At 44.2% G+C, this 72089-nt stretch overlaps 1 protein-coding gene across 2 annotated transcripts; it reads right to left on the bottom strand.

Annotated features, from left to right (window-relative positions):
• Positions 1–37909: 37909 nt before the first annotated feature.
• On the bottom strand, positions 37910–69026 carry LOC134336611 (E3 ubiquitin/ISG15 ligase TRIM25-like). 2 transcript variants are annotated; one of them, XM_063030942.1, is made up of 7 exons: positions 67776–69026; positions 64524–64619; positions 61550–61783; positions 57143–57314; positions 47641–47734; positions 42957–43029; positions 37910–38964 (listed from the first exon to the last, which is right to left on the bottom strand). In XM_063030942.1, exons 1-6 carry the CDS (start codon positions 68400–68402, stop codon positions 42957–42959), a joined length of 1296 nt encoding a protein of 431 aa, XP_062887012.1. In that variant the 5' UTR covers positions 68403–69026; the 3' UTR covers positions 37910–38964. The 2 variants fall into 2 exon arrangements, with proteins under 2 accessions (XP_062887012.1, XP_062887011.1); XM_063030941.1 differs by having other exon boundaries at positions 47645–47734; positions 67776–69020.
• Positions 69027–72089: the final 3063 nt, after the last annotated feature.

The raw sequence follows: 72089 nt of genomic DNA, 5'->3' as shown, positions 1-72089 counted from the left end.
GTGGATGCTGCAAAGGGTTATAAACTCAGCCAGCTTCATCATGGGCACAACCCTCCGTACCATCCAGAACATGGACATGACATGCCCTCTTCTCAATATTACCTGAGAGGAGCAACAGGAGCCTGACGACCCACATTCAACATTTTAGGAGCTTCTTCCCCTCCACCATCAGATTTCTGAATGGTCCAGAAAAGAAGAATACCTCCACTATTCCTCTTTTACACTAAATTATTTATTTGATTTTGCTATTGTAACTTAGAGCATTTTTTTACACCTTGCACTGTACTGCTGCTACAAAAAAATAACAATCTCACATCCGTCAGTGATAATAAACCTGATTGTGATTCTGATTGGGCTTATAATCCTTGAGTTTAGAAGAATGAGAGAGGGGGACCGCTGTAAAGCATGAAATCCTGAGAGACTGAACAGACCAGATGCAGCAAGCTTGTTCCTGATGGTCAGGAAGCCCAGATCAATGGACACAACCAAGAGAAATAGCATTGGCCATTTAGGACTGAGATTGGGAGAAACGTCTTCACCCGGTGAGCAGAGAACCTGTGGAATTCACCACCACATGATGGTAGCTGAGGTTAGTTATTAATAATTTGAAGAATGCATTTAATATATAATTATAAAAATATTGACGAACGACTTTAATGGCTAACGTGATGAGGCGAGAATACAGAAACAGGAACTGATTTTAGACCGTCAGCCAAGATCATATCAAATGATAGCATAAGTTTAAGGGCTGAATGGCCTGCACCTGCTGCTTTTTTTGTGTTCTATGCTTCTGGTGCTTTTAATTCTGACCCTGAGTAGTGTTTGTAACAAAAGCCTCTTGCTGTCAAAACCACTTCATTAGCAGAGAATTCCTTAATCCAGATTTAATAGAACATTTTTTTTGTCTGCCTTCCTCATGCTCAAATTGCATTAGAGAAGAAGCAGATTATCATAGATCCTGTCTCTGCCGTCAGCAGGGTGGATTTGAGTGTTTGCATTGCTGGACCTTGATCAGTATTCATCGAGTGTGCTGCACACATCAGACTCCCAAAGGTAATTTAGAGTCCGTGTCAGCTCTCAGTAACAAGGGCACACACAGCACCAGAGGTCAGGGTGTTTTAATAAGAGATTAAATCATAAAAGGAAGCACAGCAGTGTCTGAGATTGCTTCTCAGAAACAGGATAGACAGCAGGTATCATCTTATTATTGCAGTTGGCAGATTTACAGACACCAAATGTGGTTGATATGTCATAGAGTAACACAGCACAGGAAAAGACTTTTCAGCCCAGTTTCTCCATGCTGACTAGGAAACTCCCTCAGCTAGCCCCATTTTCCCATACTTAGCCCATATTCACCAAAATCTTTCCTATCCATGTACCTGCCCAACTGGCATTTAAATGTTGCTATTGTACCAGTCTTAACCACTTCCGCTGGCAGCTCGTTTCACACACAAACAGTCCCTGTGGTGAGGTAGTTGCCCCAAATAAATCTTTCTCTTTTTTCCAATCTCTAGTTTTTGAATCTCTTCTCCTGGAAAATAACTGCGTATATTTCACCCTATCAATTCCCCTTTTGATTTTATGCAACTCTAAGAAGTCATCCCTCATTCATGGAGCACAGAAACAGGCCCTTCCACCCATCTGGCCCATGCTGAACTTTTTTTTTGCTTTGTCTCATCAGCCTGCACCCTTCCCATCCATTTACCTGTCAGCCATTTCCAATAGCTCAGGTCCTCATGTCCTGGCAGCATCCTTGTGAGCTTTCTCTGTACTCTTATCGATATTGTATCTGTGGGTAGGTGGCCAGATCTGGTCATAGTACTCCAGATTATGCCTCACCAATGTCTTATACAACTTCACATACAGTCCCAACTCCTGCACTAAATACTTTGGTTATGAAGACCAATGTGCCAAAAGCTTTCTTTACCACCCTATCTACCTGTGAACCCACTTTCAAGGAATTATGGATCTCTATTCCCAGACACAAGCTCAAATAGGTAAAGAACAATGTGGTTTTGTGAAAGACAAAGGTACAAGGAATGCAATATTGATGTTAAGGATACTATCAGAATGAGCTATTCAAGTACAAAAAGATTTATTTGTTTGTTTTATCGACTACACAAAAGCATTTGATAAAGTGAAGCACAATAAGTTATTTGAAATATTACAGAAAACTCTAGATCTAGATTCGAAAGACCTCTGCCTAATCAGAAATCTGTACTGGGAACAAACTGCCGCTGTAAGAATAGATGGAGAAGTGAATCAGTTTATGAAAATCAAGAGAGGCATTAGACAAAGGTGTGTTTTCTCCCCTGATTTATTTAATGTGTACAGTGAAACAATATTACCAAAAATAAGAGATATCTTGGGAATCAAAGTTGGCAGTGAAAACATCAATAATTTCAGATATGCAGATGACACTGTGTTAATTGCAAGTTCAGAGGAAGAACTACAAAACTTAATTGATAAAATTGTTGAAGAAAGTGCAAAAATGGGTCTATCTATCAATTGCAAAAAGACAGAATGTATGGTGATATCCAAAAAGAAGGAGAATCCTATCGGCAGGCTGAGAATAAATGGGGAAGACATAAAACAAATACAGAACTTTTGCTACTTAGGAAGTTGGGTGACATCAGATGGCAGGTGCGACATGAACATCAAAAGAAGAATAGGGATGGTAAAAGGCACCTTTATGAGAATGAAGAGTATATTGACCAATACTAAACTAGGCATGACATTCCACCTCAGAGTGCTGAAATGTTACGTTTATCCAGTTATGTTATATGGCTCAGAACGTTGGACAATATCTAGTAACATGAGGAAACAAATTGTAGCAGCAAAGATGTGGTTTTTGAGGAGGATGCAAAGAATATCATGGATGAAACGAATATCTAACGAGGATGTCGTGAACAGAGCTAACACAAAAAGAGAAATAATGTATGAGATCATGAAAAGGCAACATAAAGGCAGGAGGAGAAGATGGCGGCACGACGCAGCGCGTGTAGCCTCTCAGGTGAAATGATATTGTATTGTTAAATAGGGGCCGTGCACAATTCTGATTTGATGGAGACAGCCGTGAGAGCACGGAGGAACATCTGGAGTAACTTCTGAAATGCCCGGTTCGCTGCCGCTGCTACTGTGCGATCGAGAATCTCCGGAGGGAAGGCCCCAAATCCTCAGCTTTGCCTGCTGCTGACGGCCGGGGCTAGGGTCGAAGTGTTCAGCAGAGATGGTGCTCGGTGCTCGGTGTTGGAGGGCTGGTCGGAGCTCAAAGTTTTCGGACGACTCAGAGTTGGACTGTGGTCGGGTATGGCAGGGAGAGTTTTCTTCCTTCTCCCGTCTGCGTGAGATGAGGGACTTTCAAGAGACTTTGAACTTTTTACCGTGCTAAATGGCCTGTTCTTCATCAAGTTAAGGTATTGCTTGCACTCTTGTAACTATATGCTATAATTACGTGGTTTTTGTCAGTTTTTCAGTCTTGTTCTGTCCTGTGTTTCTGTGATATCACACCGGAGGAATATTGTATCATTTCTTAATGCATGCATTACTAAATGACAATAAAAGAGGACTGCGTGCCCTCATAATCTAATTCTAATTCTAACTTCATTGGACATGTGATTAGGAAAGAGGAGTTAGAATGCACGGTAATTATGGGAAAGATTGAAGGGAAGAAAGCAAGAGGAAGATAAAGACAAATGATGATGGAGACAGCAGCCAGAGAACTGTAAATGAATACCAATGAATTGATCCACTTGACCCGAAACAGGAGTGTGTGGGCCATGGCAGTCAAATCTCAAACAGGGCACGGCACCTGATAATGATGATATTCCCAGATCCATCTGTTCTACCATTCTCCTCAGTGCTCTACCACTCACCATGTAAGTCTCCTAAACTTCAGGGAATAAACTTCACTGTAAATCTTCTTTGCAGTCTTCCAGATGTATTTCCTGTAACAGGGTAGCCACACTGGACATGTACACCACAGTTTATCTGTCCCTTCACTTTCCTCCGGGTGTTGCTTCTGCATTTCTTGGTGCCAGTGCTGTGCACCATGTCTCCAAGCTTCAGAAAGATCTTTGCCAATCGTGCTCCTGCATTGTCACTGGCCGTGTTCTCGAGAAACATTCCAGCAACACCAGCCTCACCGGCTACTGGCTGGCGTTGAGTGAACACTGCTTCAGCATCAATGCACACAGCTGAGCTTAATCCCTCAACTAGCAGCTCCACTCAGGGTGGAGTTGCTGAAAATGGCTTGGAGAGCTTCAGTAATGTCTGAGGGCAGCTTGAGACTGATACGAAATATCGAGGACGCAAATCTGAGGTGAGAGGTGAAAGGTTTAATAGGGACCTGAGGGATAACACACAGGGTGGGGGTTTGGGTGTATGGAAGGAGTTGCCAGAGGAAGTGGTAGAGGCAGGCACAATTACAACATTTAAGAGACATTTATACAGGTTCAGCGATAGGAAAGGTTTAGAGGGATGTGGGTGAAATGTGGGAAAATAGGACAAGCTCAAATGGGCATCTTGATTGGCATGGACTCGTTCTATGCTGTATTGTTTTGTGACTGTATGACTCCATGTTCTCTGAAGGCACCAGGACCAGTTGATAAATTGCCCAAAAGGTGCGTTCATGTTTACAATGTGCAGGTGGGTACTGAGTGTGCAATGTCCTGAGCGATTCAAATGTGGGAGGGTTCCTGCCTCCCCCCTACCTTCCTGACGACAGCACAGACAGCAGGGAGATCTGTGGGGCTCAATTCCCTTACTCTCTTTGAGTCACAGGAAACTACAGAATAGAAGCAAGACTTTCATCCCCTCTAGTCCCCGTTGACGAAGTCTTCTGCCAAGTTGAATCTGGACCATATCCCTCCATACCCAGCTCATCCTATCCAAACTTCTCTTAAATGTTACAATTGAACCTGCATTTACCACTCTCACTGGCAACTCCTTCCACATTTACACCGCTTTCTGAGTTTTCTTTGCTGAAACATTTTTGTTCCTCTTCACTGTAACCTTTCCAGTCTCCTTTGTCCCCTATTTACTTACGTTGGTAATAATAGACTTTTCTGCCCTCTCTGCCTGGGTCTCTCAGAGCCCATCTGGCTCCTAATTCACAAGATCACAAGACAAAGGAGCAGAAGTAGGCCATTCGGTCCATCGAGTCTGCTCTGCAGCTCCCCCATGAGCTAAACTATTCACCCATCTAGTTTCACTATTCACCCATCTAATTCTTCAAGATAGTGCCAATAGGTGGCGACTATCTGCATCCAGCTCTGATGGGCATCATCATAAATTCCAGTTTAGGACAACTGCAGCTGAAATCTAAAGACACACAGCCATGGATAATTCAGCAAGCAACATTGTTTTATGATGCTTTTTTAAAATCTATCAATCCTTAAAAATCAATGGATCCTGCATGGCAGACTAGGTTGTGAGTGCAGTTCCCCTTTAAGAAAACAAAAGTGGGAAAGGTGTGCTGAGTTACAGTTATGATTTAAGTACAGAGGCCTTAGAACCCCACTCCCAACCATCCTGCTGGTGAATGTACAGTCTCTGGAAAATAAAATTGAAGACCTCAGGGCAAGATTGCAGCACCACAGGGACATCAGGGACTGCTGTGTACTTTGCTTCACCCACAACCTTTTGGACGCAGTGCTGCAGCCCGATGGCTTCACCATTCTCTGCAAAGACAGGGCAGCTCAGTGTTTAAAAGGTGGGGGGGGTGGTAAGTTTGCTTCATGATGATTAACTAAATGCGGTGCATGGACATGGCAGCTCTGTCTCAGTCCTGCTCACCTGACCTGGAACATCTAGCGGTCAAGTGTTTGAGGGAGTTTTTCACCATTATTCTGGTAGTGGTGTACATTCCAACTCTGGCCAACATCAGCCAGGCACTGGAGGAGTTGAGCACCATGATCAGCAGTCACAAAACAGTGCAGTCTGAGGACTTCCCTATCATTGCGGGGAATTTCAACCAGGTCAGCTTGAAGGTGTCTCTGAACGACTACCGCAAACACTACCTGTGGGACCAGAGGAGCCAACACAACTGTGCACTGTTATACCACCTGCAAGAATGCTTACACCGTGCCATCCCATGCCCACACTTTGAAAAGTCTGACCACTTAGCTGGGCTTCTACTCCTAGTGAATAGACAGAGACTAAAGACCACAGCACCAATAGTGAGGACAAAGGAGATATGGTCAGGGGAGGCAGAAGAGCACCTACTACTTTAAATTTATGGACTGAACAATATTCAGGGATTCATCTTTGGATCTGAATGAATTCACCACAATAGTCACTGACTTCATTAAGACCTGTGTGGATGAGTGTGTGCCTTTGAGAACATACCCAAACCAAAAGCTGTGTGAGATTCATTGTCTGCTGAGGGCTAGGTATGTGGCATTCAAGACCGGTAATCCAAAATTATACAAGAAGTCAGAATCAGGTTTATTATCACCGGCATGTGAGGTATGACCTATAGAAAGCTATTTTTAAAAAAACAATTCCAATTGATGTAGAGACAGAATCAAATGCATGCTAGCTCTTACAGGGTTTGTAGGTTATTACTTCCAACAAGGCAAGACCTAACATCATGAATGGCTCTGATATTTCACTCCAAGATGAACTCAAGACCTTTTATGGGCACTATGAAAGGGAGAATAAAACTACACCTGTGCAAATCAATGCAGCATCTGGTGACCCTGTAACTTCTGTCTCAGAAGATGATGTCAGAACATCTTTCATGTCTCAGGGCTGCGTGCATCTTCACCCATGCCACCCTCCCGCCATGTGCCACCCTCGCCATTCCCAAAATCATGTTCCCTCCAGATTTAAAACTTGCTCTCCTCTCCACATAGGGTACTGAGCAAAAGTCTGAGGCACCCTAGCCTCAGTCATGTGCCTAAGTGATTAGAAACATAGAAACAGAAAACCCACAGCACAATACAGGCCCTTTGGCCCACAAAGCTGTGCTAAACATGTCCTTACCTTAGAAATTACCTAGGGTTACCCACAGCCCTCTATTGATAGTTATGATGTTTTTATTAGGTATTGCAATGTACCACTGCCAGAAAATAAGATATTTCACAGCATATACCAGTGATAAAAAACCAGATTATGATTCTGATTCTCTATGCTAATGTCCTTGTATAACTTATCTACATCTTTTCCAGTGCTATCATATCCACCCTACACTGTGGAGACCAGAATTACAGTCCATACCTTAGCTGTGTCATAACTGCCCCTTATCATTCTATACCATTCCCTATCCTCATATTCAATGCCTGAGTGGTTGAACCATGGGTTGTAGAATCATACAGCACATCTATCCCCCTCCCTGCGATCCTCATCTATACTAATCCCAATTCCCTACGTCAGAACCGTATCACCATACACCTTTCATATCCAAGTCCCTACCCACATGCCTTTAAAACACTATCCGTACCTGCCTTTACCATCTCTCAGTCAGCCCGCTCTAGGTATTCACCCCATCTGTCTGAAATATGTACAGTACCTCTCAGACCTCTTTTAAGTTTTTCCCCTTTCATTTTAAACCTGTTCCCCCTAGTTCTAGACTGGTTTTCTGCTCTGGAGAAAAAAATGCCCTTTATAATTTGATAAATGTCTGTAAGGTCACCCCTCAGCCCCCAGTGTTGCAGATGTCCTGAAATTTGTTGTTTTCTGGTAGCAATACAGAACAAGACAGAAAAAATTACTAGAAGTTACAAGTAATTACTAGAAGTGCAAAAGAGGAATAGTGAGATAGTGTTCATGAGCTCATGGGCTATTCAGAACCTTCTCTAATGAGGTTAGCAGGGATGGAAGACTGAGAAATTCTACTGCTCAGTCTGCCCTCGATAGCTAAGAGAACGCTGTAAAAAATAATGACCACAAGACATAGGAACAGAACAAAGCATTTGACCCATCAGGTTTACTCTACCATTCAATCATGGCTGATTTTTTTAGCAGCTTTATTCTCCCTTTAATCTTTCACCTCCTTACCAATCAAGAACCCAATGACATGCACTGACATGACCTCCAGAGCCCTCTGTGGCATTGAATTCCACAGATCACCACCATTTGGCTGAAGAAATTTCTTCTCATCTAAATTTATTCTGAGGTTGTGACCCTGGATCCCAGACTCTCCTGTAATGGAAACTTCCTCTCCACATCCACTCTATCCAGACCTTTCAGTAGCCAGTGGGTTTCAACAAGATCCCCCTTCATCCTTTGGACCTCCGTCAAGTACAGACCCAGAAACATCAAATGCTCCTCATTCATTAAGCTTTTCATTCCCAAGATCAGTCTTGTAAACCTTTTTTGCAATCTGTCCAGAGACAACACGGCCTTCCTTAGATATGGAGACAAAACTTGCTCACAATATTCCAAATGCACTCTGACCAACATCTTATAAAGCCTTGTAAAGCATTACATCCTTGTTTTTAATATTCTTATCCTCTCAAACGGATTGCTAACATTACATCTGCCTTCTTTATTACCAACTCAACCCACAAGTTAACCTCGTGGGAATCCTGATCCTTTCTATCTCTGATTTCTTTGCCCGAGCTGTGGCAGGACCAAACAAGGATAAGATGAAGGACTTACATGATGTTCAGTGGCATACAGCAGAGGAACAGGCCCTTCGAACCACCATACTGAGGCCAGCCTTTCTGCCTATCTGTAGTAATCCCATTTGTCCATGTTGGGTATGTCTCCTTCTCTGCTTTACGGGAACACAGGAGATTGCAGGTGCTGGAACCTGGAGCAACAACAAACTGCTGGAGGAACTCAGCCAGTTGAACAGCATCTGTGGGAGGAAAGAAACCCTGCATCAGGATTGATACAGCCCTGATATAGGGTCTCGGCCTGAAATGTCACCAATTGCTTTCCCCCCACAGATGCTGTTCATCCACTGAGTTTCCCCAGCAGATCGTTTGTGGCTCCTTCCATGTTTCGCCCATTCTTGCGTCAAAGTAAGCAACAGGAATTCTGCAGGTGCTGGAAATTCAAGCAACACACATCAAAGTTGCTGGTGAACACAGCAGGCCAGACCCTCTCGGCCTGAAACGTCGACTGTACCTCTTCCTAGAGATGCTGCCTGGCCTGCTGCATTCACCAGCAACTTTGATGTGTGTTGCTTGTGTCAAAGTATCTTGTTTAAAAAGCACAGGGAAAATAAAATCAGAGAGAAAGAACAGAAAACAAATCTGCACCTGGGAAAGGACTGTTGTGAGTGTGTTGGAGTTTTCAGATGTGGAAACTGCATTTTTACACCACCCTGTTCTTGACTCTCTGGACCGCTGGCCAGGGTGAAGCTCTGCTGCCATCTACAGATGATGATGAGAACTGCCCTGCACTCCATTATTATCCACATAAATGCTTCAATCAGAAATTTCATCTTCCAAGAAAGATTGGAAATAGACCAGTAGAGATTTAAGCTTCCTTTACACAAGCTTTAAATGCCCAGACTGTAATGTTCCACTGAAAGTTCTTCAGTCTCCCAATCCAATTTGCAGAGTAGAGGACTCAACTCAATATATCACGGAGTCAGACATCTCTCGTAGAAAGATTTCGAATGTTGAGAGGCATGGACAGAGTGGATGTGGCAAAGTTGTTTCCCATGATGGGGGAGTCTAGTACGAGAGGGCATGACTTAAGGATTGAAGGGAGCCCATTCAGAACAGAAATGCGAAGAAATTTTTTTAGTCAGAGGGTGGTGAATCTATGAAATTTGTTGCCACGGGCAGCAGTGGAAGCTAGGTCATTGGGTGTATTTAAGGCAGAGATTGATAGGTATCTGAGCAGGCAGGGCATCAAAGGTTATGGTGAGAAGGCGGGGGAGTGGGACTAAATGGGAGAATGGATCAGCTCATGATAAAATGGCGGAGCAGAATCAATGGGCCGAATGGTCGTCTTCTGCTCCTTTGTCTTATGGTCTCTCCCTACCATTGGTAGCATCTACCTTCTCACAACTATCATCAGGTAGAGAAGCCTGAAGACCCACTCCACCGGGCTTTGGAGCAACTACTTCCCTTCAACCACTCGCTTCTTTAACCAACCTGCACCACTTTAATCAATACCTCAGAATAGCAATGACCTTTTGTATTACAATGGATATAATTGTTATAATTGTGTGGTTACTTGTATAATTTTAAATAATTTGCTGTTAATTTGAACTTTGAATTTGTTACTTTTTGTGAATATTGTGTATCTGTTGCTATGCACCTCTGACTTTGCTGCAAGTAGTTTTTCATGTCACTTGTGCATATGTCAATAACCTCGACTTTGTCTACTCAGGCAGTTATTTCACCCTGTCACAGTCACCAGAGGAACGGCGTCAGGGTTTTTGGTAGATTTGAGAATGTCGGTTTTCCATGTGCCTGCTGCACTTGCCTCTTGTGGGAAGGTGATAAGGCTTTGCAACCCCAAAAGGGGAGTCACTTGCAGGAGGGTCCCGACTTCTAATCTGCTCTCATAGCAACAGTGTTCATATGGCTGGTCCAGTTGAATTACGGTCAATGGTGAACCCCAGGATATTGAAAGTAGAAGAAAGTTTAGCGATGTAAATAGTCCTGAACATCAGGGAGTAGAGGCCCTTGATGGAGTATTTAAGTTAAACATGGGCCATATCAATCAGGCAAGCACGGTGGAATAAAAATTCTGGGAACACAAACTCGTGTCTATTTCCATGATTGTCTTATTCTGTTGCAATAACTTTCTGTTTGTGGGCTCAAACTGCATGAACAACTGGGGATGGAAACACTTCACAACCCCTCCCCATTGTGGAATAAAATGCACTTGAGTGCCAGTGCATTCAGTGAAGCCAAGGCCCTGAGGCCTACTGGTCTTTGGGGGCCCAGGAAGCTGAGCTAGTGTTCAACATTTACTGTCATATGCACAAGTACATGTATATACAAGTGGAAAGGAAAACTTAATTGTACCAATATCATGGACACTTAGCATTAAATATACACATTCACAAGAGAAGTTTAAAGTTTAAAGTTTTTAAAATTTATTTATTGAGATACAGCATGGAATAATAGGCCCTTCTGGCCCTTCGAGTCATGCCACCTAGCAATATTTCAATTTAATCGAGCCTAATCACAGGACAATCTACAATGACCAATTAACCCACCAACTGGTACACCTTTGGACTGTGGGGGGAAACCTGAGCACCAGGGGAAACCTAAGCGGTCACGGGGAGAACGTACAAATTCCTTACGGGCAGTGGTGGGAATTGAACCCAGGTCATCTGTACTATAAAATATTCAGCTAACCATTTCACCACAGTACTGCCCCAAGTTCAAAGTAAATTTATTATCAAAGTACATATATATCACCATATACAACCCTAAGATTCATTGTCTTGCAGGCATTCACAGTAAATACAAAAAACACAATAGAATCAACAAAAGACTGTCCCAAAAATGACAAACAATCAGTGTGCAAAAGACAACAAACTGCGCAAGTACAAAAAGAAAAATAAAATAATAACAATACTGAATAGGATGAAAATAAGGTATCAAATCAGAAACAAACAAACAAATTATATCTTGACACACCTTCTATAGATGGATGATTTGAAATTATACGCTCCTTCATCAGTAAAGCTAAAGTAACTAATTCTAATAATGGAACTGTTCTAAAGATATAAACATGAGCTTTGGACCAGACTAGTGCAGAACATTAAACATAAAGAAAGCTGCAATACAGCTAATAGAATACAAAACAGAGCAGCAGGATACAATACTACTGATGGATGAGTATGAAACATATAAGTATTTGGGATATCAACAAGTAAAGAAAATAAAGTATAGTACAGTAAAAGGAAAACTTTTGACAGAAATTGCTTCAAGGCATAAAAAGGTCTGCCAGACAGAGCTCAATAGTAAAGATATAACAAAGGCATTAAGCACTTTCATTATACCCATATTAATGTATTCCTTTGGCATAATATCTTGCTCCAAAACCAATTTGGAAAATTTACAAAGAAAAATAAGAACTGAAATAACACATTTTAGAAAAACTGTATACTCGACCACACTTAGATTGGCTCTACCTGCAGCAGAAGGAGGATGAGGAACAGTCATAGAAATTTACACAACAGTCAGATAAAACTTCTAAGGATAGAAACATGATTACCCAGGCCGTTGTTGCTGTGTCGCTAAGCGGTGCCAAGCATAGACGCTGTTTATCAGCCACAGGTATTGGTCTTTGAGGGCGCTCATCACGCCGTCGTAGCTCAGCTGGTCTCTGATCAGCGAATAGACCCATGGACTGACCCTGGAGAGTAGAACTCTGTGCTTCGCTACGGGGTTGGTCGCTTTAATCTCCTCTAGGTACGCTTCGAAGCAGACCAGCCAGAGCTCGAAAGCGTTTCCAGCTTCAGGTGTTTGCGGATCGAGGTCTAATTTGTCGGGTCACAGTGTATGTTCCATGGCTTTAAAATGTACAGCGAATACAATTGAAGCATCTTCAATAACTCCAAAAGACTGAGGTTAGGTAAAATACTGAGAGGCTTTTATTGGCTGTACAATATGACCTCCATGGTGAGTGTCTGCCCCCGGACTGAGGGGGAGGGGCAAGGCAAAACGCCTTTATATAGGAATCTGTGGGAGGAGCCACAGGGGCAGTCAGCAGAGGGGCGCGTCCAGACAATTAACCCAGTTACAACATATATATGGTTTACCGCAGGGACATCACTGTTTAGGCACATCTCCGTAAAAAACATGACGTTGCAATCCATAAGCCTTCTTTGTGTTAGGGTCCAAGTCCTTAGTTCATCCAGCTTGTTTGTCAGAGACCGAACGTTGGCGAGGATGATGCTAGGTAGCACTGGTCGATGTGGATTTAGCGTTAGCCTAGCAGGCAAACCTCCGTGCTTCCCCCGTCTTTGTTTACGGTCTCGACGCCAGCGCCGGGCCCTTCCGGTCGGAGCAAGTTTAATGCAGGTCCGCGGCGTACTTACTAACTCCGGAGGTAGTTGGTCGAAGTTGAATAGACGGTCCAAAACTGTGTTGGTGCATTGATAGTTAATGACCAGAAGTGACTGTTTGCTGTAAGTGTACTATACCTTACTATAAATACAAATCTGATCCAGTTTTAGAGTCAGAGTCCTACAAATTATATTATGACCATTATTACAGATAGGACAATCCATAATAACTACCTAGATATATTACAGGATAAACAAACAAGAACTACTTACTTAATAGATATAGCCATTACAAAACCACATAACCTGGTATGTTGCCTCCCAGATGCCAGGGTATGGGATGTCTCAGATCGGGTGCAGATTATTCTGAAGGGAGAGGGTGAACAGGCATAAGTCTTGGTACACGTTGGTACCAATGACATAGGTAGAAAAAGGGAGGAGGTTCTGAAGAGAGAATTCAGGGGGTTGGGTAGTAAACTGAAAAGCAGGACCTCCAGGGTAGTAATCTCAGGATTGCTGCCTGTGCCACGTGCTAACGAGCACAACAAAAGCATGATTAGGCATATTAAAGCGTGACTGGAGACTGGTGCAGAGGGCAGGGCTTCGGGTTCCTGGATCATTGGGGCATCTTCTGGGGAAGGTATGACCTGTACAAAAAGGACCGGTTACACCTGAACCCAAAGGGGTCCAATATCCAAGCAGGCAGGTTTAATAGAGCTGTTAGGTAGGGTTTAAATGGAGTGATAGGACTGAGGAAGGGGAAAACAGAAATAAATAAAAGGTAGCATGCAATAGAAAGGACAGGTAGAGGATGAGGCATAATCATAGCTAGTGGGATGACTTACAGGGCAATAGAGGCATGGTGCAGTTAAAACAGAAAGCAACAAATTCTGGACTGAAAGTGTTATATTTGAATGCATGCAGCTTAAGAAATAAAATGGACGATCTTGAAATTCAGCTGGAGATTGGCAAGTATGATGTTGTGGCCATCTCTGAAACTTGGATGAAGGATGGCTGCCATTGGGAGCTGATACGGTGTATCGGAAAGATAGGTTAGTGGGCAGAGGGGATGGTGTGGCCTTGTGTATAAGAAATAATATTAAATCATTAGAAAGGGATGACATAGGATTGGAAGGTGTAGATTCTCTATGGGTTGGGTTAAGAAATGGCAAGGGTAAAAGGACCCTAATGGCAATTGTATACAGGCCTCCAAACAGCAGCCGGGATGTGGATTACAAATTTCAGCAGGAGATAGAAAAGGCGTGTCAGAAGGGCAATGACATGATAATCATTGTGGATTTTAACATGAAAGTGGATTGGGAAAACCAGGCCAGTACTGGACCTCAAGAGAAAGAATTTGTAGAATGTCTAAGGGATGGCTTTTTAGAACAGCCTGTTGTTGAGCCCACTAGCGGATCAGCTGTGCTGGTTTGGGTGTTGTGCCTTGATCCGGAGGTGATAAGAAAGCTTAAGGTTAAGGAATCCTTAGGGAACAGTGATCACAATATGATCGAGTTCACTCTGAAATTTCAGAAGGTGAAACTAAATTCCAAAGTGTCAGCATTTCAGTGGAATAAAGGAAATTACAATGGCATGAAAAGGGAACAGTCCAAAGTTGACTAGAAAGGGACAGTTGCAGGAAGGACAGCAGAGCAGCAATGACTGGAGTTTCTGCAAAAAATGAGGGACGTGCAAGACAGATATATTCCAAATAAGAAGAAATTTTGGAATGGAAGAAGGAAACTACTGTGGCTGACAAGTGAAGTAGGAGCCAAGAGAGAGGCCATACAAGGAAGCCAAAGCCAGTGGGAAGATAGAGGATTGAGAAGCTTTTAAAAACTTGCAGAAGGAAACTAAAAAGGTCATTAAGAAGGAAAAGATGAATTATAAAAGGAAGCTGGTGACTAATATCAAAGGAGATACTAAAAGCTTTTTTAAGTATATAAAGGGTAAAAGAGAGTTGAGGGTAAATATAGAACCAATAGAAAATGACGCAAGAGATATTGTAATGAGAGATGCAGAGATGGCAGAGGTACTGAATGCGTATTTTGCATCAGTCTTCACAGTGGAAAACTTCTGCGGTATACCGGACATTCAAGAGTGTCAGGGAAGTGAAGCATGTGCAGTGAAAATTACGACTGAGAAGGTGTTCAGGAAGCTTAATGGTCTAAGGGTGGATAAATCTCCTGAACCTGATGGAATGCACCTTCAGGTTCTGAAGGAAGTAGCTGGAGAAATTACAGAGGCATTAACAATAACCTTTCAAGAATCGATAGATTCTGGTATTGTACCAGATGACTGGAAAATTGCAAATGTTACTCAGCTATTTAATAAGGGTGGGAGGCAGCAGAAAGGAAACTATAGACCTGTTAGGCTGACATCAGTGGTTGGGAAGTTGTTGGAATTGATTGTTAGGGATGAGATTACGGAGTACCTGGAGGCACATGACAAGACCAAAGCTGGCATGGTTTTCCGAAAGGAAAAATCCTGCCTGACTAACCTACTACAGTTTTTTGAGGAAATTACAAGCAAGAAAAGGAGATGGAGTAGATGTGGTGTTCTTGGATTTTCAGAAGGTCTTTGACAAGGTGCCACACATGAGGCTGCTTAGCAAGATAAGAGCCCAACGAATTACAGGAAAGTTACTAGCATAGGTGGAGCATTGGCTGATCGGCAGAAAACAGAGAATGGGAATAAACTTGCCAATGCTACAAAGGTAGGTGGAGGGGCGGGTGGTATTGAGGAAACAGAGAGAATTAGATAGTTTAGGGGAATGGGCAAAGAAGTGGCAAATGAAATACAATATTGGAAAGTCTATGGTCATGCACTTTGGTGGAAGAAATAAACGGGCAGACTATTATTTACATGGGGAGAGAATTCAAAATGCAGAGATGCAAAGGGACTTGAGAGTCCTTGTGCAGGATACCCTAAAGGTTAACCTCCAGGATGAGTTGGTGGTGAAGAAGGTAAATGCAATGTTGGCATTCATCTCTAGAGGTACAGAATATAAGAGCAGGGATGATCAGGTATTTCACTCCTGAGACCACACTTAAGACCATAAGATATAGGAGCAGAAGTAGGCCATTTGGCCTATCAAGTATGCTCCACCATTCAATTATGGGCTGATCTAATTCTTCCAGTCGTCCCCATTCCCCTGCCTTCACCACATACTCTTTGATGCCCTCTCTAATCAAGAACCTATCTATTTCTGCCTTAAATGCACCCAATGACTTGGTCTCCACAGCCACACGTGGCAACAAATTCCACAGATTTACCACCCTCTGACTAAAGTAATTTCTCTGCATCTTTATTCTAAATGGACATCCTACAATCCTGAGGCCATGCCCTCTTGTCCTGGACTCCTGTACCATGGGAAATAACTTTGACATATCTAATCTGTTCAGGCCTTCTAACGTTCGGAATTTTTCCTTGAGATTCCCCCCACCCCATTTTCCTGAACTCCAGGGAATACAGCCCAAGAGCTGCCAGATGTTGCTCATATGGGTAACCCTTTCATTCCTGGAATCATTCTAGTGAATCTTCGCTGAACCCTCTCCAATGTCAGTATATCCTTTCTAAAATTAGGAGCCCAAAACTGCACACAATACTCCGTGTGGTCTCACGAGTGCCTCATAGAGCCTCAACATCACATCCCTGCTCGTATATTCTATACCTCCAGAAATGAATGCCAATATTGCATTCACACTTGATCAGCCAGGGCATCAAAGGGTATGGGGAGAAGGCAGGAGAGTGGGGATGACTGGAAGAATTGGATCAGCCCTTGATTGATTAGCAAAGCAGACTTGATGGGCCGAATGGCCTACTTCTGCTCCTATTTCTTATGGTCTTATTAACATACAGAAATCACTCAGTGAAAAACACCAGAAATATGCTGAATTAAAAGAGGAAATTGAACATTAACAGGGTATACCATAAGACATAAGAGTAGAATTTGGCCATCTGGCCCATCAATCATGTCTGATCCTTTTTTCTATCTCCTCCTCAACCCCAGTTCCCAGCCATATCCCTGCAACCTTTGATGCCATGTCCAATCAAGAACCTATCGATCTCTGCCTTAAATACACCCAACAACCTGGCCTCCACAGCTGCGCGTGGCAACAAATTCCACAAATTCACTGCCTTCTGGCTAAAGAAATTTCTCCGCATCTCTGTTTTGAAAGGGTGCCCCTCTATCCTGAGACTGTGCCCTCTTGTCCTAGACTCTCCCACCATGGGAAACATCCTTTCCACATTTACTCTGTCTAGGCCTTTCAACATTCGAAAGGTTTCAATGAGATCCTCCCTTATCCTTCTGACTTTCAGCGAGTACAGACCCAGAGCTATCAAATGTTCCTCGTATGATAATCCTTTCATTCCATCCTTGTGAACCTCCTCTGGACCCTCTCCAATATACATTGTCCCAATAATAATAACTACAACCAGTATCACCCCAAAGTCACTACACAGTAGTATTGAACAATTAGGCTAATACAGCAATATTTATATAAACCTTCAGAATGCCACATTACTAAACACCATTAGGGTAGTCTGAAAGTTTCAAGCAATTGAGAAATGAATGTGCTTAGCTATACTCATGCCTCATTTTACCAGTTTGAGCTAAGAAAATGTTTAAAAATAAATAATAATAATAAATCAGTAATAAATATTAAAAACATGAGATGAAGAGTCCTTGAACATAGTTGTGGGAACAGCTGACTTTTGGGCAAGTGAAGTTGAGTGGTATTATCCCCTCTGGTTTAAGAGCCTGGTGGTTGAGGGGTGATAACTGTTCCTGAACCTGGTGGTGTGAGTCCTGAGGTTCCTGCACCTCCCTTCTGATAGCATCAGTAAGAAGAGAGCATGGCCTGGATGGCGGGGGTCCTTGATGATGGATGCTGGTTTCCTATTCCATGCAGATGTGCTCAACGGTGGAGAGGGCTTTACCCGCGGTGGACTGGGCCGTATCCATTACTTCTTGTAATATGAATTAAAGATAAACACAAAAATATAAATTAAAAATAAATTATACAAGAAAGAACACAACTGAAACAAATTTTTTAAAACTCTATTGTAGTGCAAGGTAGTCATAATGTTGCTACACTAGTGATTAATGCCATCCAGATTGGTTCCAGAACTGAACAGCTGAAGGGAAGTAGCTGTTCTTGAACCTGGCAGTTTGGGACTCTAGGCAACTGTACTTCTGATCTGATGGCAAATACGAGAAGATGGCATGGCCTAGATGGTGGAATGTTATAGTTACTAATGGTGAAGAGAAATATTCCGTGATGTACTGGGCTGAGTCTATACGTCATCATCTTGTTGTACCTGCTCTGGATTTCTGTGGGCTCCAGATTCACACAGCCCTTGTCTCACTGAGCAAACTAATACATATCTTCACTCTTGTGGAACAGCATTTCATCGTCTCTTTGGGTACATTGCTGACTTCTAGATTCATACTTAATTCTAGAATTTTAGTCAACTTGATTTCTGTCTGCATCAGTCTCCTATTTGTAATATAGTCTGTGCGTGTTATGTTTCTCTCTGGGAGTGGAGGACATTCCCAGCCTGACCTGTCAGCCCTTTCCACTTGCTCTGCATTTCATCAAGCTCCCACATTCTGTTATCTGTGTCTCACTCTCCAACTGCTCCCACTCATTGACCAGATAACCTAGTTTACAGTTTCAAACTTCAAAGTAATTTTATTATCGGAGTAGGCTTACTGCATGTTACCATTTACTACTTTGAAATTCATTTTTTTGTAGGCATTTACAGGGAAAAAAGAAATACAACAGATTTTTTATGAAAAACTATACACAAACAGAAAAAGACTCACAAAAAAATTAAAGTGCAAAAGACAAACTGATACTAAGAACAAGTTGTAAAATGACCTTGAAAGGAAGTCTGCAGGTCATAGAATCAGTTTAGAGTTATGAGTATCCACTCAGATGGTAGAAAGGTAGTAACTGTTAGTGTGGGGCCCAAGGCCCCTGTAGCTCCTTCCCAATGGTAGTAGTGAGATGAGGACATGGCCTAGATGCTGGGGCTCTGTGATGACGGATGCTGTTTCCTTGTGGCAGTACTCCCTGTAAATATATTTGTCTGTGATGGACCGGGTGGTATCTTCCACATTCTATAGCCTTTTCCATTGGGGTTTCCATTTCAGGTAATGCTTATCTCCTTTGGTCTCCATCCCAGTTCCAATCAAGGGGTTTGACCTCAAACATTAACTGTTACCCTTCCTACAGATGCTGACTTACTGAGTTATCCAGCAATTCCTGTTATTATTTTACATTCAATCCCACAGTCTAATCAATCCATGAAAATTAGCCCATAAAATAAGGAATCAGCTCAGTACTGGGGTAAGTGAAGTTATCCCTCTGGTTCAGGAGCCTGATGGGTGGGGGGTAATAACTGTTCCTGAACCTGGAAGTGCGGGACTTGAGGCTCCCTGTACATCCTTCCTGTTGGCAGTAGGGACAGGATAGTGGGGGCCTTTGATGATGGATACTGCTTACCCACGACATCACTCCTTTGAAATATGCTCAATGGTCATGGGGGCTTTACCTGTGATGGACTGTGCCGTATCCAGTGTTTTATATTGTTTGATATAGCTTTTTCCCCCATTCAAGGACATTGCTGTTCCCATTCCAAGCTGTGATGCACCCAGTCAACATACTCTCCACTGCACATCTATAAAAGTTTGTCAAAGTTTTAGATAACATGCCAAATCTATGTAAATTTTTAAGACAGTATCTTCCTTATAATGGCACTTACATGCTGGATCCAAGACAGATCCTCTGAAATGATAATGCCAAGGAATTTAAAGTTGCTGACCCTCTCCACCTCTGATCCCTTGATGAGGACTGGCTCATGGACCTCCAGTTTCCTCCTCTTGTAGTCTTTAATCAGCTCTTTGGTTTCGCTGATGTTGAGTGAGAGATTGTTGTGGCATCACTCAGCCAAATTCTCAATCTCCCTCCTATATGCCAATTCATCACCACCTTTAATTTGGCTCATAACAGTGGTGTCATCAGCAAATTAAATGTGGCATTGCCAACTGCAAAGGTGATCGTTTGGGGAGTTGATGTGAATGTGGGGAGAATAAAATGGGATTAGTGTGAATGAGTGGTTGATGGTCGGTACAGACTTCATGAGCTGTAGGGCCTGTTACTGTGTGGTAGGACCTTATGGCAGTCATGATCCCTTCATGTAGCTCTTGTTAGAAACCTTACGGGTCATGATTTAGCACTTGAATCCAGGTGTAAGCCCAGAACTTCTCTTCTAATGTCCAATTAAGCAATTTGATGCTATCTCTGCTCGGGTGTTGTGAAAAATGGTGAGAACCCATTGGTGGGCATCTATTTCCACCAATCATTGTCTTACTTGTTTACAGGCCAACATCTTATCTGAAAGTCCAGTGACTTATCTGATTCAGTACTGCTTTTTAAGAAGTGTCTTTCCTACTCCATTCCAAGTTTTCCTTTGCCACAACAACAATAATCTGTAGCAACCAGCGATGGGAACTGTTTCACTACTTCCAACTGCAGTACAGGCTGACATCAGTGGTTGGGAAGTTGTTGGAATCGATTGTTGGGGATCAGATTATGGAGTACCTGGAGGCACATGATAAGAAAGACCAAAGCCAGTATGGTTTCCTGAAAGGAAAATCCTGCCTGACTAATCTATTGCAATTTTTTGAGGAAATTACGAGCAGGGTAGACAAGGGAGATGCAGTGGATGTGGTGTACTTGGACTTTCAGAAGGCCTTTGACAAGGTGCTTCACATGAGGCTGCTTAGAAAGATAAGAGCCCATGGAATTACAGGGAAGTTCTCTCTCCATCTGGCGAAAACCAATTTCCTCCAGGATCAATAAAGTATGACTATGACTATAAGTTACTAGCATGGGTGGAGCATTAACTGATTGGCAGAAAACAGAGAGTGGGAATAAAGGGATCCTATTCTGGCTGGCTGCTGGTTACCAGTGGAGTTCCACAGGGGTCGGTGTTGGGAACACTGCTTTTTATAATGTATGTCAATGATTTGGACTATGGGATTAATGGATTTGTGGCTAAATTTACCAATGATACAAAGGTAGGTGGAGGAGCAGGTAGTGTTGGAGAGAGCCTGCAGAGAGACTTAGATAGTTTAGGGGAATGGGCAAAGAAGTGGCAAGTGAAATACAATGTTGAAATGTGTATAGGCCAGCACTTTGGTGGAAGAAATAAACGGGTAGACTATTATTTAGATGGAGAGAGAATTGAAAATGCAGAGATGCAAAAAGACTTGGGAATCCTTGTGCAGGATACCCTAACGGTTAACCTCCAGGTTAAGTCGGTTGAGAAGAAGGCAAATGCAATGTTGGCATTCATTTCTAGAGGTACAGAATATAAGAGCAGGGATATGATGTTGAGGCTCTATAAGGCACTCATGAGACCACACTTAGAGTATTGTGTGCAGTTTTGGGCTCCTTATTTTAGAAAGGATATACTAACATTGGAGAGGGTTCAGAGAAGATTCATGAGAATGATTCCAGGAATGAAAGGGTTACTGTACAAGGAACGTCTGGCAGCTCTTGGGCTGTATTTCCTGGAGTTCAGGAGAATGAAGGGGCGATCTCATAGAAACATTCCAAATGCTAAAAGGCCTTAACAGATTAGATATGGCAAAGTTACTTCCCATGGTAGGGGAGTCTAGGACAAGAGGACATGACTTCAGGATTGAAGGATGTCCATTTAGAACAGAGGTGCAGAGAAATTACTTCAGTCAGAGGGTGGTAAATCTGTGGAATTTGTTGCCACATGCGGCTGTGGAGGCCAAGTCATTGGGTACATTTAAGGTAGAGATAGATAGGTTCTTGATTAGCCAGGCAATCAAAGGGTAGGGGAGAAGGCAGGGGAGTGAGAATGACAGTTAGAATTGGATCAGCCCATGACTGAATGGCGGAGCAGACTAAATGGGCCTAATGGTCTACTTCTGCTCCTATATCTTATGGTCTTATGGTCTAACTACATACAGTCATTCGTCTCCAATGATGAGCTCAAGCCTTCCTAAGCACACTGTCCTCCAAGTCCTGGGAATTTCTGGCGCATGACCACTCAATTGGAGAACCAGCTTTTGGGATGGGATTGGAAACCTTAGGAATTCATGGAAACTCTGTGAAAACAAGTGCACACCATCTCGCATACTTGTCCATCCACTCTGTTCGGCACATCCCACCTACCAAGGAGGATAAGCATGAGTTGGGGGCCAGAGGATGAAAGAGCACCCGGCGGGAATAAACATTGTGGATTGCCTGTTTACAGTGCAGTTCTCTCACTCACTCACGCTGCTTACACTTGTTCCATAGAATCTGATGATTTTGGACCTGTTTCAAAACACACTTCTGCTCTTTCTTTGTATGTAAAACTCTGAAATATGATGCATTTGCGATTCCATAAAGTTGCACACCTGAGTTGCTTGTGTAGAACTGGACCTGCTGAAAGGCCACAACAGGTGCTGAAGTCCGGAAACAATTAGGATGCCTATACTCTGTGGTACCAATTGACAACAAAATAACAATAAAGTCTTGACTTCTGTAACCCTATTATTATTTTTACCAGATGATGGTCATTAATGGAGTAAGGGTTATTTGTTTTGCTTGGTACGTACCCCGTGATGGGTTAAAGAGCCAGCAGAAATGGAAAACACCTTGGAGTCTGGTATTGCTATCCACTAAAGCTCATTTATTAACTACGCAATACAGTAATGTAAATTCAGATATATCAACCAGGTTAGCAATGTGTATATATAAATGTGGAAATAATAGAACCAAGCTTCTTTGCACTGAGGAGGTAATGGGATACAGTGTTGCGATGATAGGTAGAGTTCAGTTTGGATTATTAAGTTGGGTAGTGTTGTGTGGGGGGGAGAGAAGAGAGAGAGAGAAGAGAGAGAGAGAAGAGAGAGAAGAGAGAGAAGAGAGAGAAGAGAGAGAAGAGAGAGAAGAGAGAGAAGAGAGAGGAGAGAGAGGAGAGAGAGGAGAGAGAGGAGAGAGAGGAGAGAGAGGAGAGAGAGGAGAGAGAGGAGAGAGAGGAGAGAGAGGAGAGAGAGGAGAGAGAGGAGAGAGAGGAGAGAGAAGAGAGAGAAGAGAGAGAAGAGAGGAAGAGAGAGAAGAGAGAGAGAGAGAGAGAGAGAGAGAGAGAGAGAGAGAGAGAGAGAGAGAGAGAGAGAGAGAGAGAGAGAGAGAGAGAGAGAGAGAGAGAGAGAGATTGATTGATTGAGATATTGAGATTGATTTCTTCAGGTAAGCAGATGCCGTTGATTCTCCGTTGTCCTCCAAAATCCTTTCAGAAGTCACCGAATGTGACTACAACAAGGAGACCGTCTTCTGTGGATGAGTTATCAACCCAGGCTTGGGTTGGACACTAAGGTCACACCTTTTCCACACTGCGAGAGCCACTGATCTATCCTCCAAAAACCCACCCTTCTGTGGGCACAACAAAGCTCATCCAGTGTCCAAAAACACGCGTGTCTGTGTGTCAACCAGCTGACCTTGTGTTTATCTCAGCAGACTGAACACCAGCCGTCCATCACATAACGCCGCCCTCGGTCACTACGGCAACCCACAAGCTGCTCCTTCTCTCTCTCTCTCTCTCTCTCCATGGCAACCCAGAAGCTGACAGCAGTAGTCAGTGTCCTTGTAAAAGTGTAAACACGAACTGAAAGGCAGACTCCGCCCTTCTCTCTGTCAGCAGAAATCCAAAAGTTAGACTCAGTTCTCTCTTGTGCCTTAAAGGGAGTCCACAGCAAAAAGGAACCCTTAAGGGTACATAACATGCTTCATAAAAGTATACAGTATGTAAGAATGTCGTTGGTAGCAGAAATGTACTGTATAAAAGAGGGAACATTCAGCTATCTCGAGTGTTGCCATGAAAGAATCCACCTCGAGCACTCAGTCTAAAGCCACTTATTAAATTAATCAAAGTGCAGTTTAATTATTTTATATGATGTGAAGTTTGTTTTGTGGAAACAGAGTGCTCTCTAATCTAATGATGGGGGAAGAAGCAATTCCTGAATCATTGAGTGAGAGTCTTCAGGCTCCTATACCTCTTCCCTATCGATGAGGATGCTTACCTCTTTTTTATTTATTGAGATACAGAGTGGAGTAGGCTCTTCCAGCCTTTTGAGTCGTGCAGCTCCGCAGTCCCCGATATAACCCTAGCCTAATGAAAAGACAATTTACAATGACCAATTAACCTACCAACTGGTAAGGCTTTGGCCTGTGGGAGGAAACTAGAGCACCCGGAGGAAACCCACATCTCAAGGAGAATATACAAACTCCTTACAGGCAGCTGCAGGAATTGAACCCGGGTCACTGGTACTGTAAAGCCTTGGGCTAACCACTACACTATCGTATGATGGGAATTGAACCCGGGTCACTGGTACTGTAAAGCCTTGGGCTAACCACTACACTACCGTGTGATGGGAATTGAACCCGGGTCACTGGTACTGTAAAGCCTTGGGCTAACCACTACACTACCGTGTGATGGGAATTGAACCCGGGTCACTGGGTAAAGCGTTATGCTAACCATTACACTACTGTGCCAGTGCTGGACCCCGGCTTATTTCTAGATGACAGGTATTGGCACGTTATATGAAGCCGAAGGGGGAAGCACTTACGGTTGGCTGATGCTTACAGGTTTCTCATCCAAATTAGATGCCGAGCATGCTGCAGACATCACAGGGTGCTCAATATCTGCGGAGAGAGCAGGCAAACTTAAATTGTGTGCTGTAGTTTCATTTTTTTGGAGTTGTGTTTTGCAATTTGGCTGTGGTTACCTCTGACTTCCAGCACGGATCTGTGCCAGGAGAAAAACACAAAATATTCTGCAGATGCTGGGGTCAAAGCAACACTCACAACATGCTGGAGGAACTCAGCAGGTCAGGCAGCATCCATGGAAACGAACAGTCAACGTTTCTGACCGAGACCCTTCATCAGGACTGTAGAGGGAGGGGGCAGAGGCCCTATAAAGAAGGTGGGGGGAGAGTGGGAAGGAGAAGGCTGGTAGGTTCCAGGTGAAAAACCAGTAAGGGGAAAGATAAAGGGGTGAGGGAGGGGAAGCAGGGAGGTGATAGGCAGGAAAGGTGAAGAAGGAATAGGGGAAAGCACAATGGGTAGTAGAAGGAGGCGGAACCATGACAGAGGTGATAGGCAGCTGGAGGAGGGGGCAGAGTGAAACTGGGATGGGGGAAGGCGGGGAGAGGGAATTACCAGAAGTTGGAGAATTCAATGTTCATGCCAAGGGGCTGGAGAATACCCAGACGGTATATGAGGTGTTGCTCCTCCAACCTGAGTTTGGCCTCATCATGGCAGTAGAGGAGGCCATGTATGGATATATCTGAATGGGAATGGGAAGCAGAGATGAAGCGGGTGGCAACCGGGAGATCCTGCCTGTTGTGGCGGACGGATCGGAGGTGCTCGACGGAATGGTCCCCCAATCTGCGTCGGGTTTCACCGATGTAGAGGAGGCTGCACCGGGAGCATCGGATGCAATAGATGACCCCAACAGACTCACAAGTGAAGTGTTGCCTCACTTGGAAGGACTGTTTGGGGCCCTGAATGGTTGCAAGAGAGGAGGTGTAGGGGCAGGTGTAGCACTTACGCTTACAGGGATAAGTGCCAGGTGGGAGTTCCGTGGAGAGGGACGTGTGGACCAGGGAGTTGCGGAGGGAACGATCCCTGCGGAGAGGGGTGGAGAGGGAAAGATGTGCTTAGTGGTAGGGTCCTGTTGAAGGTGGCAGAAGTTGCGGAGGATAATGTGCTGGATCCGGAGGCTGGTGGGGTGGTAGGTGAGGACAAGGGGAACTCTGTCCCTGTTGTGGTGGCGGGAGGATGGGGTGAGGACCGAAGTGCGGGAAATGGAGGAGATGCGGGTGAGGGCATCATTGATGACGGCAGAAGGGAAACCACGATCCTTAAAGAAAGAGGACATTTGAGATGTCCTGGAATGGAAAGCCTCATCCTGGGAGCAGATGCGGTGGAGACGGAGGAACTGGGAAAAAGGAAAGGCACTTTTGCATGTGGCAGGGTGGGAAGAGGAATCGTCAAGGTAGTTATGAGAGTCAGTGGGCTTATAGAAGACGTCAGTGGACAGTCTGTCTCCAGAGATGGAGACCAAGAGATCAAGAAAGGGGAGAGAAGTGTCTGAGGTGGACCAAGTGAATTTGAGGGCTGGGTGGAAGGTAGAAGCAAAGTCGATGAAATTGACAAGCTCAGCATGGGTGCAGGAAGCAGCACCAATGTAGTCGTCAATATAGTGAAGGAAAAGTTGGGGAGCAGTACATAGGTTTAGAGCATTGACTATTCCACATAACCAATGAAGAGGCAGGCATAGCTGGGGCCCATGCGAGTGCCCATAGCTACACCCTTGGTCTGAAGAAAGTGGGAAGAGCCAAAAGAGAAGTTATTAAGTATGAGAACCAGTTCCACCAACCGCAGGAGGGTAGTGGCAGTGGGGAACCGATGAGGTCTATTGTCCAGAAAGTAGCGGAGGGCTTTGAGGCCTTCTTGATGGGGAATGGAGGTGTATAAGGATTGGACATCCATAGTGAAAATGAAGCGGTCGGGACTGGGGAACTGGAAGTTATTGAAGAGGTGGAGGGCATGGGATGTATCCCGGATGTAGTGGGGAGGGACTGAACTATGGGTGACAAAATGGAGTCCAGGTAGGCAGGTACAAGTTCGGTGGGGCAGGAGCAGGCAGAAATTATAGGTCTACTAGGACAGCCAGGCTTGTGTATCTTTGGGAGGAGGTAAAACTGAGTGGTACAGGGTGTGGGAATAATGAGTTTAGCGGCTGAGGATGGAAGGTCTCCGGAGTTGATAAGGGTGGTGATGGTGTGGAAGACAATGGTTTGATGTTTTTTGGTGGGGTTCTGTTCCGGGGTAAGTAAGAGAAGGTGTCAGAGAGCTGCTGTTTGGCCTCAGTGAGGTAGAGGTCCGTCCGCCAGACTACTACGGCACCACCTTTGTCAGCGGGTTTGATGGTGAGGTTGGGCTTAGTGCGGAGAGAGTGGAGGGCAGTGCATTCAGAGGGAGTGAGGTTGGAACAGGAGAGAGGAGTGGTGAAATTGAGACGGGTGATGTCTCGGTGACAGTTGGAGATGAAAAGATCGAGTGCAGGTAGAAGGCCCAGGTGGGGTGTCCAGGAGGAGGAGGAGGGTTGAAGACGGGAGAAGGGGTCATCAGTGGGGGGAGGGGAATCCTTGCCAAAGAAGTAGGCTTGGAGACGTAGGCGACGGAAGAAGAGTTCAGTGTCATGGTGGGAACGGAACTCACTGAGGTGTGGATGGCGGGGGACAAAAGTGAGGCCCTTGCTAAGGACAGAACGTTCTGCCTCACGATGTGCCAGGAAATTCTTTTTAGTTTTTATTCCAAAGTAAATTAGGCCACCAATATCAGTCCTGTTTTCAATGAACAAAAGAAGTGATTTTGGGGACCAAGTGATACAGTCCTGTTCCTAATCTGCTTTTCTGGTTGGAGTTTACTGCTCAGTAAGTGAGTAGGATTCATGTATAGGGGTAATAGGATGCATGAGGATGGAGGGAATACAAGGCTATTGTTAGAGGCCATAAGACAATGACACAGGAGCAGAGTTAGCCCATTGAGTCTGCTCTGCCATTGCTCAATCATGACTGATTTATTATCCCTCTCAACCCTTCTCCTGTCTTCTTCCTGTAACCTTTGACACCCCTAATCAAGAACCAATCAACCTCCACTTTAAATATACCCAATGATTTGGCCTTCACAGCTGCCTGTGGCAAAGAATTCCACTGATTCACCACCCTCTGGCTAAAAAACTTCATCCTCACTTCCATTCTAAAGGGACACCTTTTTATTCTGAGGCAGTGTCCCCGGTCCTAGACCCCCACACTACGAGAAACCTCCTCTCCACTCTAATTGGGCCTCTCAATATTTGATCATTATCAATGAGATTTCCCCCTCTTTAATCTAAACTCCAGAGCAATTAAATGCTCCTCATACATTAACCCTTTCATTACAGGAACCATTTTTGTGAACCTCCTCTGGGCCCTCTCCGATGCCAGTACAGATAAGGGACCCAACTCTGCACACAATACCCCCAAGTGCAGTCTTACCAATGAATAATAAAGCCTCAGGCATCAATGTATTGGGATGTGCTCTTATTACTAAGCTGTATAACCTTCATTTAGATTACCCACAATCAAGGTAAAACCTACTGATGCATTTGGTTATTCTTTAAGTTCTGGTTTAAACATGGCAAAACTTACAAATTCATTTTTGCTAAGTTAATGATTGATTGTTGTTTTAAATAGGATGGGTCAGCCTATATTGCTTAAGTTCACCATCTGCTTGGTCTTGGCAAATCTCAACTGCTGAGACACTTTCCTACACGGGAGGAAGAAGAACAGAAAATCAAGGCAGTCATGTGCTAACATCTCAGCCTCGAGTGTTAAGGTGTGTTGTGAAGCTATTGGGCCAGGAGAGGTGCAGCTCAAAGGTAGACTATGTTCTTTCAGTCCAGCCCTGTTTTAGTTGGAAACATTTCAGTGTGCAGTGTTGTAGGTCTTGAGCGGGTGTTGAAACAGTTTTCACCTCTTAATTACTGTTTCTCTGGTACTTTACTAAATGGGGAATTGCCAATCAAGGTAGACAGTTTTTGTTTCAACATTTCTCAAGCATAGATACTAATCTTGTCAACGAGAGGTACAATATTTTTAGAAACCATAGAAAAACTATAGCACAGAAACAGGCCTTTTGGCCCTTCTTGGATGTGCCGAACCATTTTCTGCCTAGTCCCACTGACCTGCACACGGACCATATCCCTCCATACACCTCCCATCCATGTATCTGTCCAATTTATTCTTAAATGTTAAAAAAGAACCCGCATTTACCACCTCGTCTGGCAGCTCATTCCATACTCCCACCACTCTCTGTGTGAAGAAGCGCCCCCCCAATGATCCCTTTAAACTTTTCCCCCCTCATCCTTAACCCATGTCCTCTGGTTTTTTTCTCCCCTTGCCTCAGTGGAAAAAGCCTGCTTGCATTCATCATAATTTTATATACCTCTATCAAATCTCCCCTCATTCTTCTACGCTCCAGGGAATAAAGTCCTAACCTATTCAACCTTTCTCTGTAACTGAGTTTCTCAAGTCCCGGCAACAACCTTGTAAACCTTCTCTGCACTCTTTCAACCTTATTTATATCCTTCCTGTAATTTGGTGACCAAAACTGAACACAATACTCCAGATTCGGCCTCACCGATGCCTTATACAACCTCATCATAACATTCCAACTCTTATACTCAATACTTTGATTAATAAAGGCCAATGTACCTAAAGCTCTCTTTACGACCCTATCTACCTGTGATGCCACTTTTAGGGAATTTTGTATCTGTATTCCCAGATCCCTCTGTTCCACTGCACTCCTCAGTGCCTTACCATTAACCCTGTATGTTCTACCTTCGTTTGTCCTTCCAACATGCAATACCTCACACTTGTCTGTATTAAACCCCATCTGCCATTTTTCAGCCCATTTTTCCAGCTGGTCCAAGTCCCTCTGCAGGCTCTGAAAACCTTCCTTACTGTCTACTACACCTCCAATCTTTGTATCATCAGCAAATTTGCTGATCCAATTTACCACATTATCATCCAGATCATTGATATAGATGACAAATAACAATGGACCCAGCACTGATCCCTGTGGCACACCACTAGTCACAGGCCTCCAGTCGGAGAAGCAATTCTCTACTACCACTCTTTGGCTTCTTCCATTGAGCCAATGTCTAATCCAATTGACGATGGATATGCAATGGCAAGCATTTAAAGATTGCATGGATGAACTACAACAATTGTTCGTCCCAGTTTGGCAAAAGAATAAATCAAGGAAGGTAGTGCACCCATGGCTGACAAGAGAAATTAGGGATAGTATCAATTCCAAAGAAGCAGCATACAAATTAGCCAGAGAAAGTGGCTCACCTGAGGACTGGGAGAAATTCAGAGTTCAGCAGAGGAGGACAAAGGGCTTAATTAGGAAGGGGAAAAAACATTATGACAGAAAACTGGCAGGGAACATAAAAACTGACTAAAAGCTTTTATAGGTATGTGAAAAGGAAAAGACTGGTAAAGACAAATGTAGGTCCCCTACAGACAGAAACAGGTGAATTGATTATGGGGAGCAAGGACATGGCAGACCAATTGAATAATTACTTTGGTTCTGTCTTCACTAAGGAGGACATAAATAATCTTCCAGAAATAGTAGGGGATAGAGGGTCCAGTGAGATGGAGGAACTGAGCGAAATACATGTTAGTAGGGAAGTGGTGTTAGGTAAATTGAAGGGATTAAAGGCAGATAAATCCCCAGGGCCAGATGGTCTGCATCCCAGAGTGCTTAAGGAAGTGCTCCGTGCTGGGACCCCAGTTGTTTATAATTTATATTAATGACTTGGATGAGGGAATTAAATGCAGCATCTCCAAGTTTGCGGATGACACGAAACTGGGCGGCAGTGTTAGCTGTCAGGAGGATGCTAAGAGGATGCAGGGTGACTTGGATAGGTTGGGTGAGTTGGCAAATTCATGGCAGATGCAATTTAATGTGGATAAATGTGAAGTTATCCACTTTGGTGGCAAAAATAGGAAAACAGATTATTATCTGAATGGTGGCCGATTAGGAAAAGGGGAGGTGCAACGAGACCTGGGTGTCATTATACACCAGTCATTGAAAGTGGGCATGCAGGTACAGCAGGCGGTGAAAAAGGTATGCTGGCATTTATAGCGAGAGGATTCGAGTACAGGAGCAGGGAGGTACTACTGCAGTTGTACAAGGCCTTGGTGAGACCACACCTGGAGTATTGTGTGCAGTTTAGGTTCACCAGATTGATTCCTGGGATGGCAGGACTTTCATATGAAGAAAGTCTGGATGAACTGGGCTTGTACTCGTTGGAATTTAGAAGATTGAGGGGGGATCTGATTGAAACGTATAAAATCCTAAAGGGATTGGACAGGCTAGATGCAGGAAGATTGTTCCCGATGTTGGGGAAGTCCAGAACGAGGGGTCACGGTTTGAGGATAAAGGCGAAGCCTTTTAGGACTGAGATTAGGAAAAACTTCTTCACACAGAGAGTGGTGAATCTGTGGAATTCTCTGCCACAGGAAACAGTTGAGGCCAGTTCATTGGCTATATTTAAGAGGGAGTTAAATATGGCCCTTGTGGCTAAGGGGATCAGAGGGTATGGAGGGAAGGCTGGTGCAGGGTTCTGAGTTGGATGATCAGCCATGATCATAATAAATGGCGGTGCAGGCTCGAAGGGCTGAATGGCCTACTCCTGCACCTATTTTCTATGTTTCTATTTACCACCTCTCCATGCATGCCCAGCGACTGAATTTTCCTAACTAACCTCCCATGCGGGACCTTGTCAAAGGCCTTACTGAAGTCCATGTAGACAATATCCACTGCCTTCCCTTCATCCACTTTCCTGGTAACCTCCTCGAAAAACTCCAATAGATTGGTCAAACATGACCTACCACACACAAAGCCATGTTGACTCTCCCTAATAAGTCCCTGTCTATCCAAATGCTTGTAGATTCTGTCTCTTAGTACTCCTTCCAATAACTTACCTACTACCGACATCAAACTTACCGACCTATAATTTCCCAGATTACTTTTCGATCCTTTTTTGAACAACGGAACAACATGAGCCACTCTCCAATCCTCCGGCACCCTCACCTGTAGACAGTGATATTTTAAATATTTCTGCCAGGGCCCCTGCAATTTCAACACTAGTCTCCTTCAAGGTCTGAGGGAACACCCTGTCAGGTCCCGGGGATTTATCCACTTTAATTTTCCTCAAGACAGCAAGCACCTCCTCCTTTTCAATCTGTACAGTTTCCATGATCTCACTACTTGTTTCCCTTAATTCCATAGACTTCATGCCAGTTTCCTTAGTAGATACCGATGCAAAAAACCTATTTAAGATCTCCCCAATTTCCATTGGTTTCGCACATAGCCGACCACTCTGATCTTCAAGAGGACCAATTTTTTCCCTTACAATCCTTTTGCTCTTAATATACCTGTAAAAGCTCTTTGGATTATCCTTCACTTTGACTGCCAAGGCAACCTCATGTCTTCTTTTAGCCCTCCTGATTTCTTTCTTAAGTATTTTCTTGCACTTCTTACACTCCTCAAGCACCTTATTTACTCCCTGTTTCCTATACATGTCATACAACTCCCTCTATTTCTTTATCAGAGTTGCAATATCCCTTGAGAACCAAGGTTCCTTATTCCTGTTCACTTTGCCTTTAATCCTGACAGGAACATACAAACTCTGCACTCTCAAAATTTCTCCTTTGAAGGCTTCCCACCTACCGATCACATCTTTGCCAGAGAACAACCTGTCCCAATCCATGCTTTTTAGATCCTTTCTCATTTCTTCAAATTTGGCCTTCTTCCAGTTCAGAACCTCAACCCTAGGACCAGATCTATCCTTGTCCATGATCAAGTTGAAACTAATGGTGTTATGATCACTGGAACCAAAGTGCTCCCCTACACAGACTTCCGTCACTTGTCCTAACTCGTTTCCTAACAGGAGATCCAATATTGCATCCCCTCTAGTTAGTCCCTCTATATATTGATTTAGAAAACTTTCCTGAACACATTTGACAAACTCTAAACCATCTAGACCCCTAACAGTATGGGAGTCACAATCAATATATGGAAAATTAAAATCCCCTACCACCACAACTTTACGTTTCCTGCAGTTGCCTGCTATCTCTCTTCAGATTTGCTCTTCCAATTCTCATTGACTATTGGGTGGTCTGTAATACAATCCCACTAATGTAGCTATACCTTAACAACAGGAATTCTGCAGATGCTGGAAATTCAAGCAACATACATCAAAGTTGCTGGTGAACGCAGCAGGCCAGGCAGCATCTATAGGAAGAGGTGCAGTCGACGTTTCAGGCCGAGACCCTTCATCAGGACTAACTGAAGGAAGAGTGAGTAAGGGATTTGAAAGCTGGAGGGGGGGGGAGATCCAAAATGATAGGAGAAGACAGGAGGGGGAAGGATAGAGCCGAGAGCTGGACAGGTGATAGGCAAAAGGGGATACGAGAGGATGATGGGACAGAAGGTCCGGGAAGAAAGACAAGGAGGGGGGGGTGACCCAGAGGATGGGCAAGAGGTATATTCAGAGGGGCAGAGGGAGAAAAAGGAGAGTGAGAGAAAGAATGTGTGCATAAAAATGAGTAACAGATGGGGTACGAGGGGGAGGTGGGGCCTTAGCGGAAGTTAGAGAAGTCGATGTTCATGCCATCAGGTTGGAGGCTACCCAGACGGAATATAAGGTGTTGTTCCTCCAACCTGAGTGTGGCTTCATCTTTACAGTAGAGGAGGCCGTGGATAGACATGTCAGAATGGGAATGGGATGTGGAATTAAAATGTGTGGCCACTGGGAGATCCTGCTTTCTCTGGCGGACAGAGCGTAGATGTTCAGCAAAGCGGTCTCCCAGTCTGCGTCGGGTCTCACCAATATATAAAAGGCCACATCGGGAGCACCGGACGCAGTATATCACCCCAGTCGACTCACAGGTGAAGTGATGCCTCACCTGGAAGGACTGTTTGGGGCCCTGAATGGTGGTAAGGGAGGAAGTGTAAGGGCATGTGTAGCACTTGTTCCGCTTACACGGATAAGTGCCAGGAGGGAGATCAGTGGGGAGGGATGGGGGGGACGAATGGACAAGGGAGTTGTGTAGGGAGCGATCCCTGCGGAATGCAGGGGGGGGGGAGGGAAAGATGTGCTTAGTGGTGGGATCCCGTTGGAGGTGGCGGAAGTTACGGAGAATAATATGTTGGGCCCGGAGGCTGGTGGGGTGGTAGGTGAGGACCAGGGGAACCCTATTCCTAGTGGGGTGGTGGGAGGATGGAGTGAGAGCAGATGTACGTGAAATGGGGGAGATGCGTTTAAGAGCAGAGTTGATAGTGGAGGAAGGGAAGCCCCTTTCTTTAAAAAAGGAAGACATCTAGCTATACCTTTCCTGTCTCTCAGCTCCATCCATAAGAACTCAGTAGACAAGCCCTCTAATCCGTCCTGCCTGAGCACTGCTGTAATATTTTCCCTAACAAGCAATGCTACTCCCCCACCTTTCATTCCTCTGCCTCGATCACATTTGAAACATCGGAACCCTGGAATATTAAGCTGCCAGTCCTGCCCCTCCTGTAGCCAAGTTTCACTAATTGCTATAACGTCATAATTCCACGTGTCAATCCACGCCCTCAACTCATCCGCCTTCCCCGCAATACTCCTAGCATTGAAATATATACACCTCAGAAGATTTTTACCACCACTCACAACCTTTCTATCAGCGGATTTGCTTGAACTTTTAACATAATTTATTTTCACCCCAGCCACACTGCCAGTTCTGGCGCTCTGGTTGCCAATAATTGTTTTCTGTGCTCTGGTGCTGTTGGCAGGGCAGTGTTTATGGCCTTCCATAATTATCTTAAAGTTTTGCATTGCATTCCTGACCAACTGGAATCTGTGGTTAGTTGCTGCAATGCATGAGGAAGATCAATTTATGAGTGGATTGAAAAGTTTTTTTAAAAGACAACCATGTTGAATAGAAAACTTTACAAAAAGCAGTGGATACAGCCCAGCCTGTCACAAGTAAAATCCTCTCCAAGATTGAGCACATCTACAGGGAGCGTTGTCACAGGAAAGCTGCATCCGTCATCACCCCACCAACCAGGCCATGCTCTCTTCTCACTGCTGCCATCAGGAAGGAGGTACAGAAGCCTCAGGGCCCCACACCATCAGGTTCAGGATCAGTTATTACTCCTAACCATAAGGCTTTTGAACCATTGTGGATAGCTTCACTCGCCCCATCACTGAACTGTTTGCACAACCTGTGGACTCAGTTTCAAGGACTCTTCATCTCATGTTCTCGCTATTTATTGTTTACTTATTACTGTATTTGCAGTTTGTTGTCGTTTGCACATTTGTTGTTCATCTGTCATGTATGCTGTCTTTCTCATTGATTCAACTGTGTTAACTGTGAATGCCCGTAAGAAAATGAATCTCGATAATATATGGTGACATATGCACTTGATAAATTTACTTTGAACTTCGAGAGTTTTAAAGAAAATGGACTTACAGCACAGTAATTGAGATATTTGAAGAGGAGTTACTACTATAATGCAATTGTCAGAGGGTGGTAAATCTGTGGAATTTGTTGCCGCGAGCGGCTGTGGAGACCAAGTCACTGGGTGCATTTAAGACAGAGATAGATAGGTTTTTGATTGGCCAGGGCATCAAAGGGCATGGGGAAAAGGCAGGGGAGTAGGGATGACTGGAAGAATTGGATCAGCCAATGATTGAATGGCGGAGCAGACTTGATGGGCCAAATGGCTTACTTCTGCTCCTATATCTTATGGTCTTACGGAATTATATCAGGATGTTATTCATTGACTACAGCTCAGCACTTAACATTAACATTCCCGCAAACTTAATCACTAAGCTCTTTGTGCTACTGCATCCTCGATGTCTTCACTTACAAACCACAGTCAGAACGAATTGGCAACATCTCCTTCAGAATCTCCATCAGCACAGGTACACCACAGAGCCCTCTGTTTAGCACTCTGTTCTACTCGCCTTATACCTATGATTGTGTGGTTAAGTACAACTCCAATGCCATATTTAAGTTTGTTGATGACACGACCGTTGAAGGCTAAATCAGATGTGGTGATAAATCGGCATATAGGAGGGAGTTTGAAAATCTAGTTGAATGGTGCCACAACAACGTCTCTCATTCAACATCAGAAAAACCAAAAGAAGCCAGCGGTCCATGAGCCAGTCCACATTAAGGGATCAGAGACGGAGAATAAATTTAGCAATACCATGTCAGAGAATCTGCTCCGAGACCAGCGTGTAAGAAGGCATGACTTTCTTAGAAGTTTGCGTAGATTTAGCATGTCATCTAAAACTTTGACAAAGTTCTATAGACACATAGTGGAGAGTATCCTAACTGGTTGTGTCACGGCCTGGTCCAATGCCCAGGAACTGAGAATTGCTAGGCATGCTCTGTTCTCACTACTACCACTGGGAAGGAGGTGCAGGAGCCTCAGGTCAAACACAACAGGTTCAAGAACAGTTATAGACTCCTTCACTCCCCTCAATGCTGAATTGACTCCACAGCCTATTAACTCACTTCCAAGGACTCTACAACTCATGCTTTCAGTATTATTTATTTATTGGCATATTTATTTGTCCTCTTTTGCACCATGTATATTTGTAAGTTCTGTGCTTTTCATATGTTATTGTATTTCTTTATTTTCCTGTAAATGCCCTCAAGAAAATAAATCTTAAGGTAGCATATGAAGAAATATACATACTATGATAATAAATTGACTTTGAATATTGAACTTTGAATTACAATATTTAAAAGACATTTAGACAGGTGCATAGATAAGACATTTAGATAAGAAAAGATTAGAGGAAAATGAGCAAAATATGAGCAAGTGGGATTTTATCAGATTATTAGAATCCAATCACATTTGGGTAAATTGAGCTTCTATCCACCTACATTTAGATAAGTGAGGAGAAGCTAAGCAAGGTCTTTAAAGTACAGGAAGGACAGGTACCAAGAGGTGACACATTCTGATTGGGAATGGAGGGTGCAAATAGTCCAGAATTGGAGCTTGTGCACTCAAGAAAGAGATCAGAAAGCATTCTTCTCACCAAGGTTAGTGGAAACCTAGAACTCCCTCACCTACAAGTAAGATCAATAGATTTCTGTGGGTAAAGGGTGCTGCAGTAACTGGTCACCCATTACATCATTGAGGTTATGCTGGCTGCCTCAGTAAAGACCCTGCCCACACCCGACATTCTCTCTTCTCCGCTCCACACCTACCCCATTGGGCAGTAGATATAAAAACCTGAAAGCAAGTACAATCAGGCTCAAGTACAGCTTCTACCCTGCTGTTATCAGACCTGTTGTATGATAAAATAGACTCTTGACCTCACAATCTACCTGTTATGATCTTGGACTTTATTATTTATCTGCACTGCACTCTTTGTAGCTTTTACACTCATCGTTTTCCCTCGTACAGCCTCAATATCTGAGTTAAGACTTGATCTGCGGGAACAAGTTTTTCATTGTGTCTTGACACGTGTGACAATAATAAACCAATTCCAACCAACAGTGGGTCACGTTGCCAAGCCCGAATTCCCAATTCCTAAATCTTTGCAATCCCACAGCCCTGGAGACTGCATATAAAGTGCATGTTTTATATCTCTGCTGACCTGGTAAACTGAACCCTCACATGCACGTTAACATACCAGGATACCCCTTATGTTTTTTTTAAGCAGAATAACAAAGCTTTTGTAACTCTCCAATGCTTTGAGCAAGACACAAGGTGACATAGGAAACAAACAGCTTTGATTCTCTGTTTCCACACTGCTTGGATCTTCTGTTGCCTGTCAGCAGTGGACAGCATTTCTCCATCTAAATGCTGCTGAGGTCAGTCGGTCTCCACTATTTGTCACATACATTTCCACCTGTGATGAGCTGTGACAGAAAGTGAGCTCAACTATCACACGTCTTCTCCATTCTTTTCTTCTCCCCTGTGTTAGCAACAATATCTTATTGATGAAGGACAGGAAACAATGCCAATCCATGCCAGGTTTTCCTTCCTCTAATGTAAACCTGCTATGGTCCGAACTCTCCCCTACACTTGCCCCGCTCCCTCACCCTCTGGTGTATGGCCACCTTTACCTCAGGACAACAGATAATTCCCACCCACTCTCCATCTGCTGGACCCCAAGGCTGTGTAGTCAACATACAAACAGAGCCAGCTCCTGCTGCCTGGCACCAACCTCATCCTGAGCCAATGTCAAGGCCAGAATTTGGATCTTTTCAAGGAGTAGGCACATCAAAACCTTAAAGGCCATGTCACACATAATATGATTGTATATATAGAAACTTTACTGATTATAGCTTATTCCATTATATAGTTACCACCTTTAATATAAAGAAAAATGTTTCATGTATAAATGGATCACAAAGTGCAAAGGTTATTTTAGAGAATGCCTGCAAATGCATTTAATACAACAATAGACTTTTCGTTTCCTCTGAGATCACCCATGGAGCTGGCAGCAAGTATTAAAAGATACATATGTGATAAAGCAGCAGCAGGGAAGTCAAACATGTAAAACCATAATACTGAAGGTATTGAAATTGAAATAAGAATTCCATGTGACACATTAGAGATGCTTGTGAATTGTGAATTCAGAAATCATGAGCACCTCCTCTTTTCATTTTTTGGAAAATAGATGAATAATCCTAAGCATTTCCAGGATAGTAAGACCATTCTGCCAAGAGTGCAGTCTGGAAAATTGGTGAAATGACTCCAAGTGACAAAATGGCCAAGGAAAGATCATGAAGTTTTCAAGTCAGGATGGATATGTCTTGGAGGGGAATTTGTAAGTGGTGGTTTCCCATATACTTTCCAGGTCTCAGAGTTTGGGAGGTGGTTTCTAAATAATCTAGGCGAGTGGTTGTTTTCTATTCTGGAGATGGCAGAGAGTGACGTTGGTGGTGGAGGGAGTGATTGTTTAGTGTCCTGGTTGGGTTGCTGTCAAGGTGGTTCCTCTGTCTGGGATGGTGTGGGCTTTTAAAGGAGAAGTAATTAGATACTAGCTGGATAACCCATGTAAAAGCTTGGCCAGCTAGTCCTTGATCTTATTACAAATGGTCATGATGCATTCCATTGAAAAGGCCAATGTGACTGGTGATAGGACACTGGTAAGTTTACAGTACAGGACATATCAGTCCTCTGCAGTTCCCTTTCACTGCTCCCAATCACCACAGTCATATTCCACACATGCCAATAAAACTCTTCAAACACCTGGTCCACCAGCAGTGGTCACATCTCTACAGTTGTTCTGGATAGTGCCACGGCTTTAGATAGACAAGCCCCACTTTCTCATCCCTCCTCGATCAGAAGTCAGCTGTGTGGCATCTATTGAACAGAATGACAATTGTATTATGAGCCAGAGTTGTAATTCCTAATATTTACTGTGACAATAAACTAAATTGCATTACAGTCAAATATCAACCTGTGTTCAGGTATACCTACCTTGGCTATATCCAAAGGTTGCATTTTATCCCATTCCTGACAGCTGAATTTAACAGGCACTTCATGGGAACACTCAATGTCTTTGGATTAGCTGGGAAGACAGTCACCCTGTTGTTTGTTAGTGATCCTAATGATCCTGGTCATTATTACCAGCAGTACAAAGAGGCAGACTCCTTGAACCTCACTAAGTACCATCTGAGGACTGCCCACAGAAATGTGTGGCACAGAATGGAGGCCATTTTTGTTGCCCATTGTGTCTGGGGCAACAAAAAAAAAAGATTGTGATAATCCCATCACAGCCTTAGTCCCACAGCTTTGAAAATACAAACTTTGGTTCTTCTCTAAAGAAAGCTGAAGTTGAGATTATTATCATATACATGTATGCTTTGATGAATGAAAAATGCAGTTGCAACAGTGTCAAAGGAAACAAACAAGGACCATGTCCAACTCCAATACTTTAAAGACTGAATTCCAGACCAACTATTTGGGTGAAAGAAACCTTTCCTCACTACCCTCTATACTTTTCACCAAATACTTCAATCCACTTCCCCAAGTTATTACACCTCATCCAGGGAAAACCATTCCTATTCCACCTCATCTGTAGGTGTCATAATTTTAATCACCTCCATTAAACCCTTCAGTGTTCTAAAGAAACTAACCTTTCCTCAACAATAATTCTCCAGCATTCACCCATTGTCAAATGAACAAGCACAATGAAAAGCAGCATTTCAGACACACAGCATCGAATAAGCAGATACTGTATAAACATCTATCACAATATACACTCAGTTGCAACTTTGTTAGGTACCTCCTATACCTAATAAAGAGGCCAGAGTGTATGTTCACCTTCTCCTGCTGCTGTAGCCCATCCACTGCAAGGTTCGATGTATTGTAGGTCAGTGATGCTTTACTGCACACCACTGTTGTAATGCTTACTTATTTGCTGGTGATGCCTCCCTCCCAGATGCGTTGAACAACTTCTACGCTCGTTTTGAGGCAGAAAATGACATGGCGGCAAGGAAGACCACCCCTCCTCCAAATGACCAGGTGCTGTGTCTTACCGTGGCCGATGGGAGAACCCTGTGCAGGGTTAACCCATGGAAGGCTGCTGGACCAGACAATACTCCTGGCAGAGTGCTTAGAGGATATGCAGACCAGCTAGCAGAGATTCTCACTGACATCTTCAACATCTCCCTGAGCAGCGCTGTCGTTCCTACGTGCTTCAAGGCCGCCACAATCGTCCCCATGCTGAAGAAGACTTCAGTGTCCTGCCTCAACGACTACCGTCCTGTTGCACTCACATCCATCATCATGAAGTGTTTTGAGAGGCTCGTCATGAGGCACATCAAGACCCTGCTGCCCCTCTCACTGGAACTCCTGCTGTTCGCGTACCGTCCCAACCATTCAACAGACGACGCCATTGCCATCACCCTCCACCTGACCCTAACCCACCTGGACAAAAAAGACACGTACGTTCGAATGCTGTTCATAGAATTCATTTCAGCATTCAACACAATCATTCCTCAGAAACTGATTGGAAAGCTGAGCCTACTGGGCCTGAACACCTCCCTCTGCACCTGGATCCTAGACTTCCTGACTGGGAGACCTCAGTCAGTCCAGATCGGAAGCAGCATCTCCAACACTATCACATTGAGCACGGGGGCCCCCCAGGGCTGTGTGCTCAGTCCACTGCTGTTCACTCTGCTGACCCACGACTGTGCAGCAACACACAGCTTGAACCGCATCATCAAGTTCGCCGATGGCACGACCGTGGTGGGTCTCATCAGCAAGAACGATGAGTCAGCATACAGAGAGGAGGTGCAGCGGCTAACGGACTGGTGCAGAGCCAACAACCTGTCTCTGAATGTGAACAAAACAAAAGAGATGGTTGTTGACTTCAGGAGGACACGGAGCGACCACTCTCCACTGAACATTGACGACCCCTCCATAGAGATCGTTAAGAGCACCAAATTTCTTGGTGTTCAGCTGGAGGAGAATCTCACCTGGTCCCTCAACACCAGCTCCATAGCAAAAAAAGCCCAGCAGCGTCTCTACTTTCTGCGAAGGCTGAGAAAAGTCCCACCCTCCATCCTCACCACATTCTACAGAGGTTGTATTGAGAGCATCCTGAGCAGTTGCATCACTGCCTGGTTTGGAAATTGCACCATCTCGGATCGCAAGACCCTGCAGCGGACAGTGAGGTCAGCTGAGAAGATCATCAGGGTCTCTCTTCCTGCCATTACAGACATTTACACCACACGTTGCATCCGTAAAGCAACAGCATTATGAAGGACCCCACGCACCCCTCATACAAACTCTTCTCCCTCCTGCCATCTGGCAAGAGGCACCGAAGTATTCGGGCTCTCACGACCAGACTATGTAACAGTTTCTTCCCCAAAGTCATCAGACTCCTCAATACCCAGAGCCTGGACTGACACCAACCTACTGCCCTCGACTGTGCTTATTGTCTTGTTTATTATTTATTATAATGCCTGCACTGTTTTGTGCACTTTATGCAGTCCTGGGTAGGTCTGCAGTCTAGTGTAGTTTTTGTATTGTTTCATATAGCACCATGGTCCTGAAAAATGTTGTCTCATTTTTACTGTGTACTGTACCAGCAGTAATAGTCAAAATGACAATAAAAAGTGACTTGACTTGAAGTTACTGTTGCCTTTCTATTAGCTTGAAAAAGTCTACCCTTTCTCCTCTGACCTCTCTGCTTAACAAGGCCTTTTTACCCACAGAACTGTTGTTCACTGGATATTTGTGTTTTTCGCACCATTCTCTGTAAACTCTGCATGAAAACACCAGGAGATCTGCAGTTTCTGAGATACTCAAACCACCCTGTCTGGCACTAGCAATCATTCTACAGTCAAAGTCACTCAGATCATGTTTCTTCCCCATTCTGATGTCTTACCCCACATCCTGGCTACTGTTCAGAGGCCTGTTTATAACTCGCATCAATCATTTTACTCTTGCAGTTTCTAACTCCACCCACAAGGATTCTACAGTTCCAATCCCATGTCAGCCCTTTCTAAGGAGTTAATTTTATTCTTTTTAACAAATGGTCACTCCACTCCTTCTGCCTACCTGCCTGTCCTTTCGAATCAATGTGTGTCCTACGACGTTTAGCTCCCAACTATGATCTTTCAGCCACGACTCAGTGATGCCAATTCCTAACCGCACTACAAGATCATCCACCTTATTTCACATACGGCATGCATTCAAATAATATACCTTCATTCCTGTTTTTGTCACCCTTTTCAATTTTGCTCCTTTGTGACCAGAAGTTAAATTCATATCCCTTTCTAAATTTTTAGTCTTTATATTTATTCTGGAGTCGTTTGTAATCTCTGCAGCATTCTCCTTCCCTTTTATTTCATCTACACTTTTCCAAACTGTTGAACCTACTACTTAGTCTAAAGATACCCACCACACTGACTGCAATTTTGCCCTGTCTTTCCTCACAGTCTCACTACACATTGCACCTACTTGTATACCCACCCTCTGATTTATCACTCCACCATTCCCCTGCCAATTTAGTTTAATCTCTTCTGAACTGCTCCAGCAAACCTGCCTGCAATGATATTGATCCCCTTTGAGTTCAGGTGCAACCCATCCTTTTTGTACAGGTTATAACTTCCCCAAAAGAGATCCCAATGATCCAGAAATCCGAAACGTTGCACCATTTCCTCAGCCACGCAATTCCTGCCCCCTGCACCAATTCTTCAGTCCAGGAACCAAAATGGAAAGGATGCCTCAGAGAGTCACCAGCAGAAATGTTAAGTAAGACAAAATAGAACCTTTATTTAGAACAAAGTCATCTTCATATTTCTTGCAGGCAAGTTAAAAATTATTTTAAAATGCAAACTTACCTACAGTGTCTGGAGGAGAGGACCTGGTGGGCATGCCTTGGAGAAACAGCAGCAATGCTTTGTGATGGGAGTGCTGAAAGACAAAGATCATAGTCAGTGGAGAGAGCTCACAGGCTGCTGAATACCCCAGAAGTCCATCCAAAGGAGGAAAGCATGACGTGAAGAGAGAACGTGACAGTAGCTGTGCAAGGAAGAGAGATGCTGAAGCTGAGGATGGTGGAGGCAAGAGTCACCTGAAAGAAATACAAGATTTCCATTATTTGTAATCACATAAAGAGGAATTTTATCGGGCTACATGACCGCCAAGAAGGTGCTACCTGGGAGTAGCCAAACCCAGCCTCCAGTGGGAGGGTGTGATATGACACAGAACAAAGACAGAGTGTTCCATTTTTATTTATTTACACTTTGCCATCCTCACAACAGCAGCAGAGACTTTGACTGAAACTGGGAGAGGGTGAGATAAGAGACCCAAGCAATACCTCCTGCTCAATCCAAGAGAGCGGTTGGTGAGGCAGGGTCTAACTGTCTGGCAGCCCAGCATTAGTAAGGTGCTCACTACAACCTTGCAGACTATTGTTATCACCTTCCAGTGTCTCAAGAGTCTTCAATGGGGTATGACAGGAAGGTCAGGGTAGGCGAGCCGGTGCTCAGCTCTCTCAATGGTCATGACTGTGTGGCTGGGCACAGCTCAAACACCATCTATAAATTTGTAGATGACACAGCTGTTGTTAATAAAACCTCATACGGCAACGAGGAGGCATACTGGGTTTCTGGCTGTTATCATCTCCAAGGACCTATCCTAGGCCCAACACATGGATGCAATCACAAAGAAGGCAGGCAAGTGGCTCTACTTTGGAGTTATGACACCGAAGGCTCTTCAAATTTCTATAGCTACAAAGTGGAGAGCACTCTGACTGGCTGCATCACAGCCTGGTATGAAAGTTCCAATGCACAAGATCTCAAGAAACTGTCGAGGGTTATAGACTCAGCTGGCTCCATCATGAGTACAACCGCCTCTACCATCAGGGACACCTTTATCAAATGGTGCCTCAAGAAGACGGTGTCATCATGAAGGTCTCCACCATCCAGAACATGCCCTCTTCTCATTTCTGCCATTAGGGAGGAAGTGAAAACCTACATTCAATAATCCTGAAACCACTTCTTCCCTTCCACCGTCAGATGTCTGAACAGTCTATGAACTTTTCTTTTATTCCTTTTCTTTTGTGCTACTTATTTATTTGATAACTTTTAGCAACTGTTGTACTTTGCTCTGTACGGCTGCTGCAAAACAAAAAATTTCATATAAGTCAGTGATAATAAATCTGAACAGGAGGAAATCTGCAGATGCTGGAATTTCAAGCAACACACATCAAAGTTGCTGGTGAACGCAGCAGGCCAGGCAGCATCTCTTGGAAGAGGTACAGTCGACGTTTCAGGCCGAGACCCTTCATCAGGACTAACTGAAAGAAGAGCTAGTAAGAGATTTGAAAGTGGGAGGGGGGGGGAGATCCAAAATGGTAGGAGAAGACAGGAGGGGGAGAGATGGAGCCAAGAGCTGGACAGGTGATTGGCAAAAGGGATATGAGAGGATCATGGGACAGGAGGCCCAGGGAGAAGGAAAAGGGGGAGGGGGGGAAAGCCCAGAGGATGGGCAAGAGGTATAGTGAGAGGGACAGAGGGAGAAAAAGGAGACAGAGAAAAAGAATGTGTGTATATAAATTAATTAATTAATTAATAATAGATGGGGTACAAGGGGGAGGTGGGGCATTAGCAGAAGTTTGAGAAGCTAATATTCATGCCATCAGGTTGGAGGCTACCCAGACAGAATATAAGGTGTTGTTCCTCCAACCCGAGTGTGGCTTCATCTTTACAGTAGAGGAGACCGTGGATAGACATGTCAGAATGGGAATGGGACGTGGAATTAAAATGTGTGGCCACTGGGAGATCCTGCTTTCTCTGGCGGACAGAGCGTAGGTGTTCAGCGAAACGATCTCACAGTCTGCATCAGATCTCGCCAATATATAGAAGGCCGCATTGGGAGCACCAGACGCAGTATATCACCCCAGCTGACTCACAGGTGAAGTATCGCCTCACCTGGAAGGACTGTCTGGGGCCCTGAATGGTAGTGAGGGAGGCCACACATTTTAGTTCCACGTCCCATTCCCATTCTGATATGTCTATCTACGGCCTCCTCTACTGTAAAGGTGAAGCCACACTCAGGTTGGAGGAACAACACCTTATATTCCATCTGGGTAGCCTCCAACCTGATGGCATGAACATCGACTTCTCTAACTTCCGCTAATGCCCCACCTCCCCCTCGTACCCCATCCGTTATTTATTTATATACACACATTCTTTCTCTCTCTCTCCTTTTTCTCCCTCTGTGCCTCTCACTACACCTCTTGCCCATCCTCTGGGCTTTCCCCCCCTCCCCCTTTTCTTTCTCCCCAGGCCTCCTGTCCCATGATCCTCTCATATCCCTTTTGCCAAACAACTGTCCAGCTCTTGGCTCCATCCCTCCCCCTCCTGTCTTCTCCTATCATTTTGGATCTCTCCCTCCCCCTCCCACTTTCAAATCTCTTACTAACTCTTCTTTCAGTTAGTCCTGATGAAGGGTCTCGGCCCGAAACATCGACTGTACCTCTTCCTAGAGATGCTGCCTGGCCCAATAATAAATCTGATCCTATTTCTGATTTTGAACGTGGACCTTACCTCAAAATTAATTCAATGTATTACTGCAAGATACAATGTTTTCTAAAAGGTGCATTGGTTGATAACTCCAACCACATTGCTCTTTGGAGGAGACCTCATCAATCATACATTTGAAGGGACCTCAAATGCTTTATATTGATTTACGAGTATGCATCTTTACAGATGTCTTAGAAATCAGATGCTATATATTTATCTACTGTCATCTGCAGGGTGTCCATATCTCAGTCAGGGCATGAGTAGAAGCTCCCCTCAGAGCTTTGACAAAATAATTGAGACTGACCCTGCAGCACAGTGCTAAGGGAGTGATGTGCTGGCTTTGAGTTGAGGTTTAAAATATGAGGGCTTTGTTGATGAAGAGATACCCAAGAATTGAAGTTTGGGAAGCTTTCACTACTGGAATTGAATACAGAAATCAACCCATAGGTGCTCATCCTTGCACCAGTGTGTACAGAGGAGGGATACGACAGCATAATTGTCACTTTGCTGGAAGCCTGCTTTAGAGGCCTTGGATGGAATTGCCTGTAGAACAAGGCTAGCAGAATTGGAAATGGGATTGGTATGCCATTATCACATGTGCCAAAGCTGATTTTGCATACTGTTCATACAGATCAATTCATTATATAGTAACTGAGGTGGTACAAGGTAAAACCACGCAGAACGCAGAATAAAGAGTTAAAGTTAGAGAGAAAGTGCAGTGCAGGTGCTAGCAGGAAGGCACAATGGAGTACTTGGCAGAGAAACCAGCTTCAATTTAATCTGACGCTCCCTACGGAAGCTCTTCCTCCCAACATGGTAGAGCTCTTCCCACACACCTTTGAGGTAATTGATGAGACAGCTTCTACTCAACATCTGAGTCTAATACTCTTAGATTATAGCCATTGTGAGTGTGTGTAATCCCATTCCAACAACCCCTTCTCTCACTACTACATCCAAAAGACTTTCTGCAAATCCCCCATGCTCCAGTCCTCACTGCCTGCTGCTGGTGGAATTCAGTGAAAACGGAGTCAGCAACCCTACTGATTCACATCCCATTCCAGTGCAGATACTGGGGCAGTGCTGAAGGAATGCAGCATTGTCAGAGATGGATCTTTTGCAATAGAAGGCTGATTTGTGACTTTGTTGGCCCCAATGGAAAACAAGCAGGGCAGTGTCCTGAATAACACTGTAACCAAGCACACAGACAACTCAAGTCTGCTGAAGGTTGCAGTGTGGCAAGATTTCCTGCAGTAAAATTGGAAGTAGATGTTACACTAGTAAAGGTTTTGGGATCACTAAGATTGTGAAAAGGATAATGTCAATGATAACTGGTGGCAGAAATTAGGCGGTGTACCTATCAGCTTGAACTTGACTCAGGAGGCTGCTCTAGGCAGCAGCTCATTAAACCGACAGGAAAAGCCAGTGGATTCCTCCAGATAAAATACCTGCAACATAATCCTGTTGTAAGCAAAACCTTGTTGTGTTGAAGATACCAAAAGATACGTCAAAACATGCCACCAGCCCTGTATCCATTAAATCCTGCAGTCCATCTTTGGGATAACTTAACCAGTCCAGTCCAACATTCCCAGCACTGAAACCCAAATGCATGGTTGGTTCAGCTGGCTATGTTATTCACAAATTTAGACTCAGATACATTCACTCTATTCCAAGTTTGTCACAGCATTAAATAACGATCTGGAGGGAGGATGTAATTCAAGGAGTTCACAGAGTCTCCTTGAAAATTTAATACGACATTCTCTCCAACTTTTGGGAATCCCTGATCGTTGATTGCAGCATTTAAAAAGCCACTACACATTGGCCATCTCAGAGACCCACATGACTGGAATGGAAGTAAGTCACCCTCAACACAATGGACTACCCAAGGAGAAAAATGATTACTTGTTTGGCAAAATGAGACACTGAGGGATCATGATCTATAAGAGCAAATAAATGAATAATACTCATTATCAATTCAAACAAAAACTGTATGACCTACTTACACTCTTCAAAGCTCCTCCGAATCTTGGGTTCCGGAGAGTCCAGTGAGGTGTGGCAAGGTAAATCTGATGTTTCTGCACTCTTGTCACACCCTGTCCACATGAAGAGATATAAAAGAGACTTTATTTGTGTATTGTTCTTTGGTATTCATTGCTCTATAGTGTCCTCCAGGATTGAACAGATACTCTCTTGCCATGTGTTCAAGCCCGACCCTAGAAACTTGCAACTCCCAGTCCAGTTCTGAAGACCAGCACTGTTGGAGAGGACACACTTATAACAAGATGTTAAAACATGACCTTGCTTACCTCTTCGGATGCAAAAGATTCCATTGTACTTTTTACAAAGGACCAAAGTTTGCCAATGCTGCAAGACAGCAGTGACCTTTTGAACTTTGCCTTCTAACTTTGCCTTCTTTTGAACTTCTTTGTCATCAGTCATAACCCTATAGAAGGTCTTACAAGTGCACGGGAAGTGAGTTAGGATTTTATTGAATGGTGGAGAAGCTAGATGGTTCAGATGGCCGACTCCCCTGTCAGATGGTGAGGGAGCTTGGATAGACGAAGGGTCACAGAAAGGCATTTGTGGGCAGTAGCTGACCATAACTTAAATGTGTAAGGAAAGAAAGCCCCTGCACCTTCCACAGGCAGACGGAGCAGTTATTTTTAATAAATCTCAGCATTATGGTGGTGACTGCAGCACCCCTTAAGAATGACTTGTGTATGTGGACCACCTTTTCTCAAATATAGCTGGTGCAGGTCAATTGAGTTTGATCAATGGGGCATCAACAGAAATAATTTACAAAATAAGGTGGCCTAGGATTACCTACCCAGCCACATCTCATGCAGTTTCCTGGACTAATCCTTTGAAAACCAAGTAAAGCATGTGGGAGAGCAAGGAATACAAACAAGTCTTTTCAATTTTTCCATTAACACCTTTTCTTATCAAGCACAACAAAGATCAAAGGCATCTAGTAAAGCCATCTCCTTACAGCTTGAGGGGCCCAAGTTCAGTCCTGGCCTCTGTTAGCACGACCTCCCTGTGACCACTTGGGTTTCCTCGCAGTGTTCCAGATTGCTCCCACGTAAGAACATAAGAAACAGGAGCAGAAGTCTTATGGCCATCTGACCCATCAGGTTTGCTCCACCATTCAATAAGATCATACTTCACCTGGCCATGGGCTCAGCCTCCACATACCTGCTTTTACACCATAATCCTTAATCTTCCCACTATGGAAAAAATCTATTTAACTGTGTCTTAAATATATTTAATGAGGCAGCTTCTGTTGCCTCCCTGAGTAGAGAATTGTACAGACTCACAACCCTCCGGATAAAGTAGTTTCTCATCTCTGTCTTAAATCTATTCACCTAGACCTTGAGGCTTTGACCCCGGTTCTAATCTCACTCCAGAACTAGAATCAGAATCAGGTTTAATGTCACCAGCATATGTTGTGAAATGTGCTGTTTTGTGGCAGCAGTACATTGCAATACATAATAACAAAGTAACTATAAATTACAATACAGTGCAAAACGAGAGAAAAGTAAAATATTGAGGTAGTGTTCATGGAAATCTGATGGTGGAGGGGAAAAGGCTGTTCCTGAAACACTGAGTGCGTGTCTTCAGGTTGCTGCACCTGCCTTTTGATGGTAGCAATGAGAAGAGGGCATGTCCTGAATGATGGGGTCCTTAATGATGGATGCCATCTTTCTGAGGCATCGCCTTTTGAAGATGTCCTTGATGTTGGGGAGGTTAGGGCCCATGATGGACCTGGCTGAGGTTACAACTTTCTGCAGCTTTTTCCAATCCTGTGCAGTGGCCCCTCCATACCAGATGGTGATGCAACCAGTACATCTGTAGAAATTTGCGAGTGTTTTTCATAGCATATCAAGTCTCCCCAAACTTTTAATGAAATATAGCCGTTGTCATGTAATCACAGCAATACGTTGAGCCCAGGATAGCCCTTTAGAGATACTGACACCCAGGAACTTGAAACTGCTTACCCTTTCCACTTCCGATCCCTTGATAAGGAATGGTGTGTGTTCCCTCAACTTTCCTTTCCTGAAATCCACAATCAATTCCTTGGTCTTACTGACGTTGAGTGCGAAAACGTTGTTGTGATACCACTCAACCAGCTGATCTATCTTGCTCCTGTATGCCTCCTTGTCACCATCTAAAATTCTGCCAAGAATAGTTGTGTCGTCGGCAAATTTTTAGGTGATGTTTGAGCTGTGCCTAGCCACACAGTCTATGGAAGGGTGCAGAGAGAGCAGAGCAGTGGGCTAAGCACACGTCCTTGAGGTGCACCAGTGTTGACTGTCAGTGAAAAGATGTTATTCCCAATCTGTAGCAACTGAGATCACCCAGTGAGGAAGTCAAGGATCCAGTTGTACAGAGAACTACAGAGGCTCAAATTTTACAGCTTGTTGATTAGAACTGAGGTTATGATTGTGTAGAATACTAAGCTGTAATCAATAAACAGCAGCCTGACGTAGAGATTGCTATTCTTCAGGTGACCCAAGGCCAAGTGGAGAGCCAGTGAGATTGGATCTGCTAAAAAAAACCTGTTATGGCGATAGGCAAATTGCAGTGAGTCCAGGTCCTTGCCCAGGCAGGAGTTTATTTTAGCCATGACTAACCTCGCAAAGCCCTTCATCACAGTAGATGTGAATTCAACCTTGCGATAGTCTTTGAGGTGGCTCACACTGCTCTTCTTAGGCACTGGTATGATTGTCGTCTTTTTGAAGCAGGTGGGAACCGCCGACTGCAGCAGTGAGAAATTGAAGATCTCCTTGAACACTGCCACAAGTTGGCTATCACGTTTTCAGTACCCTACCAGGTAGACCATCAGGGCCTGACACCTTGCAAAGGTTCACCCTCTTGAAAGATGTTCTGATTTCGGCCTTTGAGACAGAGGTCAGAGTAGCCAGATGCTGCAGGGACTCACAGGGGTTTTATTCTCCCTTTCAAAGCATGCCCGAAAGGCATTGAACTCATCTGGGATCACAGACTTCCAGGATCACAGACTTTCACTTAGTAGGAAATAACGGCCTGCAATTTCTGCCAGAGCTAACGTGCATCCAATTCCGTCTCTAAACTCAATCAGAATTGTTTTCTCGCTCTTAAAATAGCCTTCCGCAGATCGTACCTGGACTTCTTGCAAAGTTCTAGGTCACCGGTCTTGAATGCCACAGATCTAACCTTCAACAGACTACTAATCTTCTGGTTCATCCACTGTTTTTGCTTTGGGTAAGTCCGGTATGTTCCTGCAGGCACACAGCTGTTGATGAAGTCGGTGACAACTGGCATATTCATTCAAGTTCTAAGATGAATCCCTGAATACTGTCCAGTCCACCAACTCTAGGCAGTTCTGCAAGTGTTCCTCCGCCTCCTTTGACCATTCTTTCATCATCCTCATCAGTGATGCTGTGGTGTTTAGTCTCTGCCTATAAGCTGGGACTATACATACAGTAAGGTGATCAGCACTTCCCAAGTGTGGGCGTGGGATGGCACAGTAAAGTGTTCTTGAAGGTGGTATAACAGTAGTCAAGTGCATTGGCACCTCTGGTTCCATAAGTGATATACTGATTTAAAGTTCAAAGTAAATTTAGTGTTAAGTACATACAGTACTTGTCACTATATACAACCCTGAGATTCATTTTCTTGCAGCCATCTCAACAATTCCATAATAGAATAACAACCAGAACAGAATCTAGTCAATCTGTTGAAAATCTAGTCAAGAAGAAAAGCTTACGAAAGGAAGGATGTGGAAGCCATAGAAAGGGTGCAGAGGAGATTTACAAGGATGTTGCCTGGATTGGGGAGCATGCCTGATGAGAATAGGTTGAGTGAACTTTGCCTTTTCTCCTTGGAGCATTGGAGAGGCATTGATTGTCTGGATAGTCAGAGGCTTTTTCCCAGGGCTGAAATGGCTAGCACGAGAGGGCAGAGTTTTAAGATGCTTGGAAGTGGGTACAGAGGAGATGTCAGGGGTAAGTGTTTTTTTTTATACATAGAGAGTGGTGAGTGCGTGGAATGGGCTGCCAGCGGCAGTGGTGGAGGTGGATACGATAGGGTCTTTTAAGAGACTCCCGGACAGGTATATGGAGCTCAGAAAAATAGAGGGCTACGGGTAACCCGAGGTAATTTCTAAGGTAAGGACATGTTCAGCACAGCTTTGTGGGCCGAAGGGCCTGTATTGTGCTGTAGGTTTTCTATGTTTCTATGAAAGGTTCAGAAAACTAGGTAATGATAGAAATCTAGAAGATTATGGGGCTAGCAGGAAGGAGAGAAATTAGGAAGAATGAAATTAGAACAGCCAGAATAGACCATGAGAAGGCCTTGGCGAGCAGAATTAAGGAAAACCCCAAGGCATTGTGAAGAGCAAGAGGGCAAGACATGAGAGAATAGGACCAATCAAGTGTGACAGTGGAAAAGTGTGTATGATACCAGAGGAGATAGCAGAGGTACTTAATGAATACTTTGCATCAGTCGTCGTGTCTCTCCCTCGAGGTCGAGGATGATGGTCTTCATTCCATTGATCTATTTATGGGCTCTCAAGTGGTTTATGAGTCCAAACTTGACTGGCCCACAGAGTGAAGACGCCTGTGCGTGTATTTGTTTAACGTGTACTTGATGTTGCACTCCAAGAAGCATACGATACTTCACAAATCAACCAACTGATCCCAATGGCATGGAAACCACGACGATTGGAGCTGATGGATTTGTTGCAGCCTTCATCCGCCTTCACAGCCGTTGAATTCGAAGTAACTTCATCCGCCTGTTCCACCGTTGAGGTCTTGGTTGGGTTGTTCTTTGTCAGGGACCTCACCCTTGACCTTACCGCCATGGGTGACCCTACCAGGAGCATAGCTCCAGACGGCTTCGCTCTCGGGATATCAGGACCACACAAGCTTCTCCACCGCAACAAGGTGACAATCCACGGAGAAGTTTGGATCAGTATTCACTAAGGAAAAGGATTCAGTCAAGATTCACAACGAATAGCACACATGACTTGTGGCGAGGGCTGCATACCATCGCAGACTTCAAAGCCAAACGTAGTGGTGCCGCCAACATCGCGGCCTCTCTCCCAGATGAGCTCAAAACGCTTTTATGCTCGGTTCGATGTGCTAACTCTGAGACTCCGAGGACAGCTACCGCTACAACCTGCAACCTGGTCATCTCTGAGGCTGAGGTATGCAGATGTTTCCAATGAGCGGACAGTCACAAGGCTGCGGGACCGGACAGCATCCCAGGTCGAGTACCTAGGATGTGCGCAGCACAACTGGCAGGTGTGTTTAGAGACATTTGTAATCTCTCCCTCTCCCAGTGCAGAGTGCCCCCCTGCTTCAAATTATCCACCATTGTCCCTGTACCAAAACAGACGTGATCTGTACATATCAGCTGTGTGCTGAAAAAGGCATAACATCGCCTCTTTCACCTCAGGCAGTTGAGGAAGTTTGGTGTGGGCACCCAAATCCAAAGAACTTTCTACAGGGGCACAATTGAGAGCATCCTGACTGGCTGCATCACTGCCTGGGATGGGAACTGTACCTCCCTCAATCGCAGGACTCTGCAGAGTGTGATGCAGATAGCCCAGCGCATCTGAAGTCATGAACTTCCCACGATTCAGGACATTTACAAGGTCATGTGTGTAAAAAGGGCCCATAGGATCTTTGAGGACCCAAGCCATCCCAAACACAATCTTTTCCAGCTGCTACCATCCGGGAAATTGTACCGCAGCATAAAAGCCAGGACCAACATGCTCCGTGAACTCATGCTGATTTGAGTGCACTCCAAGTTTGCGGATGACACGAAGCTGGGTGGCCGTGTTAGCTGTGAGGAGGATGCTAAGAGGATGCAGGATGACTTGGATAGGTTGGGTGAGTGGGCAAATTCATGGCAGATGCAATTTAATGTGGATAAATGTGAAGTTATCCACTTTGGTGGCAAAAATAGGAAAACAGATTATCTGAATGGTGGCCGATTAGGAAAAGGGGAGGTGCAACGAGACATGGGTGTCATTATACACCAGTCATTGAAAGTGGGCATGCAGGTACAGCAGGCGGTGAAAAAGGCGAATGGTATGCTGGCATTTATAGCAAGGGGATTCGAGTACAGGAGCAGGGAGGTACTACTGCAGTTGTACAAGGCCTTGGTGAGACCACACCTAGAGTATTGTGTGCAGTTTTGGTCCCCTAGTCTGAGGAAAGACATCCTTGCCATAGAGGGAGTACAAAGAAGGTTCACCAGATTGATCCCTGGGATGGCAGGACTTTCATATGAAGAAAGACTGGATGAACTAGACTTGTACTCGTTGGAATTTAGAAGATTGAGGGGGGATCTGATTGAAACGTATAAAATCCTAAAGGGATTGGACAGGCTAGATGCAGGAAGATTGTTCCCGATGTTGGGGAAGTCCAGAACGAGGGGCCACAGTTTAAGGATAAAGGGGAAGCTTTTTAGCACTGAGATTAGGAAAAACTTCTTCACACAGAGAGTGGTGAATCTGGGGAATTCTCTGCCACAGGAAACTGTTGAGGCCAGTTCATTGGCTATATTTAAGAGGGAGTTAGATATGGCCCTTGTGGCTACGGGGGTCAGGGGGTATGGAGGGAAGGCTGGGGCGGGTTCTGAGTTGGATGATCAGCCGTGATCATAATAAATGGCGGTGCAGGCTCGAAGGGCTGAAGAATGGCCTACTCCTGCACCTATTTTCTATGTTTCTATATTACATTGAATGTTCTATTTACTATAAATTACTATGATTGCACATTGCACATTTTGATGGAGACGCAATGTAAAAATGTTTACTCCTCATGTACATGAAGGATGTAAGAAATAAAGTCAATTCAATTCTTGGCGATTGTAGGGATGACTTACAGCGAATTGAAAAGCTTGAGCATATAGACATTAAGAGGATATGCTGGAGCTTTTGGAAAGCACTAAGTTGGATAAGTCTCCGGGACCGGATGAGATGTACCCCAGGCTACTGTGGGAGGCGAGGGAGAAGATTGCTGAGCCTCTGGCAATGATCTTTGCATCATCAGTGGGGACCGGAGAGAGTCCGAGGGATTGGAGGGTTGCAGATGTTGCTCCCTTATTCAAGAAAGGGAGTAGATATAGCCCAGGAAATTATAGACCAGTGAGTCTTACTTCAGTGGTTGGTAAGTTGATGGAAAAGAACCTGAGAGGCAGGATTTGTGAACATTTGGAGAGGCATAATATGATTAGGAATAGTCAGCATGGCTTTATCAAAGGCAGGCCGTACCTTACGAGCCTGAATGAATTTTTTGAGGATGTGACTAAACATATTGATGAAGGTAGAGCAGTAGATGTAGTGTATATGGATTTCAGCAAGGCATTTCATAAGGTACCCCATGCCAGGCTTAGTGAGAAAGTAAGGAGGCATGGGATCCAAGGGCACCTTGCTTTGTGGATCCAGAGCTGGCTTGCTCACAGAAGGCAACAAGTGCTTATAGATGGGTCATATTCTGCATGGAGGTCGTTCTAAAGTGGTGTGCCTCAGGGATCTGTCCTGGGACCCCTTCTCTTCGTGATTTTTATAAATGACCTGGATGAGGAAGTGGAGGGATGGGTTAGTAGATTTGCTGATGACACAAAGGTTGGGGGTGCTGTTGATAGTCTGGAGGGCTGTCAGAGGTTACAGCAGGACATTGATAGGATGCAGAACTGGGCTGAGAAGTGGCAGATGGAGTTCAACCCAGATAAGTGTGAGGTAGTTAATTTTGGTAGGTCAAACGTAATGGCAGAATATAGTATTAATGGTAAGACTCTTGGCGGTGTGGAGGATCAGAGGGATCTTGGGGTCCGAGTCCATAGGACACTCAAAGCTGCTGCACAGGTTGACTCTGTGGTTAAGAAGGCACAGGGAGCATTGGCCTTCATCAACCGTGGGATTGAGTTCAAAAGCCGAGAGGTAATGTTACAGCTATACAGGACCCTGGTCAGACCCCACTTGGAGTACTGTGCTCAGTTCTGGTCACCTCACGATAGGAAGGATGTGGAAACTATAGAAAGGGTGCAGAGGAAATTTACAAGGATATTGCCTGGATTGGGGAGCATGCCTTATGAGAATAGGTTGACTGAACTCTGTCTTTTCTCCTTGGAGAGTCGGAGGATGAGAGGTGACCTGATAGAGGTATATAAGATGATGAGAGGCATTGGTCGTGTGGATAATCAGAGGTTTTTCCCAGGGCTGAAATGGCTAACACGAGAGGGCACAGTTTTAAGGTGCTTGGAAGAAGGTACAGAGGAGACGTCAGAGGTAAGTTTTTTTACGCAGGGAGTGGTGAGTGCGTGGAATGGGCTGCTGGCAACGGTGGTGGTGGAGGTGGAGGTGGATACAGTAGGGTCTTTTAAGAGACTCCTGGATAGGTACATGGAGTTTAGAAAAATATAGGGCTATGGTAACCCAAGGTAATTGCTAAGGTAAGTACATGTTCAGCACAGCATTGTGGGCCGAAGGGCCCGTATTGTGCTGTAGGCTTTCTATGTTTCTCGAATCAATGAAAGACCGCAACAATTTGGGCATTCAAGCAGTGTGCAAAAGACTACAAACTGTGGAAATATAAAAAGAAAGAAAGAATAAATAAATATCAAGAATATGAGATGAAGAGTCTTTGAAAATGAGTCCACAGGTTGTGGGAACATTTCAATGATGGCTCGGTGGGTTAAAATGCCCATTTCTGTGCAGAACAAACCTGCAAATCCCCAAAAATGGTCGACTGACAATTCAGAAAACAGAGATACTTCTCACTTTCCAACTGGCCTTGAGACTCAAGCTTTGAGGTATTAAGTGGCCAATGACAATGGGCACAGGGATGTGGTTACTGCAAGCAGCAAGTCAGCGTGATGACATCTCCTATAGTTGAAGAATAAACATGAATTTACAATGGGACTATAACACAAGGGAATCTATCTCCTGCCACTTGGTGTTTATGGAGTTCAAATGAACTTATTCTGTATGTACTCCATCAACATATAATTCTGTAATTCGGTTTTCTTTTTCTCTTTATTATTATGTATTGCATTGTCCTGCTCCCACAAAGTTAACAACTTCACAACATATGCCAGTGGTATTAAACCTGATTCTGATTCTCATAGCTGAGTTGGTGTTAATTTTAGATGGACGGCTGGAATGATCTCTGCTCCTGTACATACATACACACGCACACAGACTGATATCCCAAATACAAACCATGTTTCGATGGTTCAAAAATATGAATATTTTGGAATATTCATATTGTTGAAGCATTATGAATACTGGCCACTCAGCAGCACAAACCTGTTCTGCACAATATACACAGTGAACGGTACAGATTTAGTGTGCACTTACTATCTCAAACTCTGTGACGCAACTTCTGACACACCATTGTATCAACCACTGCTGTTAGTTGGGTGAGGGAGGTTTGGTTAGAGATCACTCTTGTGAGCTGCCTGGGTAAACAGAACCCACGAGTGCCACAAATGTGGAATTCACTGACCTCTCCTCTCCGTGCTCTTCAGTCTGCGCTTCATTGCTCTCCGCAGGCACTCCTTTACTTGCGACGAGAGCTCGGCGGCAGCCCGGCTGGCACGGGCCAGCTTGAAATCAAAGTCGGACTTGAACCGTGGGACGTCGGGGACCTGCGAAACATTGCTGAAGCAGAGGGAGTCCTGGCAGGAAACAGAAGAAACAGAGCTTATATTTCCATTTGAATATCTAACAATGAATTTAAAATTTAACCATTGTTCTACCACAGCAACAATGTTGTATACAGTAAGATTCCACAAAAAGCTATGAAATAATTAAATAATTTGTTTCTTGGGGTTAGTTAAGTGGCTGCCATCATTCATCCTTTTCACCTTTATCTCTACCTTCCAAAAGTGTTGAAGGATCATTTACATCCACTGAGAGGGGATAAAGAGCCTTTGATCCATGTTTCACCCAAACTATGAAAGCCTTGACAATGCTGCACTTTCTCAGTACAGCACTGAACTGTCATACTGCATGTGAGCTCGTGATTTGGGAAGAGACTCAGTGAGTTACACCAACTGAGCTGCAGCCACAAATGAGGTGTCACAATTTTCACAACTTGTACAATAGTCCAGGGGGTGCAAAGGGTTGTCACTCTGCCGTATGTTCTCAGATCAATGGTCCCTTCAGACCTCCTAACCCTTTCCACCAGTTACTTGGAATGGAAACAGAGGAATGACCCTAGGTATATCAGCAAAGGTCTCAGTACACAAGGATTGCTTCCCAAAGCAAGCAGTAATCACTAATTTGGGGTTCCACATTAGGGCGACACATGGGGCATTTGTGGGGCACTGAATTACAAAAGGGCATTATAATGTTGTCACAAAGGTGAATAAGACTGACAAGAGAAAGAATCTGAAGAAGCAGCAAAGGATGACAGAAAAATGGAGATTATAAAACGAAGATAAAATAGCAAGAAGGGAAATTGAAAATTGTAAGATTGTAGCAAAAACTAGGAGTGGGTTGACTAGAAGGATTACTTGAGAAATTATAACAGAGAAGAGAGAAATGGTTGAGGCATTAAATAAATGTTTTGACAGTGACCAGCAACATTTCCATAAGGTACGGAGCCAAGACCACGTCCCTCAGCTGTTCCTAAATATCAGACATTTAGAAACTGGGCAACAGAAATTAGTAGAATCAAAGGTGCTACTCGAGGTTCTTAAAAAGCTGGTTATGGATATAGCAAATGCCAGACATAACACAGAGATAAACCCTGCAGAATAAAAGACAGTAAACACCATCCCTATTGAAGCAAGGACAAAGAGAGAAAAAAGAAAAATCTGCCATTGAACTGTTACAGCATAGACTAGCTTATTCATTCTCGGCTGGCTTCAAATAGAGTTGATCCTGTTAGTTGTGTTGCCCTCTTCCTTCCTCTCAGTCTATCAAATAATTTGTTCCCTCTGACTCCCACTTGAAAACACCGACTGCTTTTATTCCACCACATTTACAGGCAGCCAATCACAAAATGCAGCACCACCAAGTAAAATAAAACCCTTGAAGCATCTGATACTGGGACCAGCTTCACTCTGGAGCAAACTCAATGGGCTAAATGGCCAAATTCAGTTCCTATGTTTTATGGACTTATCCAATCCTGTGTGCTGCAAGCAGAACAACCCCAGCTTCTTCAGCTAAATCTCATAGCTGAAACCCTCCACCCCAGTAAGTGACAATCTGCAACCTCTAAGAGCGTCCCTGAACACTCTCCCTGAAGTAAACTGACCAGGCTTGGACACAGTTCCCCTCTTGTGGACCAACCCAGTGTCATATGCAGATCAACACCACTTGGAAAATGGTTATAAACACAAGAAAGTCTGCAGATAATGGAAATCCAAAGCAACACCTGCAAAATGCTGGAGGAATTCAGCAGGTCAGGTAGCATCTATGGAACTGAATAAACAGTTAATGTTTCAGGCAGAGACCCTTCTAAATGAACAAGAAGTCTCAACCCAAAGCGTCAACTGTTTATACTTTTCCACAGACGCTGCCTGCCCTGCTGAGTTGCTCCAGCATTTTGTTATTGTTGCAAATGAATAAACAGCTGATGTTTTGGGGCAAGACTATTTTTATTTTGGAAAGTGGCCACATGCACCAAGGTACAGTGGAAAACTTCTTTTGTATGTCATCCAGAAAGACTGTTTCATCACATCAGTACATCAAGGTAGTACAAAGGGAAAAACAATAACAGAATGCAGAATAAAGTGTTACAGATACAGAGAAAGTGCAGTGAAGGCAGACTATAGGGAACAAGGTCAAAATTATATAGATTGTGAGCTCCAGTCCATTCTATCATACAAGAAATCTTTTCATTAATACCACAACAGTGAGATAAAACTGTCCTTGAGCCTGGTGGCTCATAATTTCAGGCTTTTTCACTCTCTTCCTGATGGAAGGGGGAAGGAAGAGAGAATGTCCAGGTTGGGTGGGGTCTTGGATTCTGTTGGCTACTTTCCTGAGGCAGCAAACCATTCGAGTCCATGGAGGGAGGTTGGTTTCCGTGATATGCTGAGCTCCTTTCCTACTCTATGCATGTCTATAAATCCCAGATTCCCATTTGCTTTACAGTTGTTACTCGGTCAAAATCATCTCACATTCTCTCAATCAAATTGCATCACTTCAACAGACACGTAGGGCTATGTGTAATTACCCTAGGTAATTTCTAAAGTAAGTACATGTTCGGCACAGCATTGTGAGCTGAACGGCCTGTATTATGCTGTAGGTTTTCTATGTTTCTATGTTCTATGTACATCTCTACTGAAATTTGATTAATCATCTGCCCACAAAACAAGCCCTTCTGTGTCATCCGACAATCCTCCTCACTGTTAACTATACTTCCAGGCTCTTCAAGTCTGCAAACTGAAAAGCCCCATGCACCGATTAATGAATAACCAAATGAAAAATATTGTGGTCCCAACTCTGACCCTGGGGCTTGTCTCAAGGACCAATATACCAGTAAAAACAATCAACAAAAGCAAAATGGTGTGCAGGATCACCTGTGGAGGAGCAGCACAAACTATGTCAGACAGACAGGACGTAAACTCTCAACTCATTTACGGGAACACAAACTGCCAGTATGGAGACATGATCCACTGTCGCTGATCTCGGTGCATGAGGACTAAGAAGGACACTACCATAACTCCGACACTGCGGAGGTTTTGGCACAGGCAAACATGAAGCAGGTACGAGAACTTTTCGAAGTGTGGTTCTCTTCTGATAACTTTGAAAACAAACATATTGAAATAGATGCCATCTACAAACCCCTAAGGTTAAAGAAACGCCAGCCAATGGAATTCAAAGGTCAACTGAAGGGGTAACTAATCAGGAGCAATCGAACAGGGGGCTATATTAACAGGAACACTCCTACAGAGAAACACAAACAACTGCAGATGTTACCTCAACTGGTGATAAAACGTCTGCAAGATAATTGCCAAGCTCAGTGAAAAGCACAAACAAAAAGTATCATTGGATCCGGGAATCACCTGGGGAGATCAGTGGATGAGATCAAGGATCAGCTGGGAACTGGCTCAATTACAGAGCAGTCTCAGTGAGGCTCCCATTTCTATATTCTCAATGTCAATTAAATGGCTTTACTTACCATATAACATAGCCCTTCTTGCACTGAGTGGCACGGTAGCGTAATGTTAGCAATACTTTACAGTACAGGAGACCTGGGTTCAATTCCCAACGCTGCATGTAAAGAGCTTGTATATTTTCCTCGTGACCACGTGGGTTTCCTCCGAGTGCTTTGGTTTCCTCCCACAGTCCAAAGACATACGATTGCTAGGTTAATAGGTAATTGTAAATTGTCCCATGATTAGGGTATAGTTAAATCACAAGACCACAAGAGAAAGGAGCAGAAGTCGGCCATTCGGCCCATCAGTCTGCACCGCCATTTTATCATGAGCTGGGTATTACTGGGTCAGTAGGGCCTATTCCTCACCGTATCTCAATAAATAAATTGTGATTTAAAAGACCAAATTGTTAAATACACTAAAAATATCTAAAATTACGCTGCAGTGAATGAAGACAGAAACACAAAAGGCTGCAGATGTTGAAATCTGGAGCAAAAAACAAGAAGCTGGAGGAGGTCAGCAGGTTAGACTGAATTTATTGGAGGGAGATGAACAGTGGAGGTGCTCTATGTCGAGACCCATTATCTGGACTGAAAGATAAATGGGGTAGCCCAGCCCTCTTTATATTGGCTATCTCTCCTCTTATCCTTCTGTCCACCTGCAGGGTCTCAACCCGAAATGACAGCTGTCCACATCCCTCTACAGATGCTGCCTGACCGCTGAGTTCTTCCAGCACCTTGTTTGTGCTGCAAAAAATTAAATTTGAAACTGCGAGTTTGCTGATGAACTAATAATTTTACCTGCACTAACTTAAAGTTATCACTCTTGTTGGCCAAGATTTCCAGCTGGAGTTTCTTCTCTCGGAGCTCCATACACTTCTGTTCTAGTTGGGCCCTGGTGGCTTTGACCTCCGTCAAGGCTGCCTGTTGCTCCCTCCCAATTATCGCAATCACCACTCTCAGGGTCTCATCAAGGGATTCTGTCATCGCAGAGAAATGGTTGGTGATCTCCATTTCCACTTTCTGAGAGGTTCGCTGAAGAGAGACAAGAGAATTTTAGGTTGAGGAATGGGACAGAGGAAAGCAGCAGGACTGGAAGCCTGTTCACATTTCAGATGTTATATACAGCTCATCTACTAACTTCATGAGAGGACAACCCTCTTGGTGACTTCCATCATCTCTGATCTTCTAAATCTTTTTCTTTTGGGAGAGGGAATCACAAACTAGAAGGTATAGGTTTAAAATGAGAGGGGAAAGATTTAAAAGAGACCTGAGGGGAAACTTCTTCACATATAAAGTGGTGCGTATATGGAACAAGTTGCCCGAGGAAGTCGGTGAGGCAGGTACAACAACAACATTTTAAAGACAGTTGGACAGATACATGCATAGGAAAGGTTGATTGGGAATATGGATCAAATGCATGCAAATGGAACTAGCTGTGAAGGGCAGCTTGTTCAGCACGGCACAAAAGCATAGTCATATATAGAATACAGGTGACCCAGGTTCAATTCTCACTGCTGCCTATAAAGAGTTTGTACATTCTCTCCATGACTGCATGGGTTTCCTCCAGATGCTCTGGTTTCTTCTCACAATCCAAAGACCAAATAAGAGAAGATCTGCAGATGCTGGAAATCCGAGCAACACACACCAAAAGCTGGAGGAACTCAGCAAGCCAGGCAGTATCTATGGGAAAAAGTACAGTTGACGTTTTGGCCGAAACCCTTCGGCAGGATTGGAGAAAAAAGCTGAGGGGTAGATTTGAGAGGTGGGGGAGGGGAGAGAGAAACACCAGGCAATAGGTGAAACTTGGAGGGGGAGGGATGAAGCAAAGAACTAGGAATTTAAATGGTGAAAGAGACAGAAGGCCATGGAAGAAAGAGAGAAGGGGGGAGAGGAGCACTGGAGGGAGGCAATGGGCAGGCAAGGAGATAACATGAGACGGGACAAAGAGATGGGAAATGGTGAAGGGGGGGAGGGAGAGAGGCATTACTGGAAGTTTGAGAAATCGATGTTCATACCATCAGTTTGGAGGCTTCCTCAACAGAATATCAGAATATAACGTGTTGTTCTTCCAACCTAAATGTGGCCTTATCCTGACAGTGGAGGAAGCCATGGATAGTCATATCGGAATGGGAATGGGAATGGGAAGTGGAATTAAAATGGGTGGCCACTGGCAACTTGTTCCATATACACACCACAGTTCTGGCAGACGGAACGTAGATGCTCGGCGAAGCGGTCTCCCAATCTACGTCGGGTCTCATTGATATACAAGATGCCACACTGGGAGCCAAATCCAAAGACCTACTGGTTGGCAGATTAATTGGTCATTGTAAATTGTCCTGTAATTAGTCTAGGATTAAATTGCTGGACGATGCGACTCACAAGGGCCGGAAGAGCCTATTCCGCAATATATCTCAATAAACAAACATAGATGAGATGGGCCGAAGGACCTGTTTCCTGTGCTGTATTACATGCACCAAGATGACCTCCCACTCACCCACTGTCACCTCCAAGTGCCAGGAATGAAGGGAAAGGAGTCCGATGCACATTTGCAGCTCTGGCTATTAGTGAATAAATACTTGATGGGAGATAGAGATACATAACTAATGCTGAATGGATGGAAACTACTTTAGTCACAGAGCCATAGAGGCCCTTCAGCCCAGCTCATCCATGCTGACTGTTTTGCCCAGTGTTTCTTTCCCATCTGCCCATGTTAAACTCAGAGTTCTCAAAACTTCTCCTATCCATGTTCTTATCTCAATAGCTTTTAAAATGTCACTGAAGTGCCCAGCTCAACCACTATTTCTGGCACCTCATTCCACATACCCACCTCACTTTGTCTGACGCTGCTGCCCCATTTTCATGAAATAGCCTGGCTCTGATTACTTTCTGAGATGAACTGAAAATTTTCACTTATTACAATAGGAGAGAGAGGAAAGCAGAGGTCAATACCACCTGCTGACAGAGAACTGCAGGAAGGAAGGAAGAGAAGGCCCTTTCAATTCCAAATGGGAATTAAGCAGCAGACCCACGAGTCAGTCTTCATCAGTGGAATCGAGGTAAAGAAAGTCAGTAGCTTTAAATTCCATGGTATTAACTTGTCAGAAGATCTGTCCTGGGACCAGCACAAAAGAACCATCAACAGCGCCTTGATTCAGCATGTCAACAAAACCTTTGACAAATTACTATAGATGCACTGTGAAGAGTTTGTTAACTAGTTGCATCACAGCCTAGTACGGAAACACCACCACCCAGGAATGGAAAAGTGGTGGAAATAACAGTCCCTCAGAGACAAAGCCATCCCCATTACTGAGTACATTTACATGGGAGCACTGCCACAAGAAAGCAGCATCAATCATCAAAGACCCCCTACCAGGCTCTGTCCTATTGTCAATAATGCCAATGGGCAGGAGGTACAAAAGCCTTAAGTCCCACACCAACAAATTAAGGAACAGTTATTACCCTACAACCACTAGGCTCCTAAACCAGAGTGGATAACTGCATTTACCATTACTCTAAACTTCTATGACCTACAATATACAGACGCACTTTCAAGGACTTTTTACAACTCATGTTCTCCCCATTATTTTTATTGCAAAGTTTGCTTTCTTTTGCTGTTAGCTGTTTATGTAAAGTTTTCTGTAAAATTCCATTGTGTTTCTTTTTTCCAGTAAATATGTTCAAGAAAATTAATCTCAAGGTAGAATGCAAGGTACTAGATACATACTTTGATAATAAATTTACCTTGAACATTGACCCAAGGTGTCTAACTCACCACAATAGAGTCCATATTTTGCTGAAGTGATCCAATCTCAAGCAATGTCTCCTGCAGCTGTTTTCCCATTTCCAAGTCAGTCTTCTGAAGTTCCTTCTGCGAAATGAGAAAGCAAATAGTGACAATGGAGAAGCAGGAACTGTCCTCAGTGGAGTCACAGCAGGAGGCAGAGGGAGGGTCTGGGACCAAAAATCTAATCATATCTCAGTGCTTGATACAGCTCAGTAGCTAACTTCATGAGAAGGCCACATTACAAATAACCTGCCCTTTCTTTCCAATATTTTTATTAATTTATATATAAGAATACAGAGTACAGGAAAAAATATGTCAATACATTAAACTAAATCGCATATAAAGACTACTTACCCTATATTCGTACAAGTTAATTAGTTCGTAACATTGAAAAATAATGATTTTTTAATATAAAAAAATCTAACCCACTATCAAGACTGAACCTGATTAATAGAAAAAAAAGGTTGTTAGTCATCATCTGTGCTTTAACAGCAAATCATTTTGAAAATAATTCAGAAATCCCCACAATATTTGAAAGTCTTGATTAGATTCAAAGACTGAACATCGAATCTTCTCTAAATTTAAACATGACATCACATCACATAACCACTGGGCATGAATAGGAGGGGCCACATCTTTCCATTTAAGCAAAAGCATCCTTCTGGCCATAAGAGACATAAAAGCCAAAATGTGCAAATCAGATGGCTCCAAAATAATATCCTTTCCTCCAACAATACCAAATAAAGCAGTCAAAGGATTAGGCTTGAAATTTACTTTAAAAAGTATCGAATAAGTTTGAAATACTTCTTTCCAATATTTTCCAAGACTCGGACATGTCCAAAACATATGAATGAGTGAAGATTCTCCATTATTACATTTATCACAATATGGAGATATATCTAAATAAAAACGAGACAACTTATCCTTAGTCATATGGGCCCTATGGACCACTTTAAATTGTAGGAGAGAGTGGTGGGCACATAACGATGAAGTGTTGTCCAATTTAAAAATTTGATCCCAAGTTTCCTCAGAAATTGAAGTCTGTAAATCTTGTTCCCAAAGATTTTTAATTTTATCTAAAGGAATACTTCTCATTCCCAACAGCATATTATAAATATTAGATATAGATCCATTATAAAAAGATTTCAGATTAAAGATTACATCTAGTAGATTCTTATCAGGACTTTTAGATGTACTTATTTGAGACCGTAAAAAATCTATTTGTAGATTTCAAAAAAAATGAGTTTTGTTTAAACTATATTTAGTTGACAATTGTTCAAAACGAAAAAAGACTTCCCTCTATAAACAAGTCCTGAAAACGTTTAATACCTAATCTATCCCATTCTTTAAAAGCCACATCAATCATAGAGGGTTTAAAAAATAATTAGAGAAAATGGGACTCGAAAGAGAAATTCTCAGCAAGCCGAAATATTTTCGGAATTGTATCCAAATCCTCATTGTGTGTTTAACTACCAGATTATCAGTTAAACTACTCAAAGACAAAGGAAGTGAGGATCCAAGAAGAGAAATAACATTGAATTTATTAACAGAATTAGCTTCTAAAAATAACCCACATCGGGCAATCCTCACGATTTATATAATATAACCAAAACGTAAGATTTCTTATATTAACTGCCCAATAATAAAATCTAAAGTTTGGTAAGGGTAATCCCCCATTCTTTTTATCTTTCTGAAGATGAATTTTATTTAATCTAGAACGCTTATTCTTCCATATATAAGATATAATAGTCAAGAGAATCAAATAAGGATTTAGGAAAGATAACCGGCAATGCTGCCCTTTCTGTCTCGAGGATTGATCAGAGAACATTTGGAGTATTATCAGCAATTTTGGTCCCCATATCTAAGAAAGAATTTGCTGGCATTCGAGAGGGTCCAGAGGAGGTTTACAAGGATGACCCCCGACATGAAAGGGTATATATATGAGGTGCATAGGATGGCTCTGAGCCTGTACATGCTGGAGTTTAGAAGAATGAGGGAGAATCTCATTGAAACATACTGAATATTGTAAAAGCCTAGATAAAGTGGATATGGAGAAGATGCTTCCATTAAATGGAGAGTCCAGGACCAGAGAGCACAGCCTCAGAACAGAAGAAATCCGTTTAGAACAGAGATGAGGAGGAATTTCTTCAGCCAGAGGGTGGTGAATCTGTGTAATTCATTGCCACAGACATCTGTAAAGGCCAGGTCATTGGGTATATTTAAAGTGGAGGCTGGTAGTAAAATGTTAAGGGTAAAAGACGCGAAAATGAGGTTGAGAGCAAAAATATCTCAGCTGTAATTGAATGCCAGAGTAACTCAATGGGCCAAATGGTCAGATTCTGCTCCTGTCTTATGGTCTTACTGTCCAACATCCAAGTGACCTTCCTCTCAACCCAAGGTAAACCCTGCCATCAGCATCTCGCCTTCTCTCAGGCAACCTACCCCCCCCCCCACCCCCACGGTCCAAAACACCTGTCTCTACCACATTACCGACCCATGTCTCACCACCCAGATGACAGCCAGCTCACTCCCTGGCAAACCCCTCTCGACCTACATCATTCTGTCACCAAGGGAACTCCCACCATTGCAGTATAAACTCCTGCAATGACACCTCCCCCCACTCTCTAATCAACCTCAGGCAATCTCTGCCCCCTCATACCCCAGACACCCTACATTCCCTCAACCCCTTGCCAAACAGCACTCCTCCCAAGTGACTCCTTCCTTTTCAGTCCCAGCGCCATCCGCCCCCCCCGTGACCTCTCACTTCTTCGTGCCCAGGTGACCCGTGTAGCCCTTCCTGATTTGACACATGGCCAATACACACAAGGGACATCATACCCCTCACTATAGGGTGATCCCATCCCATCCCGAACCTCAGCCCCTCTCTACTAGGTGACCCCTACCTCCTCAGATGGCCTCTCAACCACCCAGGTGACACCTTTACACTCCCACCCCAGTAACCCCTTCACCACCTCCACAAGAAACAGCTGTCCCCTCACCCCCAAGTGATCCCACTCTCCTAGTCAAAACCCCTGACCTTTAGAGAGATAACGCTGCCCTTTCACCCCCCCCCCAGGGAATCCCCTTTCCAGTGATCCTCACCCCAAGTGAACCCAGGTGATCCCTTCACTCCCAGTTGACACCTGACTCCCCAGTGACCCCGAACCTCTTGCACGGTGACCCTTAACCCCCCAGGTGACCTCTGCCTTCCTCGCCCCACAGCTGAGCCTTGCCTCTCACCCTCCGGCTGTCGGCCTCCTGGTCCAGCGATACCACCTGATGTTCCCGGTGCTCGGCGGCCAGGCACAGGCCGCAGATGAAAGTGCGGTCGGTCCGGCAGAAGAGCTCCAGGTGCTTGCGGTGCGGCGCGCACTTGCGGCGGCCCACGTCGGCGGCGGGCGGCGCCAGCGGGTGGTCGCGGAAGGCGGCGCTGAGACGGTGCGGCCGCAGGTGCCGCTCGCAATACGAGGCCAGGCAGAGGAGGCAGGAGCGGGCGGCGGGCAGCCGGGCTGCCGGGCACACGTCGCAGGGTGTCACCGGCCCCACTCCAGCTCCGGCCTCCCCCTCCTCGTCAGCCTCAGCCTCGGCCTCGGCCACCAGCTCCTCCGCGATGCCGCCCAGTATCGGGTTCGGCCGCAGCGCCGGCCTCGGACTGAAGCTCTGGCGACAGTGAGGGCAGCTGTAGCCCCCGCCGGCCGCTGGCTGCTCCCACAGCCGCTCGATGCAGGCCAGGCAGAAGCTGTGGCCGCACGGGAGGGTGGCCGGCTGTCGGAACACTTCCAGGCAGATGGGACACAGCAGCCGGTCAGCCGACACCCGCACCCGGGCAAGGGCCGAGCTGCTGCCCTCTCCTTCGGCCATGGCCATTGTTGCAGCTTGGCTGTCCCCCGCTGCCGGGTTTTCTTAAGAGACGTAGACTGTCGGGGCGGATCGGCGAAGAAACCCTCCCACTGACCGCGACCGACCCTGCTGTTTTCCGCCCGTGACGGGTCTTTCCTTGTTCAGAGCCAAGTAGGGAAACCCTGGACAAGCAAGGAGCGGGACCTCCGCTCAGGGCCAAGTCTGGAAACCCTCTTCTCTTCCCCGGGGCAATGCATGGGCCAGGACACCAGTCAGAGATTCCCACCCCCGAACAAACAAGCGCAGGGTTGCCGCTCCCTGTAATACTGTATTGATGTGACTCGGACACTGCTGTGGATTGAACAACCACGTTTATTCACCAGGCTTCCATTTTTACTTCTCGTCCTGACGCCATACACACTCTGACGCTCCCAATACACTGTGAATTACCAGAACAATGTCTCTAGGTACGCCCTTCTTGCAGTGCAACATCCATGACATAAACTAAAAAAATCTTACCTTCTTGTACTGTATTCTGCATTGTAACTTACAATACTAACAGCAGTGTATTTCCTTTTACTAACATAGACTAAGAAACCTTTTATTTCACACCTTGGAACTTATGACATGTGTGACTTTGCCTCAAACTGTGTGAGACTGTATGAATGTCTAGTCTCTATATCTAGCTGGAAGTTTGACTTGTCTCCCAGAGACAATGGAGGGCTATGTGGGAAGGAAGGGTTAGGTTGATCTTGGAGTTGGTTAAAAGCTCAGCACAACATCATGAGCCAAAGAGACTGTGCTGTGCTGTTTTATATAAGGGAGTGTATACAGTCAATAGCAAGACCCTCAAACAACATCGGTGTACCAAGGGATCTTGTGGTTCAAGCAAATAGCTTCCTGAAAAGTGGCCATGCAAGTAGATAAGGTTGTAAAGAAGCTTACATTCAGTGGCCACTATATTAGATGCCTTCTGTATGTTGTTGATCTTCTGCTGTAAAGCCCAATCACTTCAAGATACGACATGCTGTGTGTTCAGAGTTGCTCTTCGTAATGTGTGGTTATATGAGTCATTGTTGTCTTCTATCAGCTTAAACCAGTCTGGCCATTCTCCTGTGACCTTTCTCATTAACAAGGCTTTTATGCCCACAGAACTAACACTTACTGGATGTTTAATCGGATGAATAAGGAACCTTGGTTCTCAAGGAATATTGCAACTCTGATAAAGAAGAAGAGGGAGTTGTATGACATGTATAGGAAGCAGGGAGTAAATAAGGTGCTTAAGGAGTATAAGAAGTGCAAGAAAATACTTGAGTAAGAAATCAGGAGGGCTAAAAGAAGGCATGAGGTTGCCTTGGCAGTCAAAGTGAAGGATAATCCAAAGAGCTTTTACAGATATATTAAGAGCAAAAGGATTGTAAGGGATAAAATTGGTCCTCTTGAAGATCAGAGTGGTCGGCTATGTGCAGAACCAAAGGAAATGGGAGAGATATTAAATAGGTTTTCTGCATCTGTATTTACTAAGGAAATTGGCATGAAGTCTATGGAATTAAGGGAAACAAGTAGTGAGATCATTGAAACTGTACAGATTGAAAAGGAGGAGGTCCTTGCTGTCTTGAGGAAAATTAAAGTGGATAAATCCCCGGGACCTGACAGGGTGTTCCCTCAGACCTTGAAGGAGACTAGTGTTGAAATTGTAGGTGCCCTGGCAGAAATATTTAAAATGTTGCTGTCTACAGGTGAGGTGCCAGAGGATTGGAGAGTGGCTCATGTTGTTCTGTTGTTTAAAAAAGGATCGAAAAGTAATCCAGGAAATTATAGGCCAGTAAGTTTAACGTTGGTAGTAGGTAAGTTATTGGAGGGAGTACTAAGAGACAGAATCTACAAGCATTTGGATAGACAGGGACTTATTAGGGAGAGTCAACATGGCTTTGTGCATGGTAGGTCATGTTTGACCAATCTATTGGAGTTTTTCGAGGAGGTTACCAGGAAAGTGGATGAAGGGAAGGCAGTGGATATTGTCTACATGGACTTCAGTAAGGCCTTTGACAAGGTCCCACATGGGAGGTTAGTTAGGAAAATTCATTTGCTAGGTATACATGGAGAGGTGGTAAATTGGATTAGACATTGGCTCAATGGAAGAAGCCAAAGAGTGGTAGTAGAGAATTGCTTCTCCAAGTGGAGGCCTGTGACTAGTGGTGTGCCACAGGGATCAGTGCTGGGTCCATTGTTATTTGTCATCTGTATCAATGATCTGGATGATAATGTGGTAAATTGGATCAGCAAATTTGCTGATGATACAAAGATTGGAAGTGTAGTAGACAGTGAGGAAGGTTTTCAGAGCCTGCAGAGGGACTTGGACCAGCTGGAAAAATGGGCTGAAAAATGGCAGATGGAGTTTAACACAGACAAGTGTGAGGTATTGCACGTTGGAAGGACAAACCAAGGTAGAACATACAGGGTTAATGGTAAGGCACTGAGGAGTGCAGTGGAACAGAGGGATCTGGGAATACAGATACAAAATTCCCTAAAAGTAGCGTCACAGGTAGATAGGGTCGTAAAGAGAGCTTTTGGTACATTGGCCTTTATTAATCAAAGTATTGAGTATAAGAGCTGGAATGTTATGATGAGGTTGTATAAGGCATTGGTGAGGCCGAATCTGGAGTATTGTGTTCAGTTTTGGTCACCAAATTACAGGAAGGATATAGATAAGGTTGAAAGAGTGCAGAGAAGGTTTACAAGGATGTTGCCGGGACTTGAGAAACTCAGTTACAGAGAAAGGTTGAATAGGTTAGGACTTTATTCCCTGGAGCGTAGAAGAATGAAGGGAGATTTGATAGAGGTATATAAAATTATGATGCGTATAGATAGAGTGAATGCAAGCAGGCTTTTTCCACTGAGGCTCGGGGAGAAAAAAACCAGAGGACATGGGTTAAGGGTGAGGGGGGAAAAGTTCAAAGGGAACATTAGGGGGGCTTCTTCACACAGAGAGTGGTGGGAGTATGGAATGAGCTGCCAGATAAGGTGGTAAATGCAGGTTCTTTTTTTTACATTTAAGAATAAATTGGACAGATACATGGATGGGAGGTGTATGGAGGGGTATGGTCCGTGTGCAGCTCAGTGGGACTAGGCAGAAAATGGTTCGGCACAGCCAAGAAGGGCCAAAAGGCCTGATTCTGTGCTGTAGTTTCTATGGTTTTCCGTTCTTCACACCATTTTCTGTAAATTCTAGAGCAGGGGTTCCCAACCTGGGGTCCACAGACCTCTCACTTAGTGGTATTGATCCATGGCATAAAAAAAGGTTGGGAAGCCCCTACTCTGGAGACCATTGTGTGTGAAAATCCCAGGATATCAGCTGTTACTGAAATATGCAAACCACCCTGTCTGGCACCAACCAAAGTCACTTAGATCACATTTCTTCCCCTTTCTGATGTTCGGTTGGAACAACAACTGAATCTCTTGACCAAGTCTGTTGCTTCTATGCATTGCGTAGCTGCCACATCATTAGATATTTAGGCTGATTAGTTATTTGAATCAACAAGCAGGTGTACCTAATTAAGTGGCCACTGCTTCCTTCACTGGTTAGGGCATTGAGTATGTAAGGGTCGGGAAGTCAATGTAACTGCATAAAACTTTGGTGGGGCACACTTGGAGTATTGTGTACAGGTCATGGAAAGGGTGCAAGAGAGTTTTACCAAGGTGCTGCCTGGATTA

The sequence above is a fragment of the Mobula hypostoma genome, chromosome 22, assembly GCF_963921235.1.
Source record: "Mobula hypostoma chromosome 22, sMobHyp1.1, whole genome shotgun sequence".
Lineage (NCBI taxonomy): Eukaryota > Metazoa > Chordata > Chondrichthyes > Myliobatiformes > Myliobatidae > Mobula > Mobula hypostoma.
This window is presented reverse-complemented; position numbering and strand designations above follow the sequence as displayed.

Coding starts and splice junctions, on each gene's coding strand:
- LOC134336611 (XM_063030941.1), bottom strand. CDS start 68,402: ATGGCCATGGCCGAAGGAGAGGGCAGCAGCTCGGCCCTTGCCCGGGTG. Junction 61,784..64,523: donor AAAATATGGACTCTATTGTG/GTGAGTTAGACA, acceptor GTCTCTCTTCAG/CGAACCTCTCAGAAAGTGGA. Junction 57,315..61,549: donor ATAACTTTAAGTTAGTGCAG/GTAAAATTATTA, acceptor GTTTCCTGCCAG/GACTCCCTCTGCTTCAGCAA.